This window comes from Haliotis rubra, unplaced genomic scaffold, assembly GCF_003918875.1.
Source record: "Haliotis rubra isolate DU_JTF1 unplaced genomic scaffold, ASM391887v1 Scf40, whole genome shotgun sequence".
NCBI lineage: Eukaryota > Metazoa > Mollusca > Gastropoda > Lepetellida > Haliotidae > Haliotis > Haliotis rubra.
Window position 1 is genome coordinate 1,228,847 of NW_025767080.1, and position 64,153 is coordinate 1,292,999.

General features: G+C 41.3%; 4 protein-coding genes and 2 long non-coding RNA genes across 7 annotated transcripts in view; 4 read left to right on the plus strand and 2 right to left on the minus strand.

The window, feature by feature from the left end:
• Positions 1–796: 796 nt before the first annotated feature.
• On the minus strand, positions 797–1,802 carry LOC124287336 (protein PXR1-like). Its single transcript, XM_046723833.1, has 2 exons — positions 1,717–1,802; positions 797–1,535 (listed from the first exon to the last, which is right to left on the minus strand). Exon 2 carries the CDS (start codon positions 1,532–1,534, stop codon positions 797–799), a length of 738 nt encoding a protein of 245 aa, XP_046579789.1. The 5' UTR covers position 1,535; positions 1,717–1,802.
• A 2,584-nt stretch (positions 1,803–4,386) lies between these two features.
• LOC124287318 (uncharacterized secreted protein ARB_06907-like) lies at positions 4,387–18,231 on the minus strand. Its single transcript, XM_046723816.1, has 13 exons — positions 18,111–18,231; positions 16,795–16,911; positions 14,505–15,736; positions 14,026–14,156; positions 13,695–13,821; positions 13,315–13,414; positions 12,868–13,016; positions 10,451–10,817; positions 9,973–10,054; positions 8,816–8,923; positions 7,836–8,054; positions 6,401–6,582; positions 4,387–6,214 (listed from the first exon to the last, which is right to left on the minus strand). The coding sequence occupies exons 1-13, from the start codon at positions 18,177–18,179 to the stop codon at positions 6,077–6,079; spliced, it is 3,021 nt and encodes a 1,006-aa protein (XP_046579772.1). The 5' UTR covers positions 18,180–18,231; the 3' UTR covers positions 4,387–6,076.
• Positions 18,232–19,074: 843 nt separating this feature from the next.
• Positions 19,075–39,550, plus strand: LOC124287319 (dihydroxyacetone phosphate acyltransferase-like). The gene is given in 15 exon segments (XM_046723817.1): positions 19,075–19,220; positions 26,431–26,627; positions 27,032–27,208; positions 27,795–27,924; positions 28,618–28,691; positions 28,693–28,828; positions 29,452–29,603; positions 30,278–30,408; positions 31,025–31,245; positions 32,288–32,545; positions 34,039–34,118; positions 35,741–35,881; positions 36,567–36,778; positions 37,107–37,168; positions 38,436–39,550. Coding segments are annotated over 15 exon segments (2,142 nt in total). The 5' UTR covers positions 19,075–19,132; the 3' UTR covers positions 38,519–39,550.
• Positions 39,551–42,175: 2,625 nt separating this feature from the next.
• LOC124287320 lies at positions 42,176–43,382 on the plus strand. Its single transcript, XR_006901252.1, has 2 exons — positions 42,176–42,659; positions 42,972–43,382. It is a non-coding gene; the product is annotated as an uncharacterized LOC124287320 (long non-coding RNA).
• A 2,832-nt stretch (positions 43,383–46,214) lies between these two features.
• LOC124287321 lies at positions 46,215–46,683 on the plus strand. The gene is made up of 3 exons (XR_006901253.1): positions 46,215–46,375; positions 46,434–46,566; positions 46,602–46,683. It is a non-coding gene; the product is annotated as an uncharacterized LOC124287321 (long non-coding RNA).
• A 9,391-nt stretch (positions 46,684–56,074) lies between these two features.
• LOC124287397 (WD repeat-containing protein 26-like) overlaps positions 56,075–64,153 on the plus strand; it is a 20,972-nt gene continuing 12,893 nt past the window's right edge. The window contains exons 1-8 of one of the 2 annotated variants that reach the window (XM_046723928.1): positions 56,075–56,489; positions 56,914–57,013; positions 59,416–59,472; positions 60,153–60,289; positions 61,333–61,430; positions 62,333–62,489; positions 62,984–63,122; positions 63,923–64,063. In XM_046723928.1, the coding sequence (XP_046579884.1) occupies positions 56,281–56,489; positions 56,914–57,013; positions 59,416–59,472; positions 60,153–60,289; positions 61,333–61,430; positions 62,333–62,489; positions 62,984–63,122; positions 63,923–64,063 (1,038 nt within the window). In that variant the 5' untranslated portion in view covers positions 56,075–56,280. The remainder of the gene's footprint in view (positions 56,490–56,913; positions 57,014–59,415; positions 59,473–60,152; positions 60,290–61,332; positions 61,431–62,332; positions 62,490–62,983; positions 63,123–63,922; positions 64,064–64,153) is intronic. The other variant, XM_046723929.1, reaches the window with a different exon arrangement.

Below are 64,153 nucleotides of genomic sequence, written 5' to 3' on the forward strand. Positions count from 1 at the left end.
TTTATAAAAACAAACAAAGCTGCATAGTGAAGACAATTTAATTCAGTCCCGTTAAAAAGCTATAGCTATTTTATGTACATTCCATATAGTGTAGGAAATGATTAAAACTGTTTAAAATGGATATAAAAGAAGTAATTGTGAAATGCGGTCCGAGTTTTGGTTCATTTAGGACTGATGCCTGAACGTGAAGTCCAGAATTACGAACAGTGTTGGTTTCCTGTCTTTCTAGATCTGTGAAGGAGGAAGCCGGTGAGTCTATGGAGAGCCTGAAACACAACAATAGTAGACTCAAAGTCTAGTCATGACAGTTGTGGTTGAAGCACGCATATTGAATTTTAGACAGGTAATTTAACATACATATTGTTTTTATCTACATGTAGCGAAACAGACTTTTTTTAAACGTATAACTGATGAACTGTCATTTCAAGGTATGAAAACTGTTTCACACAGACGATTACCCAGGAAAATCGTGTCCGAAGAAATTCCCTTTTCTGATGCTTCGTTCCTGGTGTCATCTGTTTACCAACAGGGTCGATGGGATGTTCATTGGTTCTGTTACGGGTGTCTGATGCCGGGCGACCAAACAGGGAGTACAGAACGCTTACACGCTGTTCACAAAGACCTTGGCAGTCTGAGGGGTCGCTGGTGTTGCAATAAACTTGGACTGTTGAAAATGCAATAATGATAAGCTGACATTAGAATACCACCAATCCATTTTTGTAGCAGTAGCGTCACATACCGTTTTGTTTTTTTCTTTTACTTTTGTTTATATTTTGCTTGGATTCATTTTCTTTTTTTAAAAACCCGGAAAGAATCGAAAAATGGGAACGGGAACTATCCAAGTGTTTAACATACCTTTCATCTTGAAGTCAGGATCTTCCAGGCAATATCGTGAAATAGGCCATGGAGACAAAATGTCGAATACATCAACACTTCTGTCCACGTGGTTAATTAGAGACACTGATCTGACGTCCTGGACATTGGTGACCGTGGGATTTGCCATGTTGACTTTGGCTATCCATTCTTTCACCTTCTCTTTGCCTCTAACTCGCTCCTCCTCAACAGCCACGCTCTCCTTCCTCGCATCTCGGTGTCGCCTGCTTAGATTCTTCCTCTCGCACTTTGATCTTCCAGTGCCTTCTGCGTCTTTATGAAGAGCCAGTCTGAACCCATCCCCCAGCTGCCACCTCTTTCCTGTATCTCTGATCACATTGTCATTCTTAGCTGATTTCTGTCCCTTCTCTACCGCCTTTCGTGAAGACATCTGTGTTTTCTCAGAACCACCGGCTATGGTGCTCCTTTTTCTATCGTCCTTCACCATTTTCTCCTTTCTCTTCCTGCTTTCCTCGTATCTTCTCATTCTCTCCATCTCCTTCCTGCTTCTTCTTATCTTCTCCTCTCTTCTTTTCTTCATCAGTCTCACAGACTCTCCGTCACCACCACCAACTTTCCTCGACTTGCCAAGTCTGGAACCTTCCATCCATTCCGGTAATGGTACAAAATCGTCAGGTGGTACGTAGAATATGCGTGGCATCCTATAAAGATGACACGACAATAGACAAACTAGTGAAATAAACTCTATGATTAAAATGCGTCTTCATGGCATTTCATGGTACCGAATACAGTTCCTGTTTTTCGATATTTGAGAACATGTGTTCTTCCATCAGTAAATTATGTTTAAATCAGCAAAACTAATAACATATAAGATCTACTTACGTTACTAACAAATGTGGTCAGTCCTGATTCGAAGCGACACAGGTAGCTGTGAATTTGTCTCCTTATACTCTTTATCTTCTTACGATGTCTGCACAGATCTGCATGAACAGAACAATGGGCCGACTCACCTAGCAACCGGATCCCACCATGTTTATCGCGAGTCGATATGACGTCATTCGGATTGTGACGGTAGATACACTATGACGTCATTTGCAAAACAATTGTTTTAAGCTCGGTTCACAAAACTGTTTGTGTTTGAGGCAGGTAATACCATTAGATGTTTGTTTAATTAAAGTTGTTTTATCAACCATGGTATGAAAAGACTGGAATGTGTACAGGCTGCCGTGATATTGCTAAAATATTTGCTGACTGCGGTATAAAACAATATCCACCCAGTCGATCTTAGAGTAACGATTTATTGAGATAAACTTTGGATTGTAAACACTTCGAGCAATACATGACAGTGTACCTTATGAATTGTATTACATCGTTTCTGTTAAGAGCGAGGTTGTGTGCTAGTTACTGTATTTAGACTGGTTGTGGATTCCAGCACAGACTAACCCAGCATAGTTTTGAATATTGTATTTTGTAGGTATATTAAACTATACAAGAGGGCAATCGCATGACTCCATCATCTCACATTATTTGAAGACAAATGGTTCTGTGAATAGCAGCATTTTCATCCAGCAATTATCCAGCCTGGGCCAATATTGGAAGCTTGACCACTGAGAGTGCATGAAACTATTATCAGCACTGACCCTATTGACCACTGGTGTTTTATTGTATACAGTAATTGTGCTGCCAGTGAATGTTGTACTGTCCCTCTGTCGCCATTGTAATTACTCTGCAGTGATAGGATTGATGTGAAAACCTTGTTAACTATATATTATAATGAGTTATCGTATAACATTTCCCTGTTGTTTGTTGGTGTCACAGGTTTCTAGGTTTTCTTATTGTTTTTTATCGAACCGTACCACACGTACCTTTTAATTGGCGCATTGCAGCAGAAACAGTCAATGCTTTTACCTTGCTTGTCGTCCAAGGCATGACCAACCCGTCGGGCATGATGTCAAACAATTAACCAGATCACCACAAAGAACATTACGACAGCAATGAAGTACTTGGTACCATCCCGTCTCCATAAGTAAGAAATGTATACATGAGTAGAGACTGATGCAAAATGTCGATGATAATAACCAAACACTAATGTTTTGTGCAATGTGTTTTACAGTCCGGTGTCAACCTAAGTTGATACCTTGTTAGCATGTTATTGTGTCTCAATAACAACACTTTGTGAGGCGGAGATATGAACTCGCTGAGCCCCACCTTGGCTCCGTCATTGAAAAACATTAACTTCAATGTGGTCTTTAGTCACTTTAGTCATTTTCAAAAGGGGGATGTTTGAACCCCCTGAACACCCCACCCCTCTCTGGATCCGCCACTGTGTACGATAGAGTTACGAATATTCGTGGTTTGATTCGGCTGGAATCGCACGAATATTGTCAAGAATTCACTACGAGTTACAAGAATCTGTTACGAGTACTGCACGAACGTTTAGAATATGCCGAATGCACTTACGATTCAGTTACGAATAAATGAATTCGCGTCTATTCTTGACAATTCATGGGAGATAGGTATAAAAAAAGGCCGTCACCCCTGTTTAGGTATTAGTTCCAAAACGGATGTTCAACGTAGAGCAGCTGTAGTATTGGCCCTGGAATTGGAGTATCAACACCAACTGCTGATAGCTAGAAGAAGGAGAAGAGCACCCACGTCGCTCACACCAGGTAGAAGGCTAGAACATGGTCACTACAATAGACTGATGCAGGAGCTGAGGGTGGAAGATGAGAATGTATTTGTCAACTATGTGAGAATGACACCCCACGTGTTTGATGAGCTACTCAACAGGATTAGCCCAGTCATCCAGAGGAGGGACACTCACATGAGACGGACTCTAGAAGAAATGAAGCCAGCCATGACTCTCAGACACCTGGCTACAGGAAACTGGTATCACACCATCCAGTATGACTTACGATGTGGCAACAGCACAGTGGTATGGATTGTGCAGGAAGTCTGTCAGGCCGTCCCGGGCGATCGGGCAGGCAGGTATTTCGAACGATGCTTGACCGTCTCTTAGTCTTGGGTCTCCTACTCAAAACATGCCTCACCCCAATAAAATGAAACCTTCTAATTCACAATGTGGTATAATAAATGCAAATAATGAATGGATCTCATAAAGTGTGTTTATAAATGTATGGTTCCATAGAACACATTATAAATGAAAGGTCACATACTTTCCGAATCCTGGGGTGGAAAATCCAATGAATATTGTTAGAAATGACATAGACCAAGTTTATTAAACTATACTCCACAACAACAGACTGTTCGATTGCTTTGTAGCACAATTTTGACAGAGAATTAATTTTTTTTAAATTTGCATTGGAAACAAATTTTGTGTCTTAAAACTAGGCATCCTCATTGGTCATATCACAGACTGTGCCAAACCAACTCCTCACCAGCTGATTATCATGTTTTTGTCCTTGATTCCCCAAAAGGCTGCTTTAAGTGAGGTGTTACAATTCTTATGAATATTTTGATACATAGAATTAAACCAATGAAATAAAACCTGTAATATTTACAAAATGTAAAACAGATGAAAAAACTATAGCATATATTTCCATTCATTTAATTTCACATCATACACAGCAGCAGGAACAACAACATAGCACAAACGTAGCACAACACATTCATTCCTTGGCAAGTCAGCATCCCATTGGTGCCTGTGTTTCAGTGTATACAGCCAGGAGATACCTTACTTAGCACTTTTCACACACAACAAATGACATCTTTTTAAAAACCGTGAAACAGACAAATAATATGATACAACTTTCCATTCATTTACACCTCACTTCATGGCAGCAGTAACACAGTAGCAGGCCTATGATGCTCAAATGTAATTTGCACTTCAGTCTGGCCAAATGTTTAAGGTTAAATAGTCAGCTTCTTGTCAGTGCTTGTGGGTTTAACCAAAGTATTAACATGTAGAAAATGCAGTACTTACTCATACAATAGGTGAGATTAAGGGAATTGGGGTTTATCTCATGTCTAGGATAACTGAACTCAAGTGGCTTGTGTGACTTTGTGTATGTCTGCCTGCACTTAGCCCACGGGGATACCACATGTATATCACACTCAGACCCATTATACTGACTATAGTCAACCAGTCCTTGTTTTCTTCTTCAATGCCAAGTTCCAGGCAGGGCAACATCAAGTACCATCATTTAACGTCCTTTGGTCTGACGCAGTTGGGGCTCAAAACCCCGACCTTTTCTCATTTGGTAATATAGGATGATTACAAGAAACTACATGGCAACTAAAGGACAATGTACTGCAACATAATTGCTGGGGTGTCAGTATCATAACCAAAACATCACAAAACCTTTAGACATGAAATGCAACATATTGCAATACAAATTTTGCACCAGTTTTGAACCAAATATTCCATGTGGCTTGGAAAAACATAGGTTCATGTTCCACTCACATAGCTAGCCAATCTATGGCTGAGTCTACCAGTATCATGTAGTGAAGTATGGTAATCTGGGTGGTCTGAGTTATCAAGCATTGCAAACCCTAAATATCAGATTTTGGAACCTATGAAAATCCGGGTTAGAATTGGTCTTCAGTAACCCATGTTTGTCGTAAGAGGCGACTAACAGAATCAGGTGGTCAGGCTCACTGATTTGGTTGACACATGTCATCGTATCCCAATTGCGTAGATCTCTGGACTATTGCTGAGTGCAGCAGTAAACAACAAACCAATGACCCTAGATTTTAGAATTGATACCGAATTTACAATGCACAGATATGGTAGGCTTTAAATGTATTATATTGTCAGGTACAAATCTGCCATTAATCATGATACCCCAGTGGTCAATTATGTCACTCACTTACCACTGGGTTTACTTGAGGCTGTGATATGTGTAAGTTGATACTAAAACTTGGAATGTGCACACATCACGCCCTGCATGACACACAACCATCACAGACAGTGCTACAGTTCTGGTGAGTTGTCATGACCATCTGGAAAACATTTGTGTTGTACATCTTAAACATGAGATGAGTCAGTAAGCAAATGTTTGCTATGAAACAATGAAATCAATTCCCGTTCCACTGGGACAATATCATTTCTAAAATATACACAGGTATATACAGCTTCCACTGCAGATCTGAACCATTGCACTTACATACAGCTAAAATCATGGAATCGTTTTCAAGGTAACACATTTATAAACTGGTCACTGTTAGCATGTCAACTATATTAATCTGCATTCCACTTCCATCTCCGTCAAGACAGCTGGCATCAGTAACAGGTACAGGAGGAGAGATCACTTCTATATTCCCACTGGTTGCCATAGAAACCAGCACAGCTGAAGCCCCCTGGCCCCTTCCAGCCAAAGTCTGGTCCGGTGATCACGTAGTCCGGGACAAGGTTGGAGAACTGCAACAAGGTGAAAATACAGCATCAGCCACCACTGTCAGTAATAACTCAGTATTTTGGTTAACTGCTTAAAAGGGGAAGAAAGCAACACTTACTTAATTGTAACAGTTGGAGGGATTCAGGATATATTTGTTGTCTGCATTCTGATTACAACAACATCTTGAAGTTCACAACACATATACATACTGGGGATCTTGCCATTGGTGGAATGGTTGGTGTGGCCAGGGAGATAATGTCCATCAGTCCTTCTCTAGACAATCCCATGAGGACCAAGGTAAGATGGCGCTGACCATTTGGAGCCAGTGTGAGGACACCAGTCCGTGGCTTGGAGAAGAGGCATTTCCTCAACCTAACTGTGTCTCCAGAATCTGTCAAACAAAGAAAACTTTATCAAGGTCACATTTCTTTTTGTCAATGAAGAATAAACAGTACTTATGCTGATGAGAGTAGAATTTACCAATTAACATTGGATTATTTATGTATAAACCAAAACAGATCCAGTCCAGAAACAGCTGTGGACTTCATGGGTGTTCTCAATGTTCCTACAAACTCACCAGAGATAGACAGGTCCAGTCCAGCAAGAGCCGTGGATGTCAGGAGGTTCTCATTGTTCCTACAAACTCACCCGAGACAGACAGGTCAAGTCCAGCAAGAGCCGTGGATGTCAGGAGGTTCTCAATGTTCCTACAAACTCACCAGAGACAGACAGATCCAGTCCAGCAAGAGCCGTGGATGTCAGGAGGTTCTCAATGTTCCTACAAACTCACCCGAGACAGACAGATCCAGTCCAGCAAGAGCCGTGGATGTCAGGAGGTTCTCAATGTTCCTACAAACTCACCCGAGACAGACAGATCCAGTCCAGCAAGAGCCGTGGATGTCAGGAGGTTCTCAATGTTCCAACAAACTCACCCGAGACAGACAGATCCAGCCCAGCAAGAGCCGTGGATGTCAGGAAGTTCTCAATGTTCCAACAAACTCACCAGAGACAGACAGATCCAGTCCAGCAAGAGCCGTGGATGTCAGGGAGGTTCTCAGTGTTCCAACAAACTCACCTCGAGACAGACAGATCCAGTCCAGCAAGAGCCGTGGATGTCAGGAGGTTCTCAATGTTCCTACAAACTCACCCGAGACAGACAGATCCAGTCCAGCAAGAGCCGTGGATGTCAGGAGGTTCTCAATGTTCCTACAAACTCACCCGAGACAGACAGATCCAGTCCAGCAAGAGCCGTGGATGTCAGGAGGTTCTCAATGTTCCTACAAACTCACCAGAGACAGACAGATCCAGTCCAGCAAGAGCCGTGGATGTCAGGAGGTTCTCAATGTTCCTACAAACTCACCCGAGACAGACAGATCCAGTCCAGCAAGAGCCGTGGATGTCAGGAGGTTCTCAATGTTCCAACAAACTCACCCGAGACAGACAGATCCAGTCCAGCAAGAGCCGTGGATGTCAGGAGGTTCTCAATGTTCCTACAAACTCACCAGAGACAGACAGATCCAGTCCAGCAAGAGCCGTGGATGTCAGGAGGTTCTCAATGTTCCTACAAACTCACCCGAGACAGACAGATCCAGTCCAGCAAGAGCCGTGGATGTCAGGAGGTTCTCAATGTTCCAACAAACTCACCCGAGACAGACAGATCCAGTCCAGCAAGAGCCGTGGATGTCAGGAGGTTCTCAGTGGGACTTCCCAGCAGTATGATGTTTCTTCTGTTCACCATGTCCGGGGTGATATCGGTGTCATAGACAATACTGGCAGTGGTGTCCGATGTCAGGTAGAACTGGTTAGCGATGTAGACAGCTGATGTCAGCAAAGTCTGGCTTGTCATTGGTGACCCCTGCGTACCTGAGACATTATTTTAATTTATCAAACACAATCGATCTAGTTATGTTAAATTCCGGGACAAGACAAACTAGATATACCAAAAAGATAACACCCAACTCACTATGACTGTACACTGGTATATACACTCCTTAAAACAAGTAGTGAGTGAGCTAGTTTGGTTTTACACCGCTTTTAGCAATATTCCAGCAATATCGTGGTGGGGGACACCAGAAATATGCTTCACTCATTGTACCCATGTGGAGAATCGACAATCCTGGGTCTTCAGTATGACGAACAAACACTTTAACCACTAGGATACCTCATCGTCCCTCAAGAGAAGTAAAAAGTACACATTTTGTTACATGACTACAGTTAATGCCAATAACACCAACATGATAAAAACTGTCATGGTGTAACAAACTGATTGTAATTACATGAAACTATGAAGTGTTCCTTAAATTCTTAAGAGTAGTACATAAATGTGTTGCTTGCTTGTCTGGAGCGATTTCCACGTTTGATTGACTTGTATATACAATGTTTATTTTCCTGTCTTGGTTAACAATTGACTTGCCTCTGCATGTGTATATGTGATCAATACCACCATCCAATCCCCCCATACAAAGTACTGGGGGCCTGGAAGATACGACTGCATGAGATGACTGTGAGGGTTATGGCATCAAAGGGCAGGGGATCCTTTAGCAAGCACCTGGTGTCATCACTGCTTCAGCTTTAGTGATCCTTTCATATCATTTTCACAACTTTTATATCAATTGTTACCTCACCTACAATGATCAGAAACTGGCGTTCTGCCACTCTTCTGGCAGGCCCTAAGTTCTCTGGTCCTCTCTCGTGTCTCTCGTACACACTGCGATGAACAAACTCCCACTCCCCTGTAACCAGAGAGACAGGATGCACTGAACAGTTTCAACAGCAGCAACTTGGAGACACACATCTGTCAAAGGGAGGTAAGTACACTTAGCTGCATCACAGAGATGGTAATGCTTGAGATAATAATGGGTGCACTGGAATAGCCACTTTTAAACATTTTCCTGCCTACATTTTTGGATTCTGACAAGATCAACAACACTAACAAGGCTGGATTAAGCTAACATGGCTTCAAGTGAGTGAGTGAGTGAGTGAGTGGGTGAGAGGGAGTGAGTCAGTGAGTGAGTGGGCTGGATTTAACACCACTTTAACAGTGTTATAGTCATATTATCGTGAGGGAGAAAAGCAATATGTGACTGAGGTCTGTGATGGTATTCACATCTTTGTAGAAACCCATGAGTAGTTATGGCACTGATAAAAGTAGAAACGTCAAGGGGGACAAACTAAGATTCTAAAACATGATCACAGGATTCTGGAGTGCCCAAGGGATGCATAGAAAACTGCACTGTTTAAGATACACCAGTGCCCCCTAAATAATCACTCTCACTCAAATATCGGAAAACAGCTTCCTAAGAACCTTTAAATATAGCTTTGTGAAAATGTTTTTCTTACCAGTACCTTTGCCATAATTGAAAAACACTCAAGTGATCAAGGCATGAACACATTAAAATGCTTATTCACACTGATTTCTAAGGTTTTGCAGGTGTGTTAAACTGTGTTGGTGATAAAGACTAAGATGGCCCTTATTTAGCATCATCCCTTCTGTATGATATATTTGCCCTGGAATAACAAGACTGATAAACTAAACAGCAATGACTGAATGCTATGAGTTACTGTGGTTGTACTGGTTACAGCTTCTCACAGTTTACCACTTAGGTGATCCTGGCATGGGTACGGGAAATAGCTCCTGCAAATTCCTGCAACATGTACCCTAATATCGGACAAAAGGACCACGGTGCCAGAATAAAAAGTCATGGGAACTATTCTCCACAGCCATTGTGATCATCCAATCCGCACTCATGACATCTGTTTTGGGGATAGTTTTGTTCCTCACCGTCGACCCTCGCCAAGTGACTGTCTTCATTCTTGGCCATCTCAGCTAACATGTCTGTGTTCACCATGAAATCTCTGTCAACCTAAATCAAACAGGGCAAGATATCGGAAAAAGTTCCTTATGTACCCCCTATCCCCCCTATTTTATAAGCTACTTTTCATTGTTTGAAAAATTAGGTGGGGTATTACCAAGATATCTACATCTTGTTTCATGTCAGTCACTACATGCTTAAATAAACTTATCATCTCGTAGAAGTAATGTAGATTGGGTAAAAAGACAGATTAAGTGAAATGAAATATACAGAAAAAATAAATTTCATACAGCAATTAAAGAGATACATCAATTTTTATCCTTAACACACTTTGTATAATTAAATCTGAAACGAGTTATTGAAAAGAAAAAATAATGTCCCAAAAATTACCTTTTCTTAGATTGGCAGATTAATAGATCAATTAAATTCATTTGAATAAGAGCTCACCCTGATAAATCTTTGCATCCAGTGAACTTTTCTCTGTTTGGGCTCCTCAATTCTGAACCTCCAAACATTTCTTGTTGTCAGGTGAACAGTATTTCCTGACACTTGGCCCTCTACAGTACTCAGCCTGTATGGGACTAGCTGACTCAGAATTCTCACACCCCTGAGACCCTCGCCAAAAGCAGGGTTAATTGTTGTGAGGGTAAACCGATCTTCCGCTGCATGCTGGGAGTATTTATTATCATCAGAGTCTCCGGTACAGTCATTGTCATCTGCGGAACAACCCCCGCTGTGGAGCTGAGATGCGATGTACTTGGACTTGAAGTCCCTCAGCTGCTGATCATTGACCACGCCACCATCATTCGTCTCCCTGACAGGGAAAGTAGGGGATCTCCCAGTTACAGGCATTCAATACTGTCGTAATGTCTCTTACAGGTTCACTTAAAGCCAAACTTGACAATTGGTAATCTCAGTAAAATAGTTCATTAAGAAAATATCTGGCTGTCAATAAACTCAAATTGAATAGTATAAACCACTCAAATTGTCATAGACAGACAAGACACACAGATTTTATTCATGTATTCAAGGCCATGGTCCATATTATAGTATTATGCTACAAGTGTGTTGATGCTGTATTTTGGAATTGTCATAGGAATAATCAGATATGCCATTACATGAAATAAATCTGACATTTGACACCAAATATTCCTCATCCCATGAGAAGTCCCAAACCAAACACTCAATTATCAGACTCGCCACAGGTTCCCAAAGACACCCCAGCCATCTCACCATGTGTCCCACCAAGACAACCAACCAATCTCACCATGTGTCCCAACAAGACACCACACCCATCTCACAATGTGTCCCACCAAGACACCCCACCCATCTCACAATGTGTCCCACCAAGACACCCCACCCATCTCACCATGTGACCCACCAAAACACCCCACCCATCTCACAATGTGTCCCCACCAAGACACCCCGCCCATCTCATCATGTGTCCCACTAAGACACCTCACCATGTGACCCGACCAAAACACCCCCCCATCTCACAATGTGTCCCACCAAGACAACCCACCCATCTCACCATGTGTCCCACCAAAACACCCCCGCCCCATCTCACAATGTGTCCCACCAAGACACCCAACCCATCTCACCATGTGTCCCACCAAGACATCTCACCATGTGTCCCACACAAGACACCCCACCCATCTCACCATGTGTCCCACCAAGACACCACACCCATCTCACAATGTGTCCCACCAAGACACCCCACCCATCTCACAATGTGTCCCACCAAGACACCCCACCCATCTCACCATGTGTCCCACCAAGACACCACAACCATCTCACCATGTGTCCCAACAAGACACCACACCCATCTCACCATGTGTCCCAACAAGACACCACACCCATCTCACCATGTGTCCCACCAAGACACCCCACCCATCTCACAATGTGTCCCACCAAGACACCACACCCATCTCACCATGTGTCCCACCAAGACACCACACCCATCTCACCATGTGTCCCACCAAGACACCATACCCATCTCACCATGTGTCCCACCAAGACATTCTCCCACCCATCTCACCATGTGTCCCATCAAACACCCCACCCATCTCACAATGTGACACCAAGACACCCACCCATCTCACCATGTGTCCCACCAAGACACCACACCCATCTCACCCACCCATCTCACCATGTGTCCCACCAAGACACCACACCCATCTCACCATGTGTCCCACCAAGACACCACACCCATCTCACCATGTGTCCCACCAAGACACCACACCCATCTCACCATGTGTCCCACCAAGACACCACACCCATCTCACCATGTGTCCCACCAAGACACCACACCCATCTCACCATGTGTCCCACCAAGACACCACACCCATCTCACCATGTGTCCCACCAAGACACCACACCCATCTCACCATGTGTCCCAACAAGACACCCACACCCATCTCACCATGTGTCCCACCAAGACACCACACCCATCTCACCATGTGTCCCAACAAGACACCACACCCATCTCACCATGTGTCCCAACAAGACACCACACCCATCTCACCATGTGTCCCACCAAGACACCACACCCATCTCACCATGTGTCCCAACAAGACACCACACCCATCTCACCATGTGTCCCAACAAGACACCACACCCATCTCACCATGTGTCCCAACAAGACACCACACCCATCTCACCATGTGTCCCACCAAGACACCACACCCATCTCACCATGTGTCCCAACAAGACACCACACCCATCTCACCATGTGTCCCAACAAGACACCACACCCATCTCACCATGTGTCCCAGCAAGACACCACACCCATCTCACCATTTGGCCCAACAAGACTCCACACCCATCTCACCATGTGGCCCACCAAGACACCACATCCATCTCACCATGTATCCCACCACCAGTGCTCCTTGCCAGCCAGCTCTGTGAAGTTGACGGGCACACGGTACTCCTGCAGAAGACGGTACATCCTCCGGACGAAAAAGGGGTGGACTGTCCGATCACCTGCCCCGATTCGAGCCAACACTGGGATGTGCTGGAATAAATATACATCTGTCTGAATCATAAACTACCAGGTGTTTGCCGCTAAAAAAGAAGTTTTTTAAATTCAGTTGAGAATGAGATGAAGGCTGCATATTTCCCAAAGCGACATTGATGCCAAGCATCAAACAACACTCTTAACATCGGGTTACCATGTTCCCTTGATCTTGATAAATACCAAGTGTCCGCTGACTCAAGAAACCGTAGCAGCTACAAGACCGATGCTGTAACCATAGCCCTCTCTTAATGTGACAAATGTCTTACTCTTGACTCAATGACCTGTTAGTCATTACCTGAAGATTGGAGACATGTCTGTCGGCATCATTTTCAGCAATACATGCTTCCATGACAGCTTTGACTGCTGGGTCGGCATGACTGGTGGACAGGTCATGTCTGAAATAAACTGAGTGAGTAAGTCAACATCATATTGACCAGTATTGTAGAAATATCATGTCGGACCGATACAAGCACTGACCTATCAAGGCACCTTTACATTGCTGTAATGGCCCGCAAAGCTGGGATCTGAACTCTGAACTCACGATCACAAGTTTCTGTACAGAAAATCATGGCACCTTTACAAAAGGACCACTAGTTCTCCTGAATGTATACAAAACAATGACCTTGTTTATTTTAAAATATGCTTTTGTTAACCACGTAGAAAGTGTGCCCTCACTTGAAGAACAGGTTGCTGTCTCCGTACTCCTCCTTCTTGATCCAGCCAGCCAGAGACACCAGGGCCAGTGCTCGGTCAGGGAAGTGGGTGGCCAGATGCCACGCCCCGTGACCACCCATGGAGTGGCCTGTCACAGAGGCATACATGGCATTATTAACTGCAATGTCTACAATCAGTCCTTTTGGACAAACAGCAAAATATTGACTTCATTTCTACGTTTGGATTACAAAGAAAACTGCCTTTTGATTTTGGTGTGTTGTTGTTATTTGAAAGTTATCCCTTGACTTCTAGATGAATGTGTGAAGACAAGCCAACTGTTCTGACAAATTACCTGCAAAGACAACATGGTCTGGGTCGGCCTTGTCCTCTATCCAGGTCGATGTGTGCACAATATCAGTGAGAGCCAACATGGCTGACATTGCTGTCAGTGCACCAGGCCCCTCCCAGTTGTGGGCTCCATGCCTGAAAGGATGTGTAAGAGTTCAGGTGAACTTCACAAACATAATAAACTCACTGACAAAAGTAACTCTGTTCACATACATCGAACACCAAATACCAAAATACAAGAAGAGAGTATTTTGACTCCTTTTCATGTGTTTATCATGTATAAAAATGCATATAACACAAGAAAACATAGTAATCGATGGCCTAAAATTATATTTCCAATATGGCTGCAACGGCACTTAATATAAATCAAATGCTGTATGCATTCATTGAAGATATCAATAAGGTAACTTTACAACAGTGCCATGTGACAGAAAAGGAGAAATAGAAAATACATCATAAACATTGTGAAAGTGATGTCTCTACCTTGTAGGAGCTACAAGCCAAGCATGCTCAACCCCAAACTCAAACTCCTTGTCCACCATTTTCTTGTAACTGTCTGCCTGGTTTTGTGGTGGTACTGTCGTGCCATGAAGAGACAATACAATTGGACACAGATGACCACGACATGATCTGATAGGTTGCACAGCTGCACCATGCTGGACTGACCCATCGTGGTCCAAAAACGTAAACAAGAAAGATTCTCCAGCTTTGCGACATCGTATATTGAGCGGAAAGTTCTCTTCTCCCTCGGATGTTGATATTGCTATCTCAACTTCAATATCTCGACAAGCAGATAATATTTTGGGAGATTTGTTTAAAATTTTAACATGGAAAGGTCTAATTTGACCTGGTGCGACAGCAAGTTCATTTTTCAAGGGTTTAATTTCAAGCATTTCTCCTTCTGACTGGTCAGTAACCATCAAACGGAAATTTTTGACCCATCTGGTTGGATGATAGTTTGCTACAGGTAATGATATGTATCGTCCAAATATATTACCATCGTACAGGTCAGGAAGGAAGGTTGGGGATAACACTTCAAAGTTTTTTGGCATAGCTGATAAAATACAGTTAAATGTTGCCGATACCTTTGCCCTCAGCCTTATATTGAGTGAATGTATCCCTCGACTCAGCCTGACGCCAAATGAAAATTTACTTCGATGATATAAATCCCCTGCATACAACATCCCATCAATATAGACAGAACTCACACCCATACACTGGACAATGAAATTCAAATGGTCGGCATTGACAGCAAAATCTCCAACTATCCATCCCTGCCATTCAGTTATTCCCATTGACCCAAGTGAACTCACAAGGTCATTCCAGTTGACCTTCGGTGTTATCTTTACCATTTGCTCCTTTGACTTTTGGTGGTATGACATCCACTTCACCACCCCATCTGGTACTAACTCAGAAAACAATTTACTCTCTTTTTCAAAGCGATATTTTGAGACATTTTGTATTCCACCAAATGCCTCAACTGGATCTCCATCTAGCTCCATTTTGCCAATCACAAATGGTCCAATAAAACTCCAGTTTTTTATGAATGGTGTGTGTTGTCCTGTGTGTTTGGTAGCTTGTTTAAAGCATGCATTGATTTGGGAGGCCACTGGGTCTTTCCTGAGGAGGTATATATGCCCTAGGACAGACCAGAGGAAACCATCATCTGGGTAGTCCAAGAGATACCGGATGATACAACGAGCTGTGCCATCATCCTGAAAATATCAGAAAAACGATGTAATGTTCGGAAATTCTAACTGTTGTAGACATCCATATTGTTTGACAGAAATCTTCACAGAGACAGAGTGAAGATTCAACGCAGACAACTCTGTCGTTACCCAACACTAAGTGTCTTCTCCACACAGAGTTCATGCTGTTGTGAGAGCTGTCTTGGAGGAGCAACACTCCGGTGCCTTCGAGTTTACTAGTGTCAATCTGGCAGTTGCTGAGACTCCATGAGGGGAATATGATTGGAAGACCAACCAAGACTGAATACATAGACAAATCACATGATAAAACATTCTGGTGCACCACACATTCATAACTGTATGACTTTCGACCCCACGCAGAGTTTGAATACCAAACTGATAGACATCATCGCACAACAAAATATACTGGTAAACCATGCTTGCATTACTTCATGAATTGTAACATTTTTAGCGGGTTTCTAACTGACATGTTTCACAGCAACAGTGTTCTAACAGTACTTCAATATTTTGAAACTATTAGGGTGAGTACTCAATGATACAATATTTTGAAACTATCCAGCAACATAGAAATGGGTGAGTGAACTTTGAACACCTATTCTAAATGAAGGATGTGGGATGACCTCAGGTGTTCACACAGGGGGGTTCTTTATTCCTTTCTCATTACACCATACTACTGTCCTCAACATATCTTGCTATATTCAGACCTCACTACACCATATGCCACATTCCATCCCAACAAATGCTATAGATTGTTACCCGTGAAGATCCAGGTTAGAATTGATCTTCAGTAACCCATGCTTGTCATAAGAGGTGACTAACGGGATTGGGTGGTCAGGCTTGCTGACTTGGTTGACACATGTCATCTGTTCCAAATTACGCAGATCTATGCTCATGCTGTTGATCACTGGATTGTCTGGTCCAGACTAGATTATTTACAGACCACCCCCATGTAGCTGGAATATTGCTAAATGCAGCATAAAACTAAACTCACTCACTCACTCACTTTAGATTGTAACTTCAGTAACTGGTAAGATGATCTAATATTCATTATCATATTCACACACCTGAGAGACAAGTCGTATATTGTCTACATTTCTTCGAGTCACCTTCTTTAGACTACATTTAGCACCTTTCTTTGACAGACGAGTATCTTCATTCTGTAAGAATTCCTTGTACGACATCTGAAAGAAAAGACCAGTCAAATCATTGAGCAAATGAACAGAGATGTATTACAGAATTCATCAATTTATCATCAAATATAATGTTTCAATAAACCATTAATGACAGTAGGGCAGAAGCTCCATGTCTGAGCCATGACTGTATCAGTACATTGTTTCTGGTCGAAGAAATAGTTGCATTCATATAAATATTTCTGTTAGATCTATTGCCGGCTAGAATGCACTTTACTGGGCGCAGCCCTCGCTGCTCCCTTTATGATCCTTAGGGTTAGGGTTTAGGGTAAGGGTATGCCACCCTTTACGATCCTTAGGGTTAGGGTTTAGGTAGGTAGGTGAGGTGAGGTGAAATTGGGTTTAACGTTGTGCTTGAGAATATTTGGCTCATATGACGGCGTGCATGCGTGTGTGTATGTGTATGTGCGGCTGCTTGTACTAGCCCAGACAGAAGCTGGTTTTATAGTGCTAGCCCACTGAGATACCATGCCGCAGTGAAGCATGAATACCCCACTCAGACACATTATACTGACTCCGACCCGACCAGTCCTTGTTGTACCCATTAATGCCGTAGCCAAGGCAGGGACCAACAAGTACCATATTTTAACGCCTTTTGGTATGGCGTCGGGATCGACCCACGACCTTCCGCTCTCTCGGGCGGACGCTCTAACCACTACGGAGGCGGTCAGGGTTTAGGGTAAGGGTATGCCACCCTTTACGATCCTTAGGGTTAGGGTTTAGGGTTAGGCACCCTTTACGATCCTTAGGGTTAGGGTTAGGGAACCCCAGCAGCGTTAATTAATCTGAAAAAGTGCGCCCGGTAAAGTGCAGTACTCCCCTATTGCCAAAATGAAACAAATTTTGTTTGTCAAATTTCATAGTCTCACATTATTACCATTCGGACCGAAAACAACCACCCTCCCTACACCAAATCCAATGCTGGGACAATAGTTGGCTTCATTGAATATTTTGTTACTGTTTTAAGAGGCAGCCAGCCATAGTTGTCTATAAATATCCGAGCCTTGGTCAGACAAACCAGTGGTCGATACCATGAGCGAACGTCCATGACAAACAATAAAACAGTTTGGGTCGCTTCCGTAAACATTGCCCTGGTACAGACCTCATAAGCTGTCATTTCTTATTATTTTATTACATTTTGTCATGATATGAAAAGTGATCGTATGTCATTTAAAAGGTGACTTTCTTACATTAGAATCTTTCTTTTTAGCTTGACAAATTATAATAAACATGAAAACAACAAAATTCAAAACATTCATCGTGACGTGTTTGGCGCAGGCTGGCCCACATTCACAGCTCTAAACAGCGCTATGTATACTGCTCTATTTTAGATCATAGATATTGTACCCTGCAGAGAGTTTGCACAAGAGCCGTTCACGATTGTCGTAAAATTGGGTCAAAATTAATTCAATCAATGTTCATTCAATCTTGTAGCATTACTATCGCTTATGATATGATGATTTGTCCGATGATGTAACAACTGAGACCTAAAATATGTTTAATAACAATGGTTAAGGTCGTAAAATGTTTATTGTTAAACTACTTAGGTCCAAACTTATCATAATGAAGAAGTGCCCCCAAATGTCAGATGGATACATTGAGACCAACCTACTCTCTGACGCATTGATTAAACGCAGTTTGGCAATTTTTGTAAAAAGTTAGGTTCAAGTCTGCTGTTAAACTCAAAATTGTCAGAATCTTAATCGATTCTGCAGTTATTGCTATGAATTAATTAAATTAACGCTGTACTGTACAAAGATGTTTTTTATTTCCAGAGACCACATATCTGTATAGGGTCTCTGCTATTTATTTTCATCAAATGACAATATGTGATACATAGTGTTAAAATGCCCTTTAAACTGGAAAGTATCTATATTTACAATGTGTTACATTGGAATATCTTCCTTGATCGGGATGGCACCATGGATGTTTGGATCATTTCATCAAAATATCTGTGAGTGTTTTACTGCAAAGATGTTGTGACCATAACTTTTACAAAAGACTATATATCGCTTTCTAGGTTCCTTCTGTTCAATTATGTTCACGTATTCCAACTCATTCCGACAGTGGAATTGTAAATGCCAATAGACGCTCTTCTGGAAAATACCATGTAAGTTAGTTGGATGGGAAAATAGTATTCACCGGTGTCAGGCGATATGAGTGGCCAATAGTCAGAACCGACTGTACGATTGTACGTGCACTGTTTTGATGCATGTTCACGCCTTATATCTGTTACCAACTTATCACGTCGTTATATGAAACCATGACAGACCAGTCACGTAATTCCTGGATAAAGAAAGGTAAAATGAATATCAGGATTTTGTGTTGATGACTTTTATTCACTCACTAGCAGTTTAGTTACTAGTTCGACAAATGAAACGCGACCGGTGTTTTCACCTAATTCGTTGGTAGTTATTATCAGTTGTGTCAACGAATGCTTCTTGGCTACGAAATCTGAGTTGACCGATGACTGATCCACACAGAGCTGACATAAATGCAGATATGAATGGTTTTTTTGCATGCATTTTATGAACACTAGGCTTAGTGCTTATTTATGCAAGCAAGGTGCCGATTTTATTTGTCACTGTGGTCATTTACTGTTATTTTTAATTCAGTTTCACCAGAGACCATATAATTTATCATATATCGTCTCTGGTTTCACGTTTTTTATAATGTTTTGTAGTTAGACTTGCCATTTTTCCTGCCACTTAAATAGTAAAATGATATGTTATTTAAAACAGTGGCAGTCCTGAATGATTTGATTTTCTTTCTTCTTTTTTCGTTTTTTTTGTTGTATATGTTCTGGTTATTGTAAATATTCAAATTGTTTGTCAGTATGAGTGTTCTGTGTCCACTTTTGGTGAAAATTGAGTTGGGAAGCTCAAGGTATTTTTACTGCATACTAGTATTCTCTCTCCATGCAAAATTTCACCATGATATTAATTTACCAAATTACTCCACCGTTCATTAAATCAATGAAACAGAATTGAATATGATACTTTATAATTAGCTATTCAGTATTCACATTCGATGCTGCCGATCATGTTTTTATATAACGCGGTGGAAGGGAATCATGGCAGTAAAAATATAGGTATTTCCTCACAATTAACTGTAACTAGTGTTATCACCATTTCGTGAAACTGAAATGATATATGTTTATATAAAGTAACCTCGAAAAATGGATTGTGTGACTAAGTGAGTGTTATTTTTACAGTAGAATGATAGGGAATGAAACAACTAATGACTTTTGTGGACTTGAACTTGCTATTATCAGAGCTGTCAACCCCTAAAGATGGTTTGGAGTGAGACTGAAAAAAAATAAGCCGGGGTCATGTCGAGGGCGACGCCCTGGTGGGGGGTCTCTGGGGAGCGAAGCCCCCCGCCCCCGAAAATGAAGTTTAGTGATTTTCAGGAGCATTTGGAGCCTTCTGGTGGCATTATTTTGACACTAAAAGATGCATGCTAATAAATAATAATAAGCCGAATCATTCGCATAAACTGTTTTAGTACTTCGTTCATTCAGGCGTTCTTTCAGTGTTCAACTTTACGCAAAAACGAACGAAAATGCGTATTAATTTTGAAATTATTTTATTATTTTTGGCTCCAAAATGTCAAAATAAACTGAATCCATATTTATCCATTTCATTCTTCAAGTGCTTTTCATGTGGTAATGCGTGTTTGTTCAGTCTGTCTATCCTTGGCATCAAACACGTCACATCAAAGACTTCTTGGATGATGATGATTATATCACTCATCATGATGATGAGGATAATGATAATTATGTTCTCAGTATGTATGCATCAGTCACATTATCATGATCATGTATCATACAGTATATTACTTATAAGCCAAAGAGTGAATTATCTTTTGTGAGCAAGCTGTTGATCTGTTTTTCAGCAAAGCTATGGTGATATTTACATCTGATTGTCAGTTGAGTAGGTCTTGCAACAGGTGGTTTTGATTGATTGAGTATTCTAAAATAAAGTGAAAAGGTGTTAACAATATTAAATTGTATCATTAAATCAACCAACTTCCAATAACATCTTCCTCAATTGACATCAATAGTTTAGTTTATTTCCGCTTTTATTCCTGTAATTGCCTGGTGGTTAAGGAAGTGATTCATCAGGCTAAAGACTCACCTGGTTTGGGAATCAATTTTTCCACAATCAGCAATAATGATTATACCTGTGTAAACTTCTGTCGGTTGTAGTTGAACTTATAGCGTGATATTTCATGACATCACTAAAGTACCGTCGGAAATAGAAGAAAAACTGTTTTTAGGCTGTTACTCTGTATCCCTAAAATTTACACAATTGCAAATAGCATATGTCAAAATAACCCACATCGGCCTAACTGAGCATTCAGTGGGATGCGTAATAGGATATCCAGAAAAGCATGTAAAATTGGGCAAAAAAAATAGAAAAAATACAAACAGCTGCTGAAAACAATAGATCAGACTATAGATGGCAATTAGGTCGCTCAGCCAGGTATGACGACGGACTGTCAACTCACTTGGCATGAAATGCACGTGCTGCCCACAGACACAAGGGGTCATCTCAAATATCTTTTATGCTTTTTCCTGTGTATTGAATATGTCTCTTCTGATTATCTAACCTTAGCTAATATCTCTATCCCCAAGCCCGACCCCAACTACAATCAGCAACACCCGTCTTGCTTTTGCTTTTGAGACGTCCCCTCCTACCTGTTTCTTTTTATAGTGAAAGTGAGACTCAATGGTATCTATATCCTTAATAGTTTCAGTATTAAAGTTGTTTTTTTTTTACATCTGGTATCGTTTATTATGAAGCTAAGTCTAATTTCAAAATGGACATTCAAAAAGAGTCATTTGTTATACAGTATCATTGCATACTAATTTGCATAAAGCCATGGTCTGCTCCAAATAAGTCTCTTCGGAAAACCCCACATTGCTCATTTCTGCACTGATATCTCCCCAGTAAAATCCTTTTAAACGTTTTTCTATCTCCCTACCACTGAGACTGTAGTTAGGCCAAACTTAGTTCAACAGATATTTCACACTTTCACATACTAACTACCTAAATTGTAGATATAAATGGGGCGATGGGGTAGCCTAATGGTTAAAGCGCTGGCTCGCTACCGAAGACCCGGTTCGAATCCCCACATGGGCACAATGCGTGAAGCCCATTTCTGGTGTCCCCCTGCGTGATGTTGCTGGAATATTGCTAAAAGCGTAAAACCAAACTCAGTCAGTCAGTAGATATAAATGTGAAAAACAGGGTTTTTTCAATTTCCAACAGTACTTTAGATTGTTCTGAACATACCTAAGCTACTTTACTGTATCAAATATGGTGATTTTCATCTCGTGAAATACAACAAATTTGGAATTGAAATATACTGCATTTTCTTTTTCTGAAGAGGAATAGCTGTTAAGTTTGACATGCATGCTACAGGTAAATTGGCCATATATTTTTGCATCTAAAGATGCTTAATCTGTATGACCACAATATACTTCTTAGACAACTTGAGACTTCATTTGGAATAACCGAATGGCACTATCATGGTTTGTTTCAGTACCTCAGCAATCGACAGCAGTCAGTCATCGTAAATAATCATGCATCTAAGAAAGCCCTTTATCCTGTGGAGTACCACAAGGATCGGTTCTGGGACCAGTGTTGTTTACGCTTTACACCAGACATCGTGGAGATGTAATCAGTACACATGATGTGAGCCACCATTTTTATGCTGATGACACCCAGTTGTCTGATTCGTGCAATCCCAGTACATCAGATCGAATGTGGGAACGACTGTCAGAGTGTACAAGTGACGTAAAAAACATGGATGACGACACATTTGCTCAAACTGAATGAGACGAAAACAGAGGCGCTGCTTGTCGGCACTAAGTAGAATCTTCATCAAGTGATGACTAACTCAGTCACAGTTTGCAACACTGTCATTCCATTTTCGAAAACCGTGAAAAACCTTTGAACTTCATCTGGACTCTGATCTCTCTTTGAAAGCTCATATTGACACAGTCTGCAAATCCTGTTACTTCCATTTGCGGAACATTAGCAGCATCCTAAGCTCCCTTTACTACAGCTGCAGCTCATGCACTGGTGCGATCTCTGGTTCTCTCAAAGATTGACTACTGTAATAGCATTTTCTACAGACTTTCCTCAAAAACTTCTATCAAAACTCCAGAGAGTACAAAACTCTGCAGCTCGACTTGTCAACAAAGTTCCCTCTAGGATCCACATAACACCTGTTCTTAAGTCTCTTCACTGGCTACCAATCACAGCCAGAATTGAATTCAAGGTCCTGAGTCTTGCCTACCAGTGTTACCATCTTACGGCTCCAGAGTACCTTGTTGAGCTAGTCACCAAGCACAATCCTTCCAGAATGTTAAGATCGGCAGATAGACACCTTCTCGCTATTCCTAGACAGAAACTCCGGGCATTCAGGTTTCGGGCTCCTTCAGCTATGGTGCTCCACAGTTGTGGAATCAACTCCGACTGAACTCAAAATGTCTCCCTCCATTGACTCATTTAAAAGTTCCCTCAAAACCCATCTTTTCAGAAAATATTACGATCTATAACTTAACTTTCCCAAAATTTCAGCCTCGGGTCTAGCATAACACTTGCTTTGTAAATATTTATAAATATGTAGCACTTTGAGCATGCCTTATGTGTGGAATTCAGCGCATTATAAATACACATATTATTATTATTATTATTCTGTATGTGTATCGGATGCAGTATGTCTGTCACACTCCGACCTGGTGACAGCGAGACCAACAAAAGCTATGACCTCGTGTCTTGATGCCCTGAAAGGTTAGTGTCAACGTGAAGCCTGCCTGTGGTGTCTGCATGGCTTCTGTCTGCCTAACATCAGGAGCTGTACAGATAACTGGATGTGTATCTGATGTAGGCCACTGTCATCCTCTGATGGCTGTATGACACATGTCGTCGGTCAGTATGTAGATTAGTCAGGCTCTGTCCTGGCTGTCAGTTCTAATGGATTCATGTTTATTTCTATATATCATCAAGTCAGTTAAGGCATCATATAGTGTATAACTCTGTTGTCATTTTGTTTTCAAATCATAGTTTATCAGAAACCCACTCATACATAAATACGTAGGTTTATCAGAAACCCACTCATACATAAGTACGTAGGTTTTTAGCCATGTGAAAACATCAGACAAATGTATGGTTCCAAGCTACCAAGTTTAGTGCTTGTTTGGCATAATGGTCTCTTGACTATTGTACATACATACATGCTAACATTTGTATAGCTCAGCTGCTCAAAGGCGCTTTGTTTTTCCCTCGATCACTAGATGTACAGTCCGTTTGGTTCAAAAGCGGACCAATAAACATAACATACTTTCGAAACTAATAAACATAACATACTCAATGAAGCGCTGATCATAATCAAAGCGCATCATACCCCACTCTGTGAGGTTTTTGCAGAATTTTTGTCCTAAAAATAATAAAGTTGTTTAATAAACTATCATTAAAATATTGACACAGTTCACTGTTTGTTTGAGGGAGGAGTGCAGAGAAAGGGACAGCCAGGTGTTCGGAGAAGCACGCTCACAGACAAAGTTATTTATTCATTAACCTGTGCTGTGCCGTCTCCATCCGTTCTCGAACACCTGGCTGTCCCTTTCTCTGCACTCCTCCCTCGTAACAAATAGTGAACTGTGTCAATATTTTAATGATAGATTGTTAAACAACTTTTTTATTTTTAGGACAAAAATTCAGCAAAAACCTCAGAGTGGGTATGATGTTTTGATTATGATCAGCGTTTCATTGAGTATTTTATGTTTATTAGTTTTCGAGTTAGATTGCAATTCATCGGTCCGCTTTTGAGCCAAACGGACTGAAGTGGATGTCAATCTCAACGGCAAGTCATATTATCAATCTCAACTCCCTGGGGATCATACAACTCTTGCAGCCACTAGGCGCACCGAGTTAGTGTGTCTTTCTCATCCTTACAAGGTACCCATTCACAGCTGGGTGGACTGGGACACATAGTCACAGTACTTTGTCCACATTTACTGCATGTAGCAAACAATCAAACACCCAAGTGTCAAACTTTAAGTTGTGTTTGAAGAAAAAGCCTGGTTCCTGCATATTCTTTCTTCAGCCATCATTTTGCAGTTGTGTCGAATCCCCGATAAATCGAAGTATTTATGTAGCTACCTTCAACTTCCACACAATGGTCTTTGACTATGTCTTGCTAATGGTGGCTTCCATATGACATGTGACTACATTGCTAATGGTGGCCTCCATATGACATGTGACTACATTGCTAATGGTGGCCTCCATATGTCGTATGACTATACATTGCTAATGGTGGCCTCCATATTATGACATGTGACTCTAATTTGCTAATGGTGGCCTCCATATGACATGTGACTACATTGCTAATGGTGGCCTCCATATGACATGTGACTACATTGCTAATGGTGGCCTCCATATGACATATGACTACATTGCTAATGGTGGCCTCCATATGACATGTGACTACATTGCTAATGGTGGCCTCCATATGTCGTATGACTATACATTGCTAATGGTGGCCTCCATATGACATGTGACTATACAATGCTAATGGTGGCCTCCACGTGACTACATTGCTTATGGTGGCCTCCATATGACATGTGACTACATTGCTAATGGTGGCCTCCATATGACATGTGACTACATTGCTAATGGTGGCCTCCACATGACATGTGACTCTACATTGCTAATGGTGGCCTCCATATGACATGTGACTACATTGCTAATGGTGGCCTCCATATGACATGTGACTACATTGCTTATGGTGGCCTCCACATGACATGTGACTATACATTGCTAATGGTGGCCTCCATATGACATGTGACTATACAATGCTAATGGTGGCCTCCATATGACATGTGACTTTACATTGCTAATGGTGGCTTCCATGTGACTCTACATTGATAATGGTGGCTTCCATATGTCATATGACTATACATTGCTAATGGTGGCCTCCATATGTCATATGACTATACATTGCTAATGGTGGCCTCCATATGACATGTGACTATACATTGCTAATGGTGGCCTCCATATGACATGTGACTACATTGCTAATAGTGGCCTCCATATGACATGTGACTCTACATTGCTAATGGTGGCTTCCATATGTCATATGACTATACATTGCTAATGGTGGCCTCCATATGTCATATGACTATACATTGCTAATGGTGGCCTCCATATGACATGTGACTATACATTGCTAATGGTGGCCTCCATATGACATGTGACTACATTGCTAATGGTGGCCTCCATATGACGTGTGACTATACATTAGTAATGGTGGCCTCCATATGACATGTGACAATAGTACATCATGTTGAGTGCTTGTGTTGATTAGCCCTCCTGGCTAGGGTACTTTGAAATATAATTCATACCCTGGGTAGAACTAACATATATGGCATACATGGTTAAAAGGGAAATACATTACACCCATCTTAACATGTTATATTTGTGTTATGTTTTTCAGATGACCCAAAGCTTGTGTCTGCAAAGCACAAGGACATGTTCACTGATTCACTGGAGGTCAGACGGCAGACAAGTGATATCAAATTTGTAGTGCGGTCAAGAGATACGCCACAGTTTAAACTGAACAAACCACGGACACATGAAGAGATTAAAGAACATGTGCTCAAAAGCGACAGAGTGAAGTATGCGATTGATCAGGTACATATGAGCTTCTCTGTAGCGACTCTGATTTGCCTTCCGTTTGTCAGCAGGGGAAGCTGTGTATATTTGTATTGTAATTGTACCCTACACTATGGCAATGGTTTGGCAATATCATTCAACTACTGAAAACATATGAAGGTGACTTTAAGGCTTGGTAATTATATTCATTAGTTTTATAGAAATGCATTAAGTATTGCTGAATATATCGAAACAGACATAAAATTCAGATGTAAAAGCTGTAGCCTATCAAATGTATTTATAGGGAGGGCTAGAACAACCTTTCTATCTCATGTCACGATAGTTAAGCTTACATACTCACTCACTCACTCACTCACTCCACTCACTCCTCACTCACTCACTCACTCAGCTTACATACTCACTCACTCACTCACTCACTCCAGGTGTGCCAGGAGACCCAGCTGCCGGTGTCCGAGGTGACAGACCAGGCCAATGCAGTGCTGGAGGAGATGGCACACACTCTCAGGATGGGAACTATCCGAGGATTTGCGTTCTTCCTTGTTAAGGCTCTCAAAGAGCTGTTTCGACGGATCTATATAAATGAGGAAGGGATTCAAAGGGTGAGTGAAGACAACCTGATTTGATGTGTTTTTTTGTCATCATCATATTTCTAGGTTGTGATAAACATCCTTATTAATATTCAGATTTTTTAGATATATTTAGCTATGAATATGTGAATGATTGAAATGTCATGAATATGCTGACATTTATCTGAAGGTCAGAGCAGACTAGGTTATGGTAACCTTTGGATCAGAAAGAATTAAAATGAAACATTTTGTGTATATGTCATTGTAACAGCAAGTTACCCATAACGAAGGATAGAGTTGATCCCAGATAGCTGATCCTGGTCGTAAGAGGTGATGTAGCTGAATCAGGTGGTCTGACTCAGCATCTTTGTTGATTGTGTCATTGTACCCCAGTGGTGTGCAGATGCTGCTCATTCTATCAAGTAGTTGTTTGTTTGGTCAGGACGTCATCATTTACAGTCTTTTGTCTGCAATGTTGCTGCATTCACTCATTCCCTTCACAAATGGCTGCTGGTGTTCACTTTTTTATAGTTTCCCATGTGATCAAATAGACAGAAGTTGGAAAACCATGATCAGATGTTTGTTGACCATCGGTCATTGTTTCCCTGACTGTGAGCAGGTCCGGAGCGTGATGAAGGAGTACCCGGTGCTGCTGATGCCCAACCACCGCAGCTACTTGGACTTCCTCCTCATGTCCTACGTCTTTTTCTCCTATGACCTCCCTCTACCTGTCATCGCCTCCGCCATGGGTATGTGTCTTCATCACTACTTCCTCAGCCTACAAGACAATGTCTACACCACAGTGTTTGAAAATATTCACAACATTTAAAGTGCAGTCATCTCTTTTCCATTGGGAAATCTTTGATTATGTTTGGGGTTTGACCTATAGGAATTTCCTATCTAAACAAGACTGTAGCTACATTAATTACTCTACAGTCTCCTCAGTTTTATATATTTGACCTATTATCATGATTATTTTGTACCGCTGTGTATTGCACAATGGTTCTGTTGCAGTATATGAGTAAGTGAGTTTAGTCTTACACCGCTTTTAGCAATACTCCAGCAATATCACGGCTGGGACACCAGAAATGGGTTTCACACATTGTACCCATGTGGGGAATCAAACCCAGTCTTTGGCGTGACGAGCGAACACCTTAACCAATAGGCTATCCCACCACCCGAGCAGTATATGACAATACAGATACCTGTTTCCCAATATGTATTGTGATATATGGGAGCTGAGTATTGACAGTACTTGACACTGACTGCACATACAGATACTATTTTGTATTACTAGATTTAATTTTGCTCAGCATGATCAGTTGCTGCCATGTGGTAGTCACGGATACAGGAGATATGACTGTGTGGGACAGACACACACTGATACCTTGCAGTCATACTGTTTTGTCTTACTGTACTCAAGGTTATGTTTCCGTTTACAGATTTCATGGGTATGAAGTTTGTGGGATTATTGTTGCGAAACTCTGGAGCCTTCTACATCCTACGCCGCAGCTTCGGTCGGCGACGACCAGCTGTACTGGGCGATATTCACGGAATATGTACAGACTCAGATCTGCAATGGAGACCACCCAATTGAGTTCTACGTCGAGGGGACAAGGAGCAGGACCTCCAAGTCATATCCTCCCAAGTTTGGTGAGATATTATGTCTACTTAACCATGTTTATGATATTAGACCTGATTGCTTCTTGTAAGAAGTAATTTAATTAATCTGGTCGTCAGTCTCAGTGAATTGTCACTGGTTGATTGTGCCTCATAGTACTCTACAATATGGGCTGATGCTTACAATATCAACCACTTGCCCAAACATCATACTGCTAGAATATTGCTGATTCAGGCATTGACAACAAGCAACAATGTGAGAATCAGATGTAAGAGTCGAATTATGTATGCTGTCTCTCATTGCCTGATAAGCTGTTGTCTTCATATTGCATTGAAAGCCTGTGAGATGAATATGATAAATAAGTTTAATTTGGATATCATTTTTCAGGTAAGTATTATGCAAGTGTATATTTTATAAAGTATACCTATCCAAAGATTTATTCCACTATCATACACACTATCGACTCGTTTAGTTGTTTCATTTACAAATGCAAAACAACCTACTTACCTGTAATAATTAATCAATGCTTAAGTTATCAAACATGAGTTATCAGACTCATTAGTAACTTGTTATCAAGTTTCCTGATTCTGAGTCTGCTTATAAGAGTCTGCTGTCGCTGAACGGATGGATTTACACCTGCTTGTTTTGTCCCCAGGTATGTTATCAGCGGAGCTGGAGCCGTACTTCAAGTCACACATACCCGACATCATGGTAATACCGGTCAGTATCAGCTATGACCGCATCCTAGAGGAGTCACTCTATGCCTATGAGTTGCTGGGAGTCCCCAAACCTAAAGAGTCTACCTCTGTAAGTCTGCAGATATACTTTCAATCACCATTCTCTTCTATTCTTTTATGAGGCAATATAATTTCTTTAGCTTTAACAGTATTAGGATTAAATCCTGAATGGGAAAAATGTGAGTTGTCTGTGATAACATTTATTTAAACTTCGCAAATTCTAAAATATTTTGGTTATTTTCTGTTTCTTAACTTGGAAGGTGGAAATACAAACTTAATAATAAAAACATGCCATTTGAAAGACCAGACATTGTATAATGGACATCGCAGAGTTATTACTCCGTCGTGTCATGCTAGGCATCACCGAGTACTCGAGTCCAGCCAGATTAACACACGCTACACAGTTTCTTTGTTTTGGTGACTGCATTAATGGCCGACTTCACCAAGCGCATGGACAGGCTCTATTTCACTTATCCTCAGATCTGCACACTTTGTCTGGTTGTCTGCCTTCAAGTTTGCAGACACCTCTACATACCAATCGGTCAACTATTGTTTCATTGTATATAGTTCCACTTGGTCTAAGGGGAAGTCGCAATAATGTTGTGTCACATTTATGGCTCGTGGTCGGCATTCACATTAATTTGGAGATGCATTGGATTAAAAATTTACAGTAGGTTTGGACAGAAAATATACTAAGCAAACTGTTAGGCTTTATCGACATCTGTCTGCTGACTTTATTTCCAGGGTCTCTTGAAAGCTAGAAGTGTTTTGAATGAAGATTTTGGCAATGTACATATCTTCTTTGGTGAGCCAGTCTCCATACGGAAATTTGCAGATGGGAAGATAGACAGAAGTAGCCACAATTTGGCTCCAAGGTGAGGCAGCAGATATTACACATTGGCTTGTAACTGTTGTTATATTAACTAGTGCATGCTCAAGGCGCTGGTATTTTTTCCTTCGATCATTGTATGTCAATCTCAGCGGCACATCGTATTATCAATCTCAACTCCCTGGGGAGTATACAACTCTTGCAGCCACTAGGCACACCAAGTTATTGTGGCTTTCTCATCCTTACAAGGTACCCAGTCACAGCTGGGTGGACTGGGACACATAGTCACAGTACTCTGTCCAAGCTCACTGCATGTTGCTGTACCCGCAACTGGATCACCAGCCTGGCATCTTAGCCAGCTGGCCCACCATGCCCCTAATAACTGTTCTTTTAGGACAGTTGTCACAATGGATACCTGTGCCTGACAATGCTCAAGTACCAGCAGGAATAATCTATCTTTGCGAGAGTAAACCTTTGCACTGACATTGTAAGTCTTTACTCAACTGAGTTGCACAGTGGGCACAAACATATACCAATAAACATCCTCAGTCCCAACTGTAAACCCTGACCCGCTTCATAGTGTAGTTGAACCGTCATAGCTTTGGTTGTTGTTGGCTCTTTCTTAGTCTGATATAATGGCTACTCCATATCTCTATACACAGGTACATTGCAAGTTTGACAACCGAGGAGCAGAGACTTCTGCAGAGGTTTGGGCATAGCATTGTGTTACGGCACCAGAAGCACATGGTTATCTCCCCTTGGTCCCTGATCTCTGCAGTGTTGATGCAGAGTCCCAATGGTGTGTCGGTGAGACAGCTGGTCAGGGAAGTGGAGTGGCTGAAGAGACAGGCCTCCAACCTGGGAGCATATATCGACTGGCCATGTATGTCATATGATGTTAATATAGTCTATATGATCAATATTGTGGAACATAACCAGTGTCATATACATTATACGTGCACATATGACTTTTGCCAAGCAACCATAGTTTCTGTGTTTCATTGTTAAACATTTAAACATGACGTCAGTGAAGAGGGTCGTCACTCTTGCCTACCGTGTTTCACTGCACAAATGTACTTGAATAAAATGGATAAAAAAAAGAAATTACACTTGAGCAAGTGTGTCATATGACTTATGCGAAACTCTTGCAAAATTATGTAATACAAAATTTCACACTCATTTCGTATAAGTCGTATGACACACTTGCTTGTGGAATAATCTCTATACATGTGAGGCCAATACCTGGCCATGTACATCACACTATGCAAGTGTAGACTTAGTTAGTATCAGGCGGTGGGGTAGCCTGGTGGTTAAAGCGTTGGCTCGTCACGCTGAAGACCCGGGTTCAAATCCCCACATGGGTACAATGTGTGAAGCCCATTTCTGGTGTCCCCCTGCCATGATGTTGCTGGAATATTGCTAAAAGCGGCATAAAACCAAACTTGGTCAGTCAGGCAATATCAGCAATATTGGCAGAGGAAGAAGCACTACTTAATTAGTGTGTTATTGTTTAGGTTGTCTAACCATAAGTTGGAAAGGTAGGACACTATTCCAAGTGATTCAAACAGAAAACCACAAGTCGTTGTTATCAAGGTTTATTTAACTTCTTTGGGAGGCATTTTTAGAAGTTGTATAGGTGAAGGAAAACCAAGTTCTATGGATAGTCAACTTCTATATTGCAATGAGTGCGACGTTCGGTGTAGGTACTAACACCGTTATCAAGCAAGTGATGTTAACAGTGCTTGATAACGGTGTTAGTACCTACACAAAAACGTCACACTCATTGCAATAAAGAAGTTGACTATCCATAGAATTTGGTTTTCCTTCAAGGTTTATTTAATCAAGATGTTGATGAGGTTGTAATAAACTTGAATGAAGTGCTTGTCTCATGTAATACAGGTGCAATATTTCCATCCTCTCTTCAGCCAATGAGAATGCAGAAAATATCATCCGTGCCAACATTGTTCTGCACAAGAACATAGTGTGGGTGACTTCTGAGGATGTGGTGGAGCTGATGGCTGTCACCTTCCCACCCACTGTCCGACGCCAAGACGAGTTGATGATGACAGCTGCCCAGCACCTGATGCTGTCTCTGTATAGGAACCAGCTGATGCATGTGTTCGTCCGGGTGGCCTTGATAGCCGTGTGTATCAACTCCTGTGAGGAACCTACTCTCTCTGTTGGTAAGTATATATGTCTCATATTGCTGATCTTTCTCACTTAGTGGGTTATCTCTTAGGTGATCCTGTAACAAAGCATACAACTTGATGGATTGCAACTTCTTGTTTATTGCATAGTTCAACCTTTCAATGTAGATTCTTACACTGTTTTCAAACTACAAGTGTCTATTGAGAAGTACATGTGCATTGCATGTTGTGACAAGCAGCAGATGAACAATATCAACAAAAGGTAATTAATGACAAATGAAGCCAGGTAGAGAACCAGAAGAACAAATAACACAAGAGAGCCATTATACAAGGACTAGATTGTAAACAAGCCATTATACAAGGACTAGATTGTAAACAAGCCATTAATGGCATTATACAAGGACTAGATTGTAAACAAGCCATTAATGTAAACAAGCATTATACAAGGACTAGATTGTAAACAAGCCATTAATGGCATTATACAAGGACTAGATTGTAAACAAGCCATTAATGGCATTATACAAGGACTAGATTGTAAACAAGCCATTAATGGCATTATACAAGGACTAGATTGTAAACAAGCCATTATACAAGGACTAGATTGTACACATTAAGCCATCATACTAGGACTAGATTGTAAACAAGCCATTATACAAGGACTAGATTGTAAACAAGCCATTATACAAGGACTAGATTGTAAACAAGCCATTATACAAGGACTAAATTGTAAACAAGCCATTAATGGCATTATACAAAGACTAGATTGTAAACAAGCCATTAATGGCATTATACAAGGACTAGATTGTAAACAAGCCATTATACAAGGACTAGATTGTACACAAGCCATTATACAAGGACTAGATTGTAAACAAGCCATTATACAAGGACTAGATTGTAAACAAGCCATTGTACAAGGACTAGATTGTAAACAAGCCATTGTACAAGGATGAGATTGTAAACAAGCCATTGTACAAGGACTAGATTGTAAACAAGCTGATATAGTAGGGATTGACTTCAGCCGCGAAAATAAATAAATGAATTTGTATGCTTTGCTATTGACTCGCCAACTTAGAATGCCAATCAAACAATGAGGCTGATCCTGAGATACACCGAAGATTTGCTGATTTAGTATATGTATCAGGACACCCTAAATTTTCACCTTTTAACATTAGAATTGTGACAAATACCCCTTGACATCTATACTTAAGTTTGATCACTGCTCTTGGCTGCAATTTTGTGGCTTATGCAGTGTTCACTCTTTGAATGGGAAAGTTGATTTAACCCCATTCTTTGTTACCTGTGCCAAAAGCTTTAGAATACTCTAGCTGCTCCCTCGCTAGCCAGGTGCCACCTGTTGGGATGGAAGGGCAGTATGTATCCAGTACCCTCAGCATGTGACTTCCTCATGGGCATCCAGGTTAGAATAGGTGACCAATGATCTTTGATGGTCATAAGAGGCAACCAAATGGAGACTAGTGGAAGATTTTGGTGGCATAAATTATGTATAAGTTGGTTCTTTTGTTTCACAGAGACCATGTTTGAGAGGTACTCCTTCCTGGAGAGACTGTTGAGCAAAGATTTCATCTTCCTGCCTGGAGAAACTAAACAGGTGAGACACTGATCTGTATGTTGGACTGACCCAGACAGGTGAGACACTGATTTGTATGTTGGACTGATCCAGACAGGTGAGACACTAATCTGTATGTTGGACTGATCCAGACAGGTGACACACTGATCTGTACACTGGACTGGTCCAGACAGGTAGGACACTGATTTGTATGTTGGACTGATCCAGACAGGTGAGACACTGATTTGTATGTTGGACTGATCCAGACAGGTGAGACAGTGATCTGTATGTTGGACTGATCCAGACAGGTGAGACACTGATTTGTATGTTGGACTGATCCAGACAGGTGACACACTGATTTGTATGTTGGACTGATCCAGACAGGTGAGACAGTGATCTGTATGTTGGACTGATCCAGACAGGTGAGACACTGATTTGTATGTTGGACTGATCCAGACAGGTGAGACACTGATCTGTACATTGGACTGATCCAGACAGGGGAGACACTGATTTGTATGTTGGACTGATCCAGACAGGTGAGACAGTGATCTGTATGTTGGACTGATCCAGACAGGTGAGACACTGATTTGTATGTTGGACTGATCCAGACAGGTGACACACTGATCTGTATATTGGACTGATCCAGACAGGTGAGACACTGATCTGTATGTTGGACTGATCCAGACAGGGAGGACACTGATTTATATGTTGGACTGATCCAGACAGGTGAGACACTGATTTATATGTTGGACTGATCCAGACAGGTGAGACACTGATTTATATGTTGGACTGATCCAGACAGGTAGGACACTGATTTGTATGTTGGACTGATCCAGACAGGTGAGACACTGATTTATATGTTGGACTGATCCAGACAGGTGAGACACTGATCTGTATGTTGGACTGATCCAGACAGGTGGCACACTGATCTGTATATTGGACTGATCCAGACAGGTGAGACACTGATCTGTATGTTGGACTGATCCAGACAGGGAGGACACTGATTTATATGTTGGACTGATCCAGACAGGTGAGACACTGATTTATATGTTGGACTGATCCAGACAGGTGAGACACTGATTTATATGTTGGACTGATCCAGACAGGTAGGACACTGATTTGTATGTTGGACTGATCCAGACAGGTGAGACACTGATTTATATGTTGGACTGATCCAGACAGGTGAGACACTGATCTGTATGTTGGACTGATCCAGACAGGTGACACACTGATCTGTATATTGGACTGATCCAGACAGGTGAGACACTGATCTGTATGTTGGACTGATCCAGACAGGTGAGACACTGATCTGTATGTTGGACTGATCCAGACAGGTAGGACACTGATTTATATGTTGGACTGATCCAGACAGGTAGGACACTGATTCGTACGTTGGACTGATCCAGACAGGTGAGACACTGATTTGTATGTTGGACTGATCCAGACAAGTGAGACAGTGATCTGTATGTTGGACAGATCTAGACAGGTGAGACACTTATCTGTATGTGGTCAAGGATGACTGATCCGCTTCCAATGACCAAGTCAAGCATGGAATGTTTTCAGAGTTTTTGCACTGACCCAGGTTATTTCACCTCATTTTAGTCCCTCCCTTGTAAGAGACTAACCTAGTGACAGTGTCTAACACTAACCCTGGTATTCTACAGGACTTCGACCATGCACTGGCCACTCTGATCCACACAAGTGGGGTGATTGTGGAGGATGGTGAGGTCCAGGTGAAGAGATCCACCAACAAATGCACCACCTTCTACAGCCAGATGTTCGAACCCTTCCTCCTCGGCTACTGGGTATGTATGATCTGTGTCAGGAGAATGTAGCCCCATGTTAGTTCTTGAACGTCCGTAAAGGACAACTTATTGACATTAGCTTTCATCTATCTTTAAAAGAACGTGATTTGTAGACCTGATTCTTTTATTGGTAAATTTGGAAGACTACACAGTGTCACTTGGAACTGATGTGTTTACAAATCTCAAAATCAGATGTTTTGCTTTGTAGCAATACCTCTCTGCATGATTTGACAACCTCTCTGTATTTGGTTTGGTGAGCTGTGTTTTTATTTCAGCCAATAACTGCTGTTGTCTCAGATGTGACTTCTGTTAGTCACAAACGAACATGAACAGTCAGTTCCAAATGTCATTATTGCCACACTATGTATGTTGTGGATATTTTATGTTACCAGCCATTTTTAACATATTACCTATTAAATTACCATTCTCAAAATATGGTTCAAATTATATACTTTTCAATTGAAAACATGTGTAAATCTTTCATAGAACCAGGATCTAAGTGGGCCACATCCCTGCTAAATTGCAGAAATCTCAGTAGACTAACACTAGGAAAACACACTTAATTGAAATATTCTTGAACATGACGGTAAACCCCACCTCACCTCACCTCACCTCACCTCACCTCACCTCACCTCACCTCACCTCACCTCACCTCACCTCATGTGTGTTTGATGTTACCTACCAGATCATGTGCCGCTACCTGTTGTCCATGACCCCTGGAGTCAATGGAAAACCACTGGCTCGACCACCAAAGGTCATGACACGAGAAGCCCAGCTGTTGTGTGCCCGTCTGCTCCGTGATGGGACAATCAAACATCATGAAATTCTGTCCCTAGACATGATGACCAATGCTCTCCATTCCCTCTACATCATGGGAGCAGTCCGCAGAGAGAAGAGGTACATGCAAAGCTTCACTATATGTGTTTGATCTTCCTAACAAACTCACCAGAATTGCTTGGGCCAATTCTGTAAATTTTGACTGAAGCATGGTAACAAAAGCTGTAATTCAGTTCATTGATTGATGGATACATTTTCCAACGAAACTATCTCAACATTTGACTGTCACAAGTTTTGTGTGTGACAGTGTGAGTGCTCTTGGACATTATATCCCAGAGTTGCATTGTTCCAGAAATCCTCATGGTTGCCTCAATGTATATTTGACTGCTGATTTTGGAAACATTCTCTTTCAAATGTCCTACATTCTCCCTAATCTTCTCATCTCCAGGGATGGTGTGACGTACAGTTTCCCTAACATGGTTCCATTGTCCAAAATCACAGATGAAATTGGTGAGTGAAGAACCTGTCATTATTAGTGCTGACTCTGTTGACCTCTTCTATGCCCACCCTGTGGGGATTCCTTTTGGAGTCTCGGTCCTCATGCTGGCATTGAAAATGGGGATCTTTTAGCCAGACTTTTTTTCACTCCCTACCTGGTCTAGATTGGATTATTTATAGGTCCCCATAGAACTAGAATAAAACTAGAATATCCTGACTTAAGTTTGTTCGAACTTGCCCAAAGTGGGGGTTTCCTGTTTACCCACACAAGAGGCTACTTAGTGACTGTTCATAATTATAGCTAGTGTTACGCAGTGGAATTGAAAACTAAACTAACTAAAATATGAAGTGTCAAAATATGTTATTTGGGGAACTAAACGTGACTCTCTTGATTTAACTGATGAAATAATTCAAACAATACAAATGGGGAACTAAACGTGAATCTCTTATAACAAAGGCTAATGAGGCAAGAAACTTAATGTGATACCTTAAGTTATATTATCTACACTATCTAGCTCTATTGCCGCGTAAAGTCTATTATGTACAGTATCTAGTTCTATAGCAACCAGCTATATGGAACTTCGATTTCGATGCACTAATACATTCTTTATATCAGTCTATCTAAATCCTATTTTGACGAGCTGTCACCCAACTCAAGAAACAACCGAACTCAAGTGAAACCTGAACTCAACTAAAGTCTAAACTCAAGTCAGACCTTAACCCAAGCATATCCCAACCAAAAGTGACCAATTCAATTTTACCACCTGGTCAAGAGCACGTAGTCTGACTGCACATGAAAAGTCATGCACCTCGGTTTGCCGTGAAGCATGGTGCATTTACGCGATTTGTTCCAACTGTTTTGTCTCCAGACCAGCTAGCTTGGGTGATGATGATTTTTATGGAAAAGCATTACAATGTGAATGACTACCCCCCTCCTAAAATTTATGTACAAAGTAAGTGACCCCCCATCCCCCCAATGATGTTTTAATATTTATATGTACCGTACTATATTGGTGTGTCCAAAATTGCTGACACCCCACCACACACCTCCCCAGAAAATCATCATCACAAACACACACACACACACACACACACACACACACACACACACACACACACACACCCACACCCCCAAGCCATAAATTATGAAGGGTCCCTTAATACATCAGGTTAATATTTTTAGCATGGGGATGCAACAAATGATAGACCTCCTTTAGTGTAACCCTAGAGATGCAGCTTTTGTACCAGATAAATGCTATAATTGTATCATCTGTTTCAGCCAAATTTGTTGATGTTCCACCACTGCCTTCCGTCAGCATCAACGTGGATGCCAAGACCGTCACTGTCAACGCCAAACTGTAGTCCATGGTGAAAAGTACCTAGAAGTACTAAAAGTAGTTCTTGGATGTATTGGAAGTAGAACCTGAAAGTATTGAATCCGTACGTGGGAAAAAAGGTGCTTCTTAGTATTGAGCGCAATACAATGAAGTATTCAAAACCTTTGTTGAAGTATTGAGAACAATACTACGAAGTATTACTCAAACAGGAGCTCAAATGGGTACATGGAGGGTAGAATGGTGACAATTGTGATTTTATCTGGCTCAATATCTGTGATATATGCATTTTTATCGACATGGGTCTCTAGGGATGTGTTAGGGGATGACAGGGGAGTGTTGATGTGCAACTGTAGTGCTCCAAGCTCTACAGTTTATGTTAAATGTCCATGACAACAGTCAGTGAAACTCACATTTACGTGCACAGCAACACTAAGGTGAAATGGTATGATTAGCGGTACCAGCATCCTCTGTTATCAAGTGTATTTGCTTCCAATTTGTTATATACACCTGGGATCCATTTACTAGCATGGCGTCACCATCTCTGACTGTCATATTACCAACTTAGCACAGAGTTTCTCTTTTCATGAAGATGAACATGAAACCAAACAGAATAAGCCCTCAGAGATAGTTGTGAATAGATTAAATTTCATATTTGTGGCCTCATACAAACAAATGCCTCTAAACATTTGATCCAATTTAAGTATTAACATGACATGTGGATAAGCCCTAGGTATCAGACATTCCTAGATTACAAGACTAAGACATCATGTTCGATGAATTCAGTCATAAAAGAACAATGTAATTTGAAAGTGCACTTTTAACTAGAGTTGATTCAATGTCCAAACAAAGGTTGTGCATGGATCCAGTTTCTGTTGGGTCATCCAGTGAAGTGGACAACCATAATGACTCCTACTAAACGTCTTCATCATGGTGAGGCTGTTCCACCAGAATTACCCTGGTGCAACACTTCAGTATTCAAGATATTCTCTGTTTAAAACAGTATTGAGATCATGAGTACTGATATTGTTACTGTAAAGTATTGAAATATTTGTGTTTTGCTGGTCGATCTGTCCTGTTTTGTAATTGAGCCATACTTGTAATTTTCATATTTGACTCCGACGAAGATAATGAGCAACGTAATGAGAATATTAGAACTGGGATGATCCATGAGGTATGGTTGTATCACCTTGACATGTGACGTTCATAGATGTATTTATGTGGTACTTCCTGTTGGCCTACCTGATGTTTGACGAGCTAGGGGTCAGTGTCTTGTACTTGAGTGGGGTATGACATCATTGGTTGGTTGGTTGGTTGTTTAACACCGCTCTCAGCAATATTCCAGCTATATGTCGGCACTCTGTAAATAATCAAGTCTGGACCAGACAATCCAGTGATCAACAACATGAGCATCGATCTACGCCATTGGGATACGATGACGTGTCAACCAAGTCAGCGAGTCTGACCACCCGATCCCATTAGTCGCCTCTTACGACAAGCCTGGTATACTGAAGACCAATTCTAACCCGGACCTTCACGAGTAGGGGATATGACATCCGGTGTCCACACTAGAACAAGCAGGCACATATATGCTTGCCCATCAATGGACTAGTGCAATAATCTTTAATGCAACATTAAAACCCCAGTTCACCTCTCCTCCTTCATTGGTACAAGTTGATCTACTTCACTAAAGAATCTACAGATTCTTTCACATAGCTTCATTGCTATAATGTAACACTTCCTTTAGCATCCATGGTTGAATATTATTGTTGGTTTGAAATCCATTATTTCAATACATTATTTGTTACTCCATTGCTCATTTCAAATGTTTATTTCTTCAGTTCTTCAATTTTGTTTTGTTCTTGTTTAAATAATCAACATAATCTTTGTTTTTACATCATGGCTCGAAAGTCTATGCCAATCACTCACTTCATTATCTCAGCTGTGGGATGTGGCTGAAGGTGTATTCACCACACCACTGTGAAGAGTAGCTTCCCTTTGTCAAGGTCAAGCCCTGATTCCCCATTATATAAGCCATGGCCTTCAGCAGTACACCAGTGCTCATTGGCTGAACCCAAGTGGTACAGATGATAATACAACAACATACCCTGATGGGATGTATGTTAGTGACTGACTGATAATGTGTGAATAACTTGTGTATATGAGATGAAGAATACTATGTACATGTATATATTGTTGGCATCAGTTTCAAGGCAGCAGAATAAAAGTGCATACTGTTGAGGACCTGTCACTAGAGGTTCACTTTCATGCTTTGTATATAGCATCTAACTTATATCATGTCATGTTCTACATTTCATGCTTTGTACTGTTTATATCTACAGCATTATGTACATGGAGGTTTCTGCAATATATGTCAGCTTAGAGGAATACCACCAGATTTTTTCCTCTTTTTTTAAAGCTTTTTTTTTTGCATAAGACATTAAAGCTTTCAGAATACATTGAGTGGTTGCTTTTGAGGCAGGGTGCGTGTTTGGTATGATTTGGAACTAAGGAAGGATAACAATATATGGATGAACAACATTATTGCTGTGAGAGTGACGTTTCGGTGTAGGTACTAACACCGTTATCAAGCAAGTGATAAGTTGACTTGGAACTGTTTAGGAATGGGTAAGATTGTCCCATCTCAACATGGTAGTCATATTGTCCGTGTCCATCCCATGTTGTCCTTGTCCTGTCCTGACACATACATTTTTCACCAAATTTAGTTACAAGAGCTCATGTAAAGTCAACAGCTCTTCATGTCGGGTGTTAAATGTGTTAAAGGAAGCAGAACTCAAATGCTGCTTTTCAGACGTGTGTGTCTGTCTGCAGTGGTTGCAGAACTTGACGTGGCTAAGTTCGAATGGCTTCCTGTATACAGACACTCACAGGCAAACTGATGATGAAGTATAACACATGTTGGTTGTCACACAGTGTGAGTTTAGTTTTACGCTGCGCTCAGCAATATTCCAGCTATATGGTGGCAGTCTGTAAATAAACAGATCTGGACCAGACAATCCAGGGATCAACAGCATGAACATCGATCTATGCAAATTGAATACAATGACATGTGTCAACCCAGTCAGTGAGCCTGACCACCCAATCCCGTTAGTCGCCTCTTAAGGCGAGCATGGGTAAATGAAGATCAATTCTAACCTTCACACATAACATACAATACTGGTTGTCACAGGATAATCTACAAAGCTGCTTGTCTCACAGGACAACATACAATACTGTTTGTCACAGGATAATCTACAAAGCTGCTTGTCTCACAGGACAACATACAATACTGTTTGTCACAGGATAATCTACAAAGCTGCTTGTCTCACAGGACAACATACAATACTGGTTGTCACAGGATAATCTACAAAGCTGCTTGTCTCACAGGACAACATACAATGCTGGTTGTCACACAGCAAAACATACAATGCTGTTTGCCACACAGGATAACATACAATAGTAGTTGTCACACAGTATAACATACCATGCTGGTTCTCACACAGGATGACATACAGTGCTGGTTGTCACATGATAACATACAAAGCTGCTTGTCACACAGGATAACATACAATAATAGTTGTCACACAGTATAACATACCATGCTGGTTCTCACACAGGATAACATACAGTGCTGGATGTCACACATGATAACATACAGTGCTGGTTGTCACACATTACATACAATGCAGGTTGTCACACATGATAACATACAGTGCTGGATGTCACACATGATAACATACAGTGCTGGTTGTCACACATAACATACAATGCTGGTTGTCACACAGGATAACATACAGTGCTGGATGTCACACATGATAACATACAGTGCTGGTTGTCACACATAACATACAATGCAGGTTGTCACACAGTATAACATACCATGCTGGTTGTCACACAGCAAAACATACAATGCTGTTTGCCACACAGGATGACATACAGTGCTGGTTGTCACATGATAACATACAATACTGGTTGTCACACATGATAACATACAATACTGGTTGTCACAGGACAACATACAAAGCTGCTTGTCTCACAGGACAACATACAATGCTGGTTGTCACACAGCAAAACATACAATGCTGTTTGCCTCACAGGATGACATACAGTGCTGGTTGTCACACAAAACATACAATGCAGGTTGTCACACATGATAACATACAATACTGGTTGTCACAGGACAACATACAAAGCTGCTTGTCTCACAGGACAACATACAATGCTGGTTGTCACACAGCAAAACATACAATGCTGTTTGCCACACAGGATGACATACAGTGCTGGTTGTCACATGATAACATACAAAGCTGCTTGTCACACAGGATAACATACAATAATAGTTGTCACACAGTATAACATACCATGCTGGTTCTCACACAGGATAACATACCATGCTGGTTCTCACACAGGATAACATACAGTGCTGGATGTCACACATGATAACATACAGTGCTGGTTGTCACACATAACATACAATGCAGGTTGTCACACATGATAACATACAATGCTGGTTGTCACACATAACATACAATGCTGGTTGTCACACAGGATAACATACAATGCTGGATGTCACACATGATAACATACAGTGCTGGTTGTCACACATAACATACAGTGCTGGTTGTCACACATAACATACAATGCTGGTTGTCACACAGGATAACATACAATGCTGGATGTCACACAAGATAACATACAATGCTGGTTGTCACACAGGATAACATACAATGCTGGATGTCACACAAGATAACATACAATGCTGGATGTCACACAAGATAACATACAATGCTGGTTGTCACACAGGATAACATACAATGCTGGTTGTCACACAGGATAACATACAATGCTGGTTGTCACACAAGATAACATACAATGCTAGATGTCACACAAGATAACATACAATGCTGGTTGTCACACAGGATAACATACAATGCTGGTTGTCACACAGGATAACATACAGTGCTGGTTGTCACACAAGATAACGTACAATGCTGGTTCTCACACAGTATAACATACAAAGCTGCTTGTCACACAAGATAACATAATGCTGGGTGTCACACAGGATAACATACAAAGCTGCTTGTCACACAGGATAACATAATGCTGGGTGTCACACAAGATAACATAATGCTGGGTGTCACACAGGATAACATACAATGCTGGTTGTCACACAGGATAACATACAGTGCTGGTTGTCACACAAGATAACGTACAATGCTGGTTCTCACACAGTATAACATACAAAGCTGCTTGTCACACAAGATAACATAATGCTGGTTGTCACACAGGATAACATACAAAGCTGCTTGTCACACAAGATAACATAATGCTGGGTGTCACACAAGATAACATAATGCTGGGTGTCACACAGGATAACAGAATGCTGGTTGTCACACAGGATAACATACAAAGCTGCTTGTCACACAAGATAACATAATGCTGGGTGTCACACAAGATAACATAATGCTGGGTGTCACACAAGATAACATAATGCTGGGTGTCACACAGGATAACAGAATGCTGGGTGTCACACAGGATAACATACAAAGCTGCTTGTCACACAAGATAACATAATGATGGGTGTCACACAAGATAACATAATGCTGGGTGTCACACAGGATAACAGAATGCTGGGTGTCACACAGGATAACATACAAAGCTGCTTGTCACACAAGATAACATAATGCTGGGTGTCACACAAGATAACATAATGCTGGTTGTCACACAGGATAACATACAAAGCTGCTTGTCACACAAGATAACATAATGCTGGGTGTCACACAAGATAACATAATGCTGGGTGTCACACAGGATAACAGAATGCTGGGTGTCACACAGGATAACATACAAAGCTGCTTGTTACACAGGATAACATACAGTGCTGGTTGTCACACAGGATAACATACGATGCTGCTTGTCACACAGGATAACATACAATGCTGCTTGTCACACAGGATAACATACAGTGCTGGTTGTCACACAAGATAACATACAATGCTGGTTCTCACACAGTATAACATACAGTGCTGGTTGTCACACAAGATAACATATAATGCTGTGTGTCACACAAGATAACATAATGCTGGTTGTCACACAGCACAACATACAAAGCTGCTTGTCACACAGGACAACATACAAAGCTGCTTGTCACACATGATAACATAATGCTGGGTGTCACACAGGATAACATACAATGCTGGTTCTCACACAGTATAACATACAGTGCTGGTTGTCACACAAGATAACATATAATGCTGTGTGTCACACAAGATAACATAATGCTGGTTGTCACACAGCACAACATACAAAGCTGCTTGTCACACAGGATAACATACAAAGCTGCTTGTCACACATGATAACATACAAAGCTGCTTGTCACACAGGATAACATATAATGCTGGGTGTCACACAAGATAACATACAATGCTGCTTGTCACACAAGATAACATACAATGCTGGTTGTCACACAGGATAACATACAATGCTGGTTGTCAGAGCATAGCATGCAACGCTGGTTGTCACATGGGATAACACAGTTCTGGTTGTCACACAGGATCACATACAATGCTGGTTGTCATACAGGATAACCTACAGTGCTGGGTGTCACACAGGGTAACATACAATTGAGGTTGTCACTCAGGATAACACACGATGCTGGTTGTCACACAATGTAACATACAAATCTGTTTCCCACACAGCGAAACATACAATGATAGTTGTCACACAGGATAACATACGATGATAGTTGTCACACACGATAACATACGATGATAGTTGTCACACACGATAACATACGATGATAGTTGTCACACAGGATAACATACAATGCTGGTTGTCACACAGGATAAAATAACTGCAGTTTTTTTCGCACGGAATACCTTGATATGTGTCACAAAGGGGAATATGCTACCCAGATTGTCGCAGAGAAGGCCTTGATATGTGTCACACAGGGTAACATGCTACACCGGTCACACGGAAGGCCTTGATATGTGTCACACAGGGTAACATGCTACACCGGTCACACGGAAGGCCTTGATATGTGTCACACAGGGTGACATGCTACACCGGTCACACGGAAGGCCTTGATATGTGTCACACAGGGTGACATGCTACACCGGTCACACGGAAGGCCTTGATATGTGTCACACAGGGTAACATGCTACACCGGTCACACGGAAGGCCTTGATATGTGTCACACAGGGTAACATGCTACACCGGTCACACGGAAGGCCTTGATATGTGTCACACAGGGTGACATGCTACACCGGTCACACGGAAGGCCTTGATATGTGTCACACAGGGTGACATGCTACACCGGTCACACGGAAGGCCTTGATATGTGTCACACAGGGTGACATGCTACACCGGTCACACGGAAGGCCTTGATATGTGTCACACAGGGTAACATGCTACACCGGTCACACGGAAGGCCTTGATATGTGTCACACAGGGTGACATGCTACACCGGTCACACGGAAGGCCTTGATATGTGTCACACAGGGTGACATGCTACACCGGTCACACGGAAGGCCTTTGATATGTGTCACACAGGGTGACATGCTACACCGGTCACACGGAAGGCCTTGATATGTGTCACACAGGGTGACATGCTACACCGGTCACACGGAAGGCCTTGATATGTGTCACACAGGGTGACATGCTACACCGGTCACACGGAAGGCCTTGATATGTGTCACACAGGGTGACATGCTACACCGGTCACACGGAAGGCCTTGATATGTGTCACACAGGGTGACATGCTACACCGGTCACACGGAAGGCCTTGATATGTGTCACACAGGGTAACATGCTACACAGGTTATCACACGGAAGCCTTTATATGTGTCACACAGGTTAACATACTACATTGGTTGTCACACGGAATGTCATATGCATCACACAGAGTAACAGGGTAACATGCTACCCAGAGTGTCACACAGAAGGCCTTGATATATGTCACACAGGGTAACATGCTACACTGGTTGTTACACGGAAGGCCTTGAGACTCGATATGTCACACATACAGATATGCATATATCTTTCTCATCAAACGTTACATATCAGGTCACATATCAGGTTCTCAGAGGGGGTGTCAAATTGTCACATATCAGGTCGACACAGGGGGTGTCAAATTGTCACATGTCGCACCCCACTCTCACATGTGACGTTTATCATGAAAGTCTGGTGGTAAAGATGGTGAGAGTCATATAAGAGTCAAACATGCAGATAGAGCTATCAAACATGCCGATAGAGCTATCAAACATGCAGATAGAGCTATCAAACATGCCGATAGACACGTGATATCAAACATACAGGTAGCCTACTCGCATGTGATATCAAACATGCAGATAGTGAGTGAGTTTAGTTTAACTCCTCTCTTAGCAATCATGGCCAGGGACACCAAAAATAGGCTTCACCCATTGAACACATGTGGGGAATCAAACCCGTGTATTCCGCGTGACGAGCGACCGCTTTAACCACTAGGCTACCCCGCCTCCCCTGCAGATAGTATCAAACCTGCAGCCAGTCACACGTGATATAAATCATGTCTACACTTTTACCCTTGTTTAAAGCAGAGTGGAACGCAGCTTCATATGAGAGAAAATACAGATAACGCAAGTTTTGGGTGAACATTACGAGAATGTGTTTGGTGCTAACAAGCAAAGGCTACTAAACAAACCAACGAATGGCGAGGGACACATCTCTGCACGGCGAATTGAAGCGGCTGAGACCACTGGGCCACCCACGTCTCTGTGTAATTCACCAGTCTGCAGTAAGTGTGTCAAAACACTGCAGTGGTGTATACGCTATAGTGACATATTGACACGTATATGTCATGGTGACCTGCTGTGGTCAGTGGGGAAACAGGAATATAACGCTATCCATAACAAGCAGTCATGTTGCCCAACCGATCCCCATGGCAGTGTAATACTGTTAAAGGCATCAGATTCTACCGACGAGAGCTGCAAGTCACAATATTCATGGTTCACAAAACTATGTGTATGTTATGTCAGGTCAAGCCGTTCCGCTGAGAGTTAGAAACACAATAGGATCCGGCGAATGTCATTAAAAACTGTCTCCGCTCAGGTTTAAAGCCCCTGTCATGGGCAGGTTACAGTTTAAGTAATGGCCAACTGGTTGGAGCTGGCAACAAGACGACCTGTTCCCCGGCCCTCAGCAAGCACACAAGTCGTCTTGGTTCGAGTAGGTTGTCACTGAATCGTCACTGTAATAAACCTTGAATACATACGTATTGGGTGAAACACTGTTTTGAATTAACAGGCACGGATAGGGATTTTGTTTTCCTACCTGCAAAACTGCAACTTTGGCAAGTCGCATAAACTTTGGTATATTTTGGAGATGAAGTCCACGTTTGTCGCTAGGAAACACCACATACAACAGCAGCATTTATCCATCATGCTGAGTCAATTCTTGCCGAATTAATGCAGTCAATTAATGCATCAGAGTGGTTGGGGTGTGTGAAACTTTATCGGTTCTCGCGTGTGAATCTTTATCTGGTCTCGGGTATCATCTCCAGGCCACGTGTGTCAGATCGCTTCAGGTATTTTATGCGAAACATTATGAGGCTAATAGTCCCAGACTTGATCAGGGTGCCGTTATACAAAACGACCTTAGCGTTAAGTCTGTCGTAAGACTATGTTAAGGAATGAGAGTTACGGCCACCTTAGCGCTAAGATCGCTTTGTACAACGGAAATCAGGTCCTGAGTTTTACGTGTAAAACGTCATCAGATCCCGGGACTGAAACTTCAGCGGGTGAAGATATTGGAAACTTCATCAAGTCAAGTGTGTAGGATGTGGAACTTCATCAAAACAAGGATGTGGAGCTTCGACAGGATGTCGTTTGTTTGTTGTTTAATGCCACATTCAGCAAAATAATCGAGTCTGGGCCAGACAATTCAGTGATCAACAGCATGAGCATCGATCTACGCAACTTGGATACGATGACATCCTGTAACCAAGTCAGCGAGCCTGACCACCCGATCCCGTTAGTCGCTTCTTCTGACAAGCATGGGTTGCTGAAGACCAATTCTAATCTGGATATTCACGGGATTTAAAACAGCTGATGTGTGTCAATCTTAAACAGGTCACGTGTGTGAAACTTTATCACGTCACGTGTGTGAAACCTCGTGATGTTACTTGTGTGAACCTTCAACAGAACACGTGTGTCTGGTATGTACTACTGACGTTGATCTGAAAACACGTGCCGTCAATGCAGACTAAAGGTACTTACTTCATTCTGTCGGATAAAAACAGCATCACCAAATGCAGAATAAATATATTCATGAGCGGTGTTGCATAGGAAACGCAACAAGAAAAATGATATTTTTTTTCAATATACAATTAACACTTCCATTCATGGATGAATATATCAATATTATATAGCATATGTTTTCATAGGCACAGCTGTTGAATGGAATATGAATAGAGAATGTTCAGTAATCCCACGCCTATTGTCCGTCAACCTTAGTTTTGTCACCCAGTTCTAATTAGCCTGAATATGTTTGTATGTGGTGGAAATTAGATATAGGTCAAGTGTATCCTTTGTGCTTGCTAGAAGAATCAGTTTTAGAGTTAGTCATCCAAAATTGAAGATTTCCCTTTGCTTGTTGTTTTCATGTAATTTCATGACAGAGATCGTGTTCCTGTGATGGGGGACAGCAGGTGTTAGAAAGTGTGTCCACACTGGTAGAATGTGTCAAATATGCCACCTTCATGCACGATAAACCATCTGGCTCAGGTCGATTGGAATGAAAATGACATTATTGCATGGCATGCTCAAAATGATAGTCCATTACCCTTTTAGGTGAAAACGAAGGGCTATAATGAATGTTAATAGACCAATATGAGTGTACATTAAAACGCGCCTCTCGCGTATTTCCCAGCCCCAGTTGCAGTATATACATGTACACGACTGGGTGTTGTCAACGACGCAATTGTGCTTTGCTTCAATGGAGTGACATCCGTCTCATCGTGACCTTGGCCTTATTTCGTTCGCAAAATCAACTGGGTCATACGAGTTACATCATACTATGCGATGTTCACTTCTTGTTTCTTCCGCTTAAAGAAGAGCTCGGCACCGCCCAGCTGGCAGGCCCAGCACGTTTGATTCAAAGCATGAAATCTAAGTTAAATTTGTCATCTTTCTGAAACTTTGTTAGGTACGTCAATCTAATTGGTAATTCTCAACTACTTGACGTTTTAGCGGGAAAGGTTAGATCGGATGTGTGCGTATGTTGAAGATATTTTGCTTTTGTTAGATTTGTTATTGTTTCTTTCTTTTATTTGCTTTCTCTTTGTTTCTTGGGTTTGTTTTGTTTTGTTTGTTGTTTTTGGGGTGGTGGTGTTATGTTTGTTGTTTTTGGGGTGGTGGTGTTATGTTTGTTGTTTTTGGGGTGGTGGTGTTATGTTTGTTGTTTTTGGGGTGGTGGTGTTATGTTTGTTGTTTTTGGGGTGGTGGTGTTATGTTTGTTGGTTTTGGGGTGGTGGTGTTATGTTTGTTGGTTTTGGGGTGGTGGTGTTATGTTTGTTGTTTTTGGGGTGGTGGTGTTATGTTTGTTGGTTTTGGGGTGGTGGTGTTATGTTTGTTGTTTTTGGGGTGGTGGTGTTATGTTTGTTGTTTTGGGGGGTGGTGGTGTTATGTTTGTTGGTTTTGGGGTGGTGGTGTTATGTTTGTTGTTTTGGGGTGGTGGTGTTTGTTTGTTTTGTTTTGGGGTTGGTGTTATGTTTGTTTGGTTTGTTTTGTTTTGTTATTTGTTTTTATGTTTTGATTTTTGTTTTGTTTTGTTTTGTTGTTTTGTTTTGTTTTGTTTTGTTTTTTTTGGGGGGGGCTTTGGTTTTGTTTATTTGTAGGGGTGGGGGAGTAGTGGTAAGGCACACTTAGGGCGTCTACCTCGACCCTCCTTTCAATGATTGACCTGTCCCGAGCACCAATATGTCGTTACAGAGGCAATTGTTGTTCGACTGTCGAAAGACGTGATGTTAGTGGTCGGAGACCAAAATACGCAGTATAACTTTTCGAAAAACAATATAAAAATACTGCAAAGGAAAATATAACGCTGGGTGTTTGTTGTTTGTTGTTGTTGTTGTTGTTGTTGTTACAGTTTTTTCCCTCTCTCAGTAAAATTCTTCCAAATAGACGTTATGAGTTGTCATCGCTGAAGTTTTTTCTAAACTCGAGTGACGTAATTGCAATAAATCCACGCGGTGTGTTGTCAGTCACAGTGAATAGACGTGATTGAGTACTAGTCACGCATGCATCGATAACGTGACATATATGTGAGTGAGTGATGTTGGGTTGACGTGGTAACCCCCCAGACTCCACACTTGTCAGATAGCTTCTACCTAGATTAGTGAAGGTTGGTTAGTCAAGCAATAGTTGCCTTTCATTAAAGGATACATTACAGGATATATTTCATGACATTATTGAAAAAGTCGCTATATACACAACATACAGTGTACAACTGGTTCCACAGGCGAGGACAGTAGGAAACCATACCATCCATATACACCATATCAGCTTGAGTGAGACAAACCAACTGCTCATCAGAGGAAGAAATCACGATCTTGTTTGCTTCGCCGTCTGCTCAGAGAAGGAACCTTCTGCCATCCTTGATAGTAGTCCACTGACCCTCAAGGTGAACATCAGCTCTGGGCGGTGGCAGGCAGAACAGGAATTGTTGTTCGGCGATGTTCAAGGTGGGGACGGAAGGAGATGGCGTCTTCTGGAGCATGGCGGCATACGTCTACACTATAAATATCATGGACATGTACTGCGTCTTCTCTGGCCCGTTTCCTGAAACTACTGATACACTTGACAGGAGGTGAATATGGAGGTTGATGGCAGTAGTCCGATTCATTATTCAGGAAGTGCCCAACTCGAGAACATTTTCCTCGGCAGGTCTTCATGAAACATCTCCTGTGTGTGGTCTGGCCCCCGGTCCAGTTCCTTGAGTACGTGAAGCCATCAAGGAGTACGTATGGAGTTCCTAGCTGAGATTCAATGACGATCCGGGTTTGAATTGGTCTTCAGTAACCCATACTTGTCGTGAGAGGCGACAAACGGGATCGGGTGGTCAGGCTCACTGACTTGGTTGACACATGTCATCGTATCCCGATCGTAGATCGATGCTCATGCTGTTGATCACCAAGAGTATCAGTATAATGTTGACAGAACAAGGTTCATTATCAGGGTGGATCTTTCGACAAGGGACGCAACTCTGTACACTGGAACGCAGGTATATGAGGCTAAACGACCAACAATCAATATCAGGGCGAATGGGGCTTTTCAAACAAGCGATCAATCTTTTCTGGTAGGACAAAGGGCGGAACTGAATGATCCATACTCCAACTTGTGACCGGTATATTTGGAGATTTCTCCCTCTTATGTCAATGCTCATGCTGTTGATCACTGGATTGTTTGGTCCAGACTCGATTATATACAGACCGCCGCCATGTAGCTGGAATACTGGCGAGATGTTAAACAACAAACCAACAACAACAACATAGTGGTGATGCCGTACATGTTATATTGTACATGGGAGACCACACTCAAGTTATGAAGAGGTTTAATCTGATGTATTCTTATTGTACATATACTGTATTTAATGAAAATACAAATCTAATGCAAAACAAACCCAACGTTTAATAGGTTTTTATTAATCTTCACTGAGATTCCTATATCACTGAAAACACGCCTCACCCCCCACCAAGAAGACTGCCGGACAGAAGATAGCATACATATCTATGGATGGTGGGATATATGCTTTCTTTTCCGGGTAGTTTATGAGATAAACCAGAGACACAGGGACAGGATGTGTGTATATTTGGAATACCGAAGGGTGCGAATATCTTGACAGAAACAGGATCATTATAAACAGGATCATTGCGCTATATAAGTATCATATAATAATAATAATTATCCTTATCTAAAGCGGATACCGGCAGGGCCAAGGGACGTAACTCTACACCGCGAAACCCAAGAGCATCCGCATAATGTTGACAGAAAAAGGTTCATTATCAGGGTGAATCTTTCGGCAAGGGACGCAACCCTGTACACGGGTATATGAGGCTAAACGACCAACAATCAATATCAGGGCGATTGGGGCTTTTCAAACAAGCGATCAATCTTTTCTGGCAGGACTAAGGGCGTAACTGGTTGATCCATACTCCAACCGGTATATTTGGAGATTTCTCCTCCTGATGTACTTGCTGACAACAAGTTAAAGAACACTTGATTCTTTCGTCTTACCGTAGTATATCAGTCTTCGTTAACTGCACATCGCATCGCATTAGAATTAATATTGTAACTTTCATCCATTACAAACCTCCCTGCTCTTCAGGTAGATATCCAGGGTGACACAATAGATCAGTGGCTGTCTCAGCGGGTGTAAAGGTAGACTAAATGGGCATCGGTTGGTTACAATGTGTGACCTGCAGTGGGTGTGTTTCGCTACGGCCTGGAACGTTGCTCTTTATTTTGACCACTGGTTTGCCTCGCCAAACTTTGGTTATTGACAGGCCACAGGGATGCAGCTAGCCTCTTGTTGGGTTTGGGGCGGTGGGGGAGCCTAGTAGTATAAGCGTTAGGAACCGTTCCTAATTTATGGGGTGTGGGGGTGGGGTGGGGGTGAAGAAATGATGATTTTAAGTGGGGATCACCCATTTTGTTCTGGGGAGCAAGGGACGGTCAGCAATATTGTACACACGTACGGGGGATGTTTCAGCAATTTTGTACATACGAATATGCTTAAAATTATGCTTAGAAATTATGGGAAGGGGAAGGGGGTAATTGATTTTGTACATGACATGCAGGGGGGTCACTTATTTTCTACATAAATTTTAGGGGGGGGTCATTCACATTGTACATGCTGCTCCATAAAAATCATCATCACCCCCCATAGCCATAAATTATGCACGGCCCCTTAGCTGGTCAGGTTCGATTCCCCACATGGGTACGATGTGTGAAGCCCATTTCTGGTGTCCCCGCCATGACATTGCTGGGATAGTACTAAAACCATACCCACTCACTCTTCTTGTGTTTTCTTTTTCAAAACTTCCAATCGCTCACACTGTCGTAAAGTATTCTACTTTGAAACGTATATGGCTAACTTTCATACATGTGTATTTATTAAGGTTCTGAAAATGTCTAGAAAAACATAACGTTTAACCCATCTGGATGAAGCAGCGTTAACCAAACATACACACATAACACAATTATACAGCCACAATAACACTACCACTCTCAAAAGTAAGTAGCTCCTTACACCGAGGTAATGACCCAATTCAAACCAGCCTCTCTGATAGGGTCAAACAAACAATAATAACCACAAAACAAAGTAGCTACAGCTTCCCTTTACCAGGGCTGTCCCATGTTTGTTTCGGGGACCAAGACAATAATTATCCTTCCTTCCTGAGGAATATGGGTCCTGGGTGTATATTTCTGGTAATGGACCTATCATTTAGGTCCGACTCGGGCCACTTGACTATAGGTATTCTAATGAATCTTTAAATAATAACACGCTATGCTGACCATATCAGTTCACCACGTTGCCTACGTATATACAATCTTCCAAAACGCCATTGTGTATAACCTCGTTACTCGAACAATGTTATCTCGACTGATCGTTTAAAACCATGCTGCGTTTGCGACTGAATCGCTATTGGAACTGTGCTTATCTTTTCATGAATTAATTGTTTTCAGGTGTTCCACAGATTGTTCGTTTAATTGAGCTAGTTAATTATTTTTTGGGGCTAGTAACTCTCGGGCATAGCTAGCCCGACTGGCTAGCAAAATGTGTGACCTGCAGTGTTTTTCACACTGTCTGCGTAGATCGATGCTCATGATGTTGATCACTGTATTGTCTGGTCCAGACTCGGTTATTTACAGACCGACGTCACATTGCTTGAATATCCGGTGTACAACAAACACAGCTTCTCCGGGTGAACAATCTTATCTCCTTGAAGCGTTCGTGAAATCGTCTAGACAGCGCGACGTATGGGCCATTCTTACATATCGCTATATAGTAACATATAGAACATATGTTATATTTGGGTTTGCAATTTCTTAGTAGAGTACAGCTTCTACTACTTTTCTTGTTGTATTTCTTAGTAAAGTACAGATTCTACTACTTTTGTTGGGTTGACTCCCATCCGGGATTCGAACCCACACTCAGAGTCAGGCATCTAATCGCGAGCACACAGGGTCAGTCGCCAAACCCGCTCAGCCACCGAGGATTTGTGTACTCAAAGATCGCTATTGTTAGTGAGTGAGTGAGTGAGTTTAGTTTTACGTCGCACTCAGCAATATTCCAGCTATGTGCCGGGGGTCTGTAAATAATCGAGTCTGGACCAGACAATCCAGTGATCAACAACATGAGCATCGGTCTGCGCAATTGGGAACCGATGACATGTGTCAACCACGTCAGCAAGCCTGACCACCCGATCCCGTTAGTCGCCTCTTTCGACAAGCATGGGTTACTGAAGATCAATATTCTAACCCGGACCTTAACGGGTACTATTGTTATTGAGTGAGGTTGGACAGACCTTGAACTCAGCCAGACATACAAGGATGAGCAACGGAGAACACCTTTTGGGTACGTGGGATGTTAGCCAAGTCCCTGGCCGAGACCACCTAATCTTCATTTCAGTTGATTCTCAATGCTAGTCGGTTCTCGTGACAAGCAGGAGGTACAAACGGGACTTATTCTGACCGAGAATCGCTGCAAACATAGGAAGATTTTTTATGAAAAAATGTACTGTTGGTATCACGGGTAATATTTTTCCAAGATAATGTTTGAGGAAATGTTGTTCCCCTGATAATAGAGTGGTTTTATGTGAACACATTGACATGCAAAAATAGTTGATTGTTGAAGACACAATAGAATCTACTTTTGGCTCATGTTACCTTTGTTTAATGACGTCATACCACTGTCCCATGACGTAATAGTGACTAGATTTAAAACACTAAAAGGCAATAACAGTTTTATTTCATCCAAATATAAATCTACCAAAGTTCACAAACACGATTTAGCTATTATACAAACCTGAAAAAGAGATTGAAGAAAGAACATAACTCAAACAAAAGGAGTAATATTTAACTTCCTCCTTAGCGTACATTTACATATAGCATGAGAGAGTTTCCGCATCTTATATTACTTTTACACACCACGTCATTCTACTTCTCTTGAATGCTCAATTTGCAAAGTATTATTTCAGGTACCCGTGTGCTTTGGAGGTCGCCTTCGCCTGTTGGCATTTCGGGGGTACCCGTTGTAGGTAAATGTACATGTGAGACTTTCAACCTGATGTTTAGCAGCAAATATATATATATTTCCCTATGTGTGTTATCTTAACACAAACAAATTATTATATAATACATTTATCGTGCCTTCTGTAAATATATTATATGATGCGTACGGCACAATATTAAATAACATTTTGGTATAATTATTATAATTATTGCGGTTAAAATAAAGATTTTATGAACATAATAGTTTACTAAAAGTTGAATAGTCGCGCGGTGGTATTTCCCAGCATTCATGCTACTTCTGGTGACGTCACGAAGCAAAACAAATTTGGCCACGGGAGACGGGTAGTACAGCCTCACCTTTAGGTCTTTTTTGTCTTAAGTTCCTAGTCCAATGGTTTGTATTCGATAAATAATACAAACCATAAGAACTTGTAAAGCAATACTGGCATCGTCGTCAGACTCGGAAGACGGTGGTGTGTCGCCCCCACCGCCTAAAAAGCAGCGATTGTCAGCCTCAAACATGCAGGCAAATTTTAATGGCTGCCAACAGCACAATGGAGATACGACTGAAGAAATCGCTTCGACTTCGCAGCAAAATGGGGCCTGTTCTGCTACTAATGGCATATTGTCATCTGAGACAGAGAGAGAAACGTCTATGAAATCTATGTCGAGGACTGACCAAGACATTGTCCGATTAATCGGTCAGCACTTGAGGGGACTCGGACTGAAGTAAGCATCAGTGTTGACAGCGAATTGCTAGTCAGTTGTGATATGGAAAGGATGTTTATTTCAGCCTTTGTATATTTCCTTCATTCCTATTCACTTTCTCATATGGATACATTGGATTTACGTGTAGCATTCCTGACCACTAGTCACCTGAAGCAGGTGCCCGCAACTTGTGACAAGGGTAGTAAGCCTTGGCACATATGGTGTTTTCATCCTCATTAGCAATCAGCTGATCATACCACAACAGAAAATCGACTCAGAATTTGCAACTATATACCATAACCTTTTGCATATTTGAGTATCTCAGTGCACTTTTTAGAACATGCAGTGCAATGGCATACAATCCCCTACATGTTGACAAATTGTATTGATTAAGCTTGCACACATACAGAGGGTTGCTTGCATCAAAGGTTTGTTAACTTTTCAGTCGCACAGCTGAACAGCTGATTGCAGAGTCGGGATGTATGCTAGAGCACCCAGCTGCTGCCAAATTCAGGTCCTATGTTATGGATGGGGATTGGAAAGAGGTAATGTGCAAAACTGTTTTTTACCTAAATTCAGAAAATTATGTTTTACATATTTGGATATATATTGTACATGTTGTAGTTTAGAAATTCATGTAAACTACACTAAAGAAATTATGTAATAATTCCAGACACTGATATGTTTTCAAATATTTTACTAATCATTAATTTAAGTTTTGTGTTAAGCATTTGTGTTTGTGTAGTATACTTTAGTTTTTACTAATGGCCCTTCGTTGGTGAAGTACTATTTCTGGTTAGTGACACATGTATATAGTCTGTTCATGCTGTTATAACACATATTTGAAGAAGGAATTATGTCTGTAGCCTATATAAAAGCTTCACTGACCACAATCTAAGGCCAGCCTAGGAGACAAGCATGTTATTGCTGACATTCAGAGCTATAAATAGCAACAGCTGATCATTTGCATATCACATGACCTCATGATCATAGCGAGACCAAAACAAACCACATCTATATGAAGATAGTGCCCATTTTAGTGTGGAGTTTTGCATAAGATTGAGACACAATAGCTGAACTTCAGACCTTGTTTGATTAAGTGATTTAGAAGACACTTTAACAGACTAAAAATACTGTTTAATTTATAGATATGGTATTCTGGTATTGTCATGAAGTGGGGTCAAAGGTTATAATGCTAATGTATACTAATACATAAACATTTGATGTATTGTATGTAAACACTTAATTTTTTCTGTCAGTTTTTCAATTACAGAAATGCTTATTGTTATACAAACAAGATGTTGATACAATTTTGAAAAGACTATATGATGTTTCTGTTGATTTAAGACAAGACATAATATCGTTCATGGGTAATTACTATTTAATGCTTTTTGATCTTTAAGCCTACAATGGTTTGTGTTTGTTTAATGAGGTAAATGTAATGGATTATGTGAATGAAGTAGGTAATATTAATAAGGACTCAATTATTTATGTTTTATGCATGTTCTAAGTATTGTCAAGTGTGGCACTGGAGTAGGCATATGGTTTTATGTTTAAATATCTTTTTAAAACAGATTATGTTAAGGCATAATGTCTGTCCGTTGGTGTCCATATGATTGAAATAAATGTTAGGGAGGATTTAGCATGGCTAGTATATTGTGTATTCCAACATCTACGATTCATACATGACATAGCACTTATCTTACTCTGTAGGTCCTTGGGAACAGAATAATGTACTGTGTTTTAAAGTTCAGTGGGTGTGACTGGATATTAAATAATGTATTACTGCCATATCATTTTATGTCTGGCGTAATATATTCAAACATGTGATGAGGGGTCTATTTGATAAAAACAAGTTACCATGGTTACTGGTTCAGTAAATCAACTTGTCTAACATGAACAGTAGCTCCAGTTGTGATGATATATCATCCCAGTATACCCATTGTATAAGAAAACATAGTAAGCCCTTTGTCATGATACTTATAGGATGGCCATTAGTTGGTGCGTGGTATAAGATGGGAATAAATTTACTGATCAACTGATACACTATGATACCATACCTGTGAAGATCCGGGTTGGAATCGGTCTTCAGCAACCCATGCTTGTCGAAAGAAGTGACTATTATTAATATAATACTTCGTATTAGTGTAAAACAGTGTTATAACAACAAAAATATATTTGCAGGAGTAACAAGCAATGCCACAAAACATGTTTTGGCACCAATAACATTGCATAGCTGAAATAGCTGCTTAGGCCAAAAAAAATAAATGTTGTGGTTCCGATTTCCTACATTTCAGAACTAGGGTAGGTAGGTAGGTTTTTGGGGTTTTTTTCAAAATATTTTACATTACTCATGTGTCAGAAAATAAATTTAATTTATTATGTGGTGAGTAAAATTGTTAGGCTCAGCGGGAATTTTTAGGGTTGGTCGGGAAATCGGAACCATAAGCTTTTTTTTTTAGGCCTTATGCTCATTTTGTATTTATCATAGTGTTTTAAGCTGTTTCATATTCACCCCTTGTAACTTGCTATGATGTTATGAGCATGAGCACCGGTGCCTCAATACATTTGAGGCTCTGTTGTGAAGAGTTTCCTCCCTTACCTTTGTCAGGATCCACTGATTATGTGTTCAGCCCCTCATTTGCACTGATTATTTCCCTCCTGGTTTGAATACACCCTGAGGTGTTGGGGTTTTAAACCTTGTGTCCATAGAGAACAGTTAGGAAAAAAAGCTTGTGTTCAAAATTGGGATTTTTAAAAGAGTTTTTTGTCATTCCATTCAGTTCTTAACTTTGATGTTTTTGTTTTATCTTCACATTTTGTGAAAATTATTGAAGTCACCTTTTCATGTGGAATGTATGTGAAGGTTATTGACATTCAATCTTGGTAATAACCTGCTCAGATTTTTACCATGGTCTACATGATGACATCCATTGTTGTGTTATAGGCAGAGACAGCCCTGAATGAACTGAAGTCCCTAGTAGAATGTGCCCAAGGCCTTCTAGTAAGTCACATATGTCAAGGTGATCTGCTGTACACTGATTGTGTGTTGTACATGTTGCAGTCAACAAATACAAGTTAGAAAAGGGGTGGTGGGGTAGCCTGGTGGTTAAAGCGTTGGCTCGTCACGCCAAAGACCCGGGTTTGTTTCCCCACATGGGTACAATATGTGAAGCCCATTTCTGGTGTCCCCGGCCATGATATTGCTGGAATATTGGTAAAAGCAGGGTAAAACTAAAACTCACTCACTCATAAGTTATAAAGAATTTGCTCAGGGGTGGAAATAACCCATTGCCCGACGTCTGAGTCCAGTGTTTTTTCTGTCAGGCGAGCAAATTTGTATATCACACTGTACTGGTGTCCAGTTGACTTTCCAATGTTAATTATGTTGTTTATTTAAAAAATCAACAAGAAAACGGCTGGTATAGTGGAAAAATTATCAGGGCAAGTGATTTTGCATGTGCCATTGTACCGGAGTACACTAGAATTTTTTTTAAAGTTATTTCCACCCCTGGTGCTGAAGTTCTATGGTTGTATTACATATCATGAATTTGTAATGCTGTACATCAGAATGGGTTGTATTCAGAATATGAATGTGTATGAAGGTCAGCAAAATATTAGTCAAATATATTATTGTCGTTGTGATTATTATGATTAAGATACATGTGTTTGGTTGTATTTCAGAAGATGAAGTTCCTGCTGCTGGAACAGAAGTACCTAGAGCAGCTCGAGGATGGACGAGTCCTGGAGGCCCTCAGCTGTCTACGCCATGAGCTCACCCCCCTCAAGTACAACACTGAGAGGGTGCACATTCTCAGCTCGTGAGTGTTTCCTTCAAACATAGACATTACTGAAACTACCACACATGATTTCATCACTTAATTTTTTTCAGGGAAATAGTATGTGGTGAGCTACTGGATTCTAAATATAGAAATAGAAGTGCGTCAATGGTGGTATGTTTGCTTTGGGACCAACTGTTGGTCCTGTCTCAGTCTGTAGTAGGCTTAAGGGTAGCCTAATGGTTAAAGCGTTCGCTTGTCATGCCGAAGGCCCAGGTTTGATTCCCCACATGGGTACATTGTGTGAAGGCCATTTCTGGTGTCGCCCGTCGTGATGTTGCTGGAATATTGCTAAAAGCGGCGTAAAATGATCCTCAATGTAGTAGACTGTATATCCCAATTGCGTAGATCAGTGCTCATGGTGCTGATCCCTGGATTGTCTGGTCCAGACTCAGTTACTTACAGTCTGCTGCCATATTGCTGGAATATTGCTAATTGTGGTGTTAAACAACAAACAAACAAACAAACTATGGTGGAGAGAAGGCCTCAGTGGTATATTTGTATAGGGACCAGCTGTGGTTCCTGGCTCAGTCTGTCGCAGTGGGAGCATGTCGGTTGTGATATGTTTGTGGTGGAAGTGATATATATCTATGCTTCTGGGTATTGTCCCTGTTTGTGGGTATACTGTGGGATCTGTGCCTACCTGTCACAGATGACAACAGTACAAGAACATAGCAACTTCAGTAGGCATAGGGGTCCTAGTTCACGTCACCATGCAGTCATTCCAATATTTCACAATTGCGTAGAACAATGCTCATACTGTTGATCATTGGATTGTCTGGTCCAGACTCAATTATTTGCAGACTGCCGTCATGTAGCTGGAATATAGCTGGTGCAGCGTTATACAACAAACCAACCAATCCACAAGCAACATTCCAAGATCAACTGATGATTGGTTTTAATCCTGTATTTACCCAATCCCTTGGTTTGTTGTTCTCAACATGTGTGCCATTAGGTCTTCCTCTGATGCTGAGACTCACTGTGTGCTGGGAGGTGTAGAGGATTATTGAGTCTTCCTGTTTCAGGTACATGATGTGCAGCACCCCAGAGGATTTGCGCGACATGGCCGACTGGCAGGGCAAGGGCCCTGAGTCGAGACAGAGGCTGGTGGAGAAACTACAGTGTAAGTAGCAGCACAAGTGGAAGTCACACTACCCCTTGATGTATCCCAGATACATTCGTTGATAGATACCTGCACATCCATATTTACCTGTTGGCCAAAATCCAAGTCTGTGACTGGGTTTGGCAGTATGGAATAATGCTCAAGCATAATATGACATGGTCTTTTTCTAGTTCGAAATAATGTCATTGTGGCATTGTATTCAGTCCACCTATTGTAGCTTGTGACACTTACAACTAGCCTAAAAGAGGCTTAAATCTGTACTTAATTTTTCATTTCCAATAGAACAATAAGGTAATTAAAGAATATAGTTTCATTTAAATGTAACCTTCTCGAATTTTATTTTGTCTACTCGCAAGCTTGATTTGATATAGAGATAAAACAAAATCACTGATAAAATTAAAGATTGGGCTTTAAAATAGTAAAAGAATCAGGTAATTGAGCAGATAATTTCAATAAAGAATTATGATTTTTGGCTGAATATAGGCAATGTCTGATGATTGTAGCCTGATGCCCTGTAGAATTATTTTTGGCCTCAGTGTCTGTACTGGCTATTTAGCATTGTGTCCACACTGATGGAGTGTACAGTGAGGGAAGATGATGCCATCTGCCTCATGATTGGAAGAATGTAGCCCAAGTATAAAATGTCTAAGGAATGTGCCATCTGCCTCAGGACTGAAAGAATGTAGCCCTAATAGAAAATTTCTAAGGAATATGCCGTCTGCCTCAGGACTGAAAGAATGTAGCCCGAGTAGAAAATGTCTAAGGAATGTGCCGTCTGCCTCAGGTGACTATTAGGCCGTAGATCAAGTGGAATATGTCTCAGGAATATTCGGCCTGCCCTGGTGACTGTAAGAGGGTAGACCAAATAGAATATGTCTAAGGAATATGCCATCTGTCTGCAGCCTTTCTGCCCCCCACAGTAATGTTGCCACCTCGCCGTCTGCTGACACTACTCACACAGGCAGTGGAGCTGCAGAAGGAGAAGTGTCCCTACCACAATACCCGTCTGGACAGTGGGCTGGATGCAGTCTCACTACTCCTGGACCACGTCTGCACCAAGTAAGTCCAGGCTGCTCACCCAGTGTCACAACTGGGGAATTGAGAAAAGGTCACCAATTACCAGAGATATCGCACTGACAAAGGGCATTTTGATATTATCTCAATTTAATCGGACATTTTCACCAAAGTTGAAAAACAGTGAAATACAGTCAGTGATGTTAAACCTTGAATGGTACAGGACATTTCAGAACATGTTCATGGTTTTATTTATATAATCCTGAACATTAACCATGTTAAAATTATTGACAATTTTGAAAGTTGCATGAAGTTCAGTATATATATACCCAAAGACTTGGTTAAGGTTTGAAATCCCGAGAAATATGTGATCTAATTATAATATACAAACTTCAATTATATTACAAGCACTTGAATTGTGACTCAACAAGATTAATTCTGTTGACATTTGTGACTTAGGAATTATTATTATGAAGTTGTGAAACAAACTTTGCCATTGCCACATCTGACCACATTGGTAACTTAATATTCTTTCATAGGGACCAGTTTCCATGCAACACAATACAGATTCTCAATGACCACTGTGACGAAGTGTGGTTCTGTCGCTTCTCACCAGATGGCACCAAACTCGCCACCGGCTCAAAGGATTGCACAATGATTGTGTGGGATGTAGATCTTGTAAGTTGACTAGCAGTCTCATTTTCAACTTTTCCCTGTCTATGATCGTAGATATAGCCAGGCTTCCAAACCAAATGACCTTGTCCGGCAGTTGGGGAGAAAATCATCATATTGAAGTGACTTCTACAGAACCAAAATGTCACAAAATAACATGTTGTAATCTTTGTATTTCTAATTTAGGAATATTTACTCATAGTTGCTGTAGCCTTGAGCCTGAGTATTGGCTTCTGAGCAGGTTTGGATACATCCCTGATGGTGTTATTTATTGACTTTACCATGAGTCGAACATGGAGTCTTTTCTTTACCATGTTAACTAATTCAATGCACAGTTTTAATTTAGATACATGATGGCATATCAGCATGGGCGTCCACATGGAGCCCAGGGCCTTGTTACAAAGCTCTCGTAAGCCTAAGATCTCATAACTTTTCTCGTAGCATTCGTATCTCCTATGCTATAACACAGGAGGTACGAATGCTACGTGAAAAGTTACGAGATCTTTGGCTTACGTGAGCTTTGTGAAACGTGGCCCTGGTCTTTTCTGGTCCCACTTCTCTAATTTCAAGCCAGAAAATGCTAGGATCCTTTGAATGTAGGTTGGATTTCCAGTTTGTCTCAGATATGTCTATAGCCGTGCTCATAGGTTTCGCCAAAAATGGTAAATGTCTTAGACCTTTCCTCCCGAATTAAGCAGCTGTGGTATAATTGCACTACTGCTCAAAGTGTCATTTAACCCAACTATCCCACTCACTCACAAGGCAGGGCAAGTAACTGTAATGGGATTCCTCAATGTTGTACATAGGAAACTCATGAATTACGACACAGAAAGACATATGACAGCCATCCATATGGAGTTGCCTACATAGCATGGAGTCCTGACAGCTCACACATTGTTGCATGTGGCCCAGACGACTGCTCCGAGCTGTGGATCTGGAATGTTGAGGTGAGTCCTCCTTTACCACTCCTGTAGGTAGTTCTGGAGAGAATAGACACTCCTCCAAGTAGGAATAGAGACCGAAAAGGGACATCTCCT

Excerpts from the sequence above, each read along its gene's own strand:
- LOC124287336 (XM_046723833.1), bottom strand. The coding sequence starts at position 1,534 with ATGCCACGCATATTCTACGTACCACCTGACGATTTTGTACCATTACCG.
- LOC124287318 (XM_046723816.1), bottom strand. The coding sequence starts at position 18,179 with ATGAATGTTTTGAATTTTGTTGTTTTCATGTTTATTATAATTTGTCAA. Across the intron at positions 16,912-18,110 it reads CTAAAAAGAAAGATTCTAAT|ATGTCGTACAAGGAATTCTT; the intron begins GTAAGAAAGTCA and ends CTTTTCTTTCAG. Across the intron at positions 13,415-13,694 it reads GACAGCAACCTGTTCTTCAA|ACATGACCTGTCCACCAGTC; the intron begins GTGAGGGCACAC and ends AGTTTATTTCAG.